This window comes from Vigna unguiculata, chromosome 5 (assembly GCF_004118075.2).
Source record: "Vigna unguiculata cultivar IT97K-499-35 chromosome 5, ASM411807v1, whole genome shotgun sequence".
Taxonomy (NCBI): domain Eukaryota; kingdom Viridiplantae; phylum Streptophyta; class Magnoliopsida; order Fabales; family Fabaceae; genus Vigna; species Vigna unguiculata.
This window is the reverse complement of record NC_040283.1, coordinates 6,931,884-7,003,972: the sequence shown is the minus strand read 5'-3', so window position 1 is coordinate 7,003,972 and position 72,089 is coordinate 6,931,884. Positions and strand designations below refer to the sequence as shown.

Genomic DNA, 72,089 nt, shown 5'->3' with positions numbered 1-72,089 from the left:
CATTATGAACTTATTTGTACTGTCTTTGAACAGTATTTTTTAATTCTAAAAAAAAATTGATGTAAAATTTGCATTTGTGATTCTTTATATAAAAAAGTGATTTCAGCTAAAACACTTTTATTTGGACAGGTATAATAAAATTTAAAAAAATATACTGTCACTCTTATTTTTTAATTTATATTTTATTTATTTTTATCTAGAATGAATAATTGATTAATGTATTATTATATTTTATTTTAAAAAAAATTAATGATTTACATTAAACCACGTTAAAAAATAAAAAATAAAAGTAAAAAAATAAAATCACATAATTATTTTCTTATAATTTAATATCATTAAAATACAAACTATATTTGGATGCTTTTAACATGAATTGGCATCCGCATGACTTGTCCATATCAACGACGGCTACAGTTATTGAAAGGTTTGTTCATAGTTTTGTTGTAAGATAAGCTTGGATAATATTTTATATCATCATTTATTATTCAATCATAAATATCTTTGTATGCTTATCTTTAATATAGGTTAGATGTTCACCATATTATTCACGTTGAAATATATATATATATATATATATATATATATATATATATATATATATATATATATATATTTATTAAACATTAATAATAATTTAATAGCAATTAGATAACAAGTCACACAATAAAATAAATTAATTTATTAAATAATAAATTTTATAAAAATTTTAAATCTAATTAAATTTAAAATATTAACTTTGTACGATAAAATTTATATCCATTATAAATTCGTCTTATTTTTATGATATAAAATCTTTAAACATAATAGTGAGGATAAATATAAAATTATCTCACAGATTGAGTAAGAATATAAAAATGTAGCAATGTATAAAATCTAAAAAATGTTATGCGTATCAAGAAACTGAAATTATAAAAAAATAATTTTGAACTTAAACATAGACAAGGATAAAAAATTTATGGAAAGTTTTAATTTAACAAGAATCCAAATAATTGTATTGACATTATTGTTTAAGAGGAGAAAGTGACACATATGGCCAGTAGTAGATTGGTCCAAAAATTGAAAATTGTGGAGCATATGGCTAGTAGTTGAGTACATTGGTCCTAAATTTGAAAATTGTGGAGGTTTTATTTCACCAAATTAAATAGCCATTAATTTAAAGAAATTCTTAAAAATAATTATTTTTTAATATGTCAAAGAATTAGAAGGACATCACACTATATTAACTCATTTCATTATTAATACATAAAATTAAATTTAAAATTTAACAACTATATTTTTATTTAAAAGATGTATTATTACAAATTTCAAAATTTGATTAAATTTAGACAACATTTAAGAATATATATATATATCAACTTGCTGATCTAAATTTGAAATAAAAACTATGTTGCATTCAATTAATTTTCTTTATAATAGATTTTCCATGACTTTTGATTTAGACATCAAACGTGATTTTAATACCAATATATTTTACAGAAATAATAGATATTATTATTATTATATAAAAATCTTATTAAGATTATAGGAATTCAAGATCACACGTTGTTGTCATTAGCCGTGGCGGATCTTAAGCCACTGTGAGAGAAGCTTTGTACTCCAATTATTTTTGTATATATATAAATATTTGTATATAAATTAGAATATTATTTTAAATTTTAAAATATTTGGTGCCGTTAATTTATATACACCTATAAATAAAATTTTGATACTTCCCAACTATTTGTTAAAGATTCGCCGATCTTATAACTTCTAAATTTTAAAATTGAAGATATAAAACTATTTTTTATTTTGTCTTTGACATTTTATATTTTATTTTTGCTATTTTTTTAATGGACCCACGACCCATCCTTTCTTTTTCTTTTTAATTTTCCTTTCATTTTTATGTGTATCATCTTTTTTTCTAGTATTCTTCCTTATTGTACAAGTCTAGTTTTGATTATTTTAAAAAATATCCTACCATTTACACGATGAAAACTATGTTTGATAACTAACTATACAATTGTCTTTGATAAAAACTTATTTTGGAGTAAGTTTCTTTTCTTTTTCTGCTAAAATGTATTATTAATGTTGTGGGTAAGTTCTTTTAGGTTTTACCCGTTTGTTGAAGAGTATTATCTTAACTAGTTCAATCTTTGGTCTTTATTTGTGTTGTTTTGGTTATTTCTAGGTTTAATTAGTCGGATGGTACCCACTTTCGTTTGGATATGTCAATTTGGTCCCCGCAATTAAATGTGTCAGTTGTGTCCCAATTTTGAAAAAGTGTTTCAATTAGGTCCCTTTCAGAAAAAAAAAAATTAACGTCGTTAACGGCGTGTCACGTATCAGTCTATAGTTTTTAATTTTTTTAATTTTTTTTTAATTTTTTTCTGTCACGTGAGGTTCCTAGTATGCCACGTGACACTATAAGTACCACGTGACAAGGTACTGTCATGTGTTAGTGTCACTACCAAGTATCATTATCTTGATTTCAATTTAGTCCACACATATGTCTATTTGTTTCAAATTAATCTCCACATATGTCTTTTTATTCAATATAGTCCAAAATCTTTTTTTTTTCAAAATAGAAAAATATTTTTTCTCTCTCTCTTAAGACGAAATTTATTTATATAAATGTTATATTGATATTTGTTATACAAAATGACTTACAAAATTAATTCCTGATATTTATATTAAATGTTAGTGGTAAAAGTCATGAATAACAAAATATGAGTTAACAATTAAAAAAATGTAATATGTTATAACATCATTTTTAATGAAAAATATGGAATCGTAGGATTGATTTTCCAGGCAAGCTTTTCAATTTGGACCGATTAGTTTCTTTGTTCGCATAAGTTAAGTTTCAACCCTTTTTCTTGGTCTTCTTTTGTTTATGTTGCACGTGAGGCTTTTTCTGCTTACATGTGAGGTTTACATCATTTATATGAGTCTCTTTTGATTAGTGATCATAACGGTATATCCTGATCGTTCTTGTGATATTTCTATGTGTAGATAGAAGATCCTGTGGAGTTAGAAGCATTTTGGTGTTATGAGAGTTGTTTGGGTTTGTGGAGCTAGTTTGTCAAGTAAAAGAAGCTATTATGAGTTATTTAAATTTGGTGTTCTTTATTATAATTTAAATAATGTATGTGGGTAGTGAAAAATTCGATATGTTGTTATTATGTTTGAACTTGTGATGAGGTGTGTTGAATTGATGAGTTGTATGTTGAACTAATTGATATTTGATTTGTGTTTTGTCTTGATTTGAGGAAAAGTCTGAATCTGTGTCTTGAGTGATTGGGTATCAATTTTTAACTCTATAAAACTATTTGCAATAAAAAACACTAAAGGAAAGATGTCTAATTAGTCAATCACACAGAATCAATTTTCCCCAAATTGTTGTTTCTAATACACTGTTGGACAATATTACATGTTGCCGGGTGCTAGGCCACTGACTTGGTGTTTGTGTCGCCGAGCGCCATTTTTGGACCGTCACGCACTAGAATTCATGGGTTCCAGGGGCTGGGTGTCGGGTGCCACTTTTCCAACGTTTAGTGCCACCTTTTTTTTCTAGTCTGCATCATCTTGGCAAAATGAATATCTTGCTTCATTAACCGTTTGATCAAACTGAAATTTTGATAGTTGATCTTAGATATATGATTTTTCATTTTGACCAATGGGATCTTTGTTTTTAAGTCTGTGGTTAGAGAAATGTTTTCATCGTTTTGATGTATTTTATGTATAACTCCATTTGTCTTGTTTTGCATGATTGTCCTGTTTAGGTGTTTCTGAATGTTCTATGATTAATTCTAAGCATATTTATGATGTAAACTATTATTAATTGAAAAGATGATATGATTATGTATATGTATGGTGTTTATTATTATTAATTGAGATGATGATGCAATATGATGTTTAAGGATTTTCAAGGAGAATTTCCTAGTGGTGATGGTTGTGGTGGATTTATTAGTGTATGCCTTGATATGGGAGAATGACAAATAGGAGGTATTGAACTCTAATAATCATTCACACTCAAGTAGAGTAAAATGAGTTATATGGTGAGAGTAGCAAGAGATTCTAGTCTTGAGATGTATTAGGCTCTAGGCATGAATAGGATTAACCCTATGGGTGGTTGGGTGATAACCCTTTGAGGCTAGAATCTGCAGAGTTTAGGAACTATCACATGTGCACACTTCTTGTGTCACCTATATCAAATGCATATATCCGGATAATTGAGTCTAGAAGAGTTTGGTGATATGTATGATTTAGTGTAGTATGTTGTGAATATAAATACATGTATACCTCTTTTCAGCTTGCTTACCCTTGCACTTGTTGATTGTTGTGTTTTGTCTTTTCCTTTTGCGATGATCACCTATTCGATGGAAGCAGACAAAATTGCAAGTTTAGAGACACTTATGGAGGATCAGGAGCTATCAGTTAGAGTTGTAAAAGGTCTTAGAGAGTTTTAGTAAGTGATGAGTTTTGTATAAGCTTGTTAGTTTACATAAATTGTGTAAATGATATATTTTTATAGTCCTATCTTTTGTAAGACTGTATTAATATTTTTTTTACACTGGATTATCTATTTTGAACACTATAATGAAATATCCTATTTTATTTGTTTCAAGCTACTAAAATTGGAATGTTACACCGTTTGAGAGTAAGGTATTTTTTTTATTTAAATTCACTCAACGAATTGGATCCTACTTGATAAATTTTACCTGCTTCAAACATAACATGTTCAACTAAGTTATATGAATTGAAATTATTATAAATTTATTTGTATGTAATGTATATGACTAGCTATTACCGACCCCACAAATTCATAGGTAATACAACAAATTCGTAAGTAAAACTAAGTTAATTACGAAAAGAAAAATTGTTAAGTAAATCTCTGGTATATAATTGATAATTGGTATTAATATGTTTTTATTTTTGTTTATTTTTATTTTTATTGTTATTTTATTATTTTTTTTAAGATATTTTTATTATTAAAAGATGTGAATGTTAGAGTTAGAATTAGAAGTAATTGTTTGGTGTCTTTAATTTTAATTGAATAAAAAACTCAATCCAATGAGGATTTTATCATATATTTTCTTAAATCAAATTAATTTGTTTTTATTGTGCGAAGTTTATAGTTTTAGATTTATTTTTCATTCATCAAAATGTTTCTTTATTTGAAAATGTTTAACCTTCGTCACTAAATAAACATAATTTTATTAAACCACATCAGTTTTTTGAGAATTAATATTTGCTTTTTCACTTTATTACTTACGATTTAGTATATTTGTCAATCCCGTAACATTAATTTACATATTAATTTTAGGAATTTATAGGTAAATTCATACATAAATATTCATAAATGACCATATTTTAACATATTTTTAGTAAAAAAAATATTATTTAGTATTAAAATATTTTGTAGCATATAAATACTATCATAGGCATATAGGTTTGTTTGCCTTTGAAGGTAAATTTGGGTGAGTGGGTATATATGGGTTTTGGGGGATATATAAGAGATCGGTATTGTTTGTTATGAGGGAAGAAGAGGTGAAAATGAAAAGATCTGAAAGAAAAATTTGAAAAGGATTTGATGAATGTAACAAACAAGAAAACTTATAAAGTTAATTTTACGTTATGTTAAAGTTAATTTATAAAATTACAATTTAAAAATAACAGTGATATTTAGAGACTAATTTAATATTTATTTTTATAATGTATAAGTTATCTTTTTCTACACACTTTCCTTAAAAAAAATAATGATAAAGTGGCATAGACAAATTTTTTAAAAGTGAAAGAGTATAAATTGTGGGTTGTTAGCCGTAAGAACCAAATTTTGCATATTATTACTGTATGAGTGTCTCACCACCTTGTGTTAGAAGATAAAAAACAAAACTTAAAATTATATCTATTGCTCAATTTTATTTTTTTGTGGACAAAATATATTAATAGTAGAACATTTGGACAAAATATATTAATAGTTATTGTAAAAATCATTTGATCATTGTGTCTTTCATAGTTTAAACCTTCTTTTATATGTTTTTATTTCTTATAAAATGATAGCGACTCTGTTAAGTATTATATAAGCATTTGACTAGTACATGACGATCTAAGAATAAACCTTGTAAATATTTTGCTGATAGAAGAAAAATAACAAAAAAAAAGTTGAATATTTTAGAAATAAAAGCAATATATATATATATATATATATATATATATATATATATATATATATATATATATTCTTATTACGAAAATTTATAAAATTCATTCTCTACTGCATTCTTTTAGAAATCACTTTATTAAAGTATCGAGTTTATATTAAATCATAAAATTTCTGTGATATCTTAATTTATATTTGATGAACATTGCTCGTAGTTTTACTAGTTTAATAATTATTTATCATCAATATAACTTTTTTTATATGATCATTCAATCAAAAGGAAATACTATTGCTGTGATGTTTAAGATAAATATTTCAAAAGCTATTGAGTTTGGCAGAGTAAAACTAATTTTATGCTATCACAGCTATTATACATTTTTGCCGTTGAACACATTAAAATAAGACATGTTTTGGTGTAGTACATGTTTTACATACATATATGGCCTTGATATTACACTAACAACATAGTTTATAGTTTGGTTTCATCAATTTGTGTTGAACATGAAAATAAAAATTGGAAAATAAATATAGGGGGTGCTTAAGTGGGCTAATAGCTGGCTTGGTGTGTGATTGTTTAACAGCAAATTATTTAAGTGATAATTATAACTTTTCTATTGTGTGGCTTAACTTGCTCCAACTTCGAATAAAACTAAGTACTAAATGAACATGAATGGACAAAGGTTCGAGGAAAAATATGAAAGAGGGAAAGATTTTACGTGAAATATCATGTCATTGTGATAAATAGAAGACAGGGAGTGAAGGGCAATGTCTGTTCATGTTGGGTTGGAACAGTTGGGGCTCATATTACCACTGTCTCTTCACCAACTTGTCATAAACCATTAGTGAAGTTAATCGATTCAGTAGTTGAAAATTTACTTTTTCAGAGTATCTCTTCATCTTTCATCAAATTAATAAGAATTTTATCTGGTCCTTCATTCTTTATGATGTTGTCACTAATAACGTGTATGATTTAAGTAATTATTTTTTGTCAAAATTTATCGTAATTCACCGTGCTTATGTATTTGTTTTTTGGATTTGATTGTATCGTAGCATTTAAATTTGGACCACAAATCTGATTTTTGTAATGATATATATTTTGGATCACAAAGCTGAAACAATTATCTAATTCAATTATGTCTTTTACAACAAGTATTTTAAGAGTAACTAAAACAATTATCAAGAAAAATTAACGAGAAAACCTGAATCATGTACAAGAGTTGGATGTGTCAACCAAAATCTTCTGGCAGGTACTATGATGGTTTAAACAAATTTATCGACTTTGCATTTAGTAATGCAGCACAAAGTAATCAAATTTTATGTTCGTACAAGAATTGTAATAATTGTTGTTGGAGTAACCGAGCAAAAGTGTATGAACACTTAATTTGTGATGGATTTGATAAAAGATATGATAAATGAATTTTTCATGGGGAAGGTGGATCTTCAAAAGTGGATAAAGGAAAGACTAATATGGATGATAATTTGAATGAACTTTTAGAGGATACTTTTATGATGTTTGAGTGTGATTTTGATGACATCTTGGATGAAGATGAAGATGAAGAGTTCGATGTAGAAATGGTGAGGATTTACAATTTAGTACATGATGCTCGTCAAGAAGCATACACGGGTTGTAAAAAATTCTCAAAAATATTAATTATTGTTCGTTTACTCCATATTAAAAATCTTTATGGGTGGAGCGATGTATCATTTAGTACGCTACTATTATTGCTCAAAGAATTGTTTCTTGAAAACTCTTCTTTGCTAGTAACATTCCAAGATTGCAAATACTTAACCAAAGAGTTAGATCGTAATTATGAAATATTTCATGCTTGTCGTAATAACTGTATCCTATGTTGAAAAAAGCATGAGAATGAAGATACATGTCCAAATGTGGTGCTTCTAAATACAAAGAGAGAGTGTCTAAGAAGAAATTTGCTTTCAAGGTAGTTTATATTTAGACTTATAATTTTCATTGAGTATAGTGCTTTTTCCCTCTTTTCTCTCATGTTTCTTATGTTCTTATCTCTCTCATCCATTTCATCTAGCTTTCTCAGAACTTATACTTTCTCACTGGATGGCATTACCCCTATTTCTTTAGCTAGATCCCATATGTTGACACGATCAAAATTTCTCTTTTTTCCATAGCAATCTATTGCAGTTGTTTTTATTTTTATCTATTGTTAAAACTAAAAGATTAAATATGTTTTCAAGTCATACAAAATAATCTCAAATTAATTTTCATTAAAAAATATTTATTTTCCATTCTATAAAATTTAAAATAGTTATTTTTTGTATTTATAAAATATTAAAATTTTAAATTTATATTTGTTTCCCTCCTTTTAAACTGAGTTATTAACTTTAGTTATAACATATATTTTCTAAAAGGGATGTTATGTGTTACGCATTTTCAAAACTTTATTTATTGACACTATATCACAATTCTAATAAAGAAAAGTCCAAAGGGCCATTTTATTTTTCATTTAACACATGTAAATAATAACGCCTGTCACATAATAATTATACGTCAAAAAACAATGATTTTGAGTTTAAATAAAATAAAAAAGTATTACAAAATAAAAACTAAAACATACTCTATTTACAAAAATTAAAGATATATTGTTAAGCTACATATAAAATAAGAATTAACAATGAACTGGAACATTGGAAAAAAATTACGTAACATGAGTTTTAAATTGATTAAATTGTTATGAAATAAAGCGAATAACATAGAAAATGACGACAAATAATAGAGAAGATAAGAAACAATAGAGAATAGAGAATAGGGAGCAACTCATTAGTCTATTATTATTGATAGGAAGAGTTCTATTTATAGATACAATATGTAATCCATAAAGGAAACAAATCAACTTAGTTAATACAAATATTTACCATAAAGAGTAATGAATCATATGAGTAAATGTATCAAATCAATGGATAATCATTAATTCATAACACTCCCCCTTGAGTGTCCATTGATAAAGAATGTGGCTCGTTAAAACCTTACTAGGAAAAACCCATTGGGATAAAAAACCTAGTGAAGGAAAAAGAGTACAACATTCTGTATTCTTTAATACAATATTGTTCATCACATATTCTATTTCTCCCCCTCATGTAAACTTACATCATTAAGGTGACAGAGTCCGAATTTGTGAGTCATTTGCTCAAAAGTTTTTCTTGGCAAAAACTTTACAAATAGACTTGTCATATTTTCAGATGAACGAATTTTTTTTTGGATATCTATATCATCCTTTCAATTGAACAATACACTATTGTCTTCATATATGGTTGTTGATTCCATCTTTCTCGGGGATAGTCACAAGTTTCTTGCACATGTTGAATTATAAACCTTAACCAAACATATTCACAACTTTCCTCGTAATTTTGTATGATTAGACGATGTTGCTACTATGGTTTGTTTCATATACCTTCATGAAACCATTGTACTACCACATGTGAACAAACATCTTGTTTGTGATCAACCATTGTGACATTGTAAGAATATGTAAAATAACATGCATATCCATAACCCATTGGTCTGAATCTGAATCATTTGGATGGAATAAGCTCATATTCGTAGTACCCTTAAAGTAACGAAGTATATGTTTTACTCCAAACCATTTTCTTCTTGTAGTTGAAGAATTATATCTTGCTTAACAAATTTATAGCAAATGCAATATTAGATCGAGTATAATTCGCAAGATACATTAGTGTTTCTATGACACTAAGATATGGTGCTTCTAGACCAAGAAGATCTTCATCATTTTCTTGAGGTCTAAGAATAGTCTTTATCAATATCTAACGACCTCACAACTATTGGAGTGCATAATGGACATGACTTGTCCATTTAGAACATTTTAAGCACCTTAATCATATAAGCCTCGTGATGTATAAAAATACTTTTATTTAAATACTCAATTTCTAATTTCAAACAAGACTTTGCCCTTCAAAGATCATTCATCTCAAATTCTTTCAATTGCCTTGTGAGCTCATTAGTAGTTTCAACGATGTTTATGTAATCTACATAAACAATAATTATGAAAAATTGAATTTCTAATATTTTCATATAAATACAAAGACAAAAAGGATCATTTCCATATCCTTATTTTAATAAGAACTCAATAAGATGGTTATACCACACACATCCTTGCTTTAATCAATAAAAGAGCATGTTCAATTTTATTGAATAACCCTTTTTAGAATTTGTCTTGTTGGGCAAATAAAATCCTTCAGGGATTTTCATATAAATATAATTCTCAAAAGAACCGTACGAATAGGTTGTAACATCATCCATTAGATGTAAATGCAAACCTTGTTGTGCAACTAGGATAATCGAATATTGCAATGTTGTTGCATCCAATACTAGTGAACATGTTTTTTCACTAATCAATACAAGGTTTTATGAATAACCTTGAGCAACCAATTATGCTTTGTATCTAACAATTTCATCATTTTTAATTTGATTTTTGCGCAAAAATCCATATGTACCCAATGGGTTTCACAACTTCAGGAGTGCGAACTATACGTCAAAAAACCTTTCGTTTAGCAAACAAATATAATTATGCTTCTTTGCATATTTTCATTTTGGCCAATCTTTTCTTTGCCGACAATCTTCAATGATCATTGTTTATTGATCCTCATTGTCATTCATAGCATTCATCGCTATGTTATAAGTAAAAGTTTCGTCAATGTTAACTTCATTTTGGTTCCATATTATATGATTCATGACATAATTTATTGAGATCTCATCATTTTCAACCATTTCAGGTACCTGAGGTTCTTCTGGAACCGAACCATTAATTATGTCAAATGAATCTTTTGGGATTTCAACCTTTTCGATTAAGTTATTTTGCATATTAGCCCCCTTTCTCATTCAAGAGTTTTTATCTTTGGAACCAATAGATCTACCACGCTTCAAACGTGTTCACATGAGTTTTCAACCCTTTTTTTTTCACATCATAATAACTGATCATGTCAAACAAGGCAATCATTTTGATTTGTAAACTTCTGGTTTACCATGACATGCATTTAAATTGTACTAATAAACTTGTAGTACAAACTATAAGAGAATGTTGATAATTTCTCCAACACACTTTCTTTTTCAACTCAAACATAGAGATATAAAGATATTTCATATCTTTTTCATTGTTTGTCTCAATATAATATCCATTTAGGCAAATATCATTAAAACTTAATAAGTTTCTATTCAACTTCTTGGTAGAAGTATAGTAGCTCTTTTAGAGTCTTCAAATATATTTGTAGTACTATAAATAATACTAACATCGATGTCTCACATTATCAAACAAGAGAAAAATTTATTACTCTTGAGAATTGTATAAGTTGTTGCACTATCAATAAGACACATATCTTTTGGTACTAGTGCAAAACATTCGTTTTTCATATAAACGTAAATATCAATATGAGATTTTTTTTTTCAACACTCTCATAATCAATTAGGTGATCAATGCTTTCATTTGCTTTAGCAAAGAAAATAACAATATTAAGATGAGTAGCATCCATATGGCCATAATCAGAATCACCATCTTCATAAGCAAAGTGTGTTTCTATGTTCTTCTCATTATTTGTAAGATGCTCTGGTGTACAATAAGTACAACTCAAATGGCCTTTACCATCGTAATGATAATATATACCTTCATCTTTTTGTCAATATTTTCACATTTTCCTTTTACTTTTTTTCACATTATCGTGCCACTTCTGGTGACAAAATGTGTCTTTGAAATTTTCTTTATAACCATGTCCAAAATCAAGATCATGATCGATCATGAAAATATAAATAAAATGTTGCTGCATTCACTTCTGGAAATGGAGCAGAACCAATTTGGACAGGTTTCATGATTTTTTATCAAAAGCTCATTGCTTTGTTCAGCCATACAAAGGCATGAAAGAAATTCATAATATTAATTGCTGCATTCACTTCTGGGAATGGAGCATATTAGGCGGATTTCATGATTTTTCATCAAAAGCTTTATTGCTTTGTCCAGCCAGCCATACATAGGCATGAAATAAATTCACAATATTTGTGAAATCTCTTTTCACAATATTGTTGTCATGTTGCTTAGATGCTTTATTTCTTTATTTAATGGTATCCCAATATCCATTGCATCTAAATATATTTCAACAGTTAAAATCCAATATAAGGAATTCTTCCTATCAAGGGTCACAAATCCAAATTTTGCAACATTTCGTGTGTTTAGAACTAGCACATAAAATAATTATATTAATAATAATAATAATAATCACCGTCAAAATAAAAATAAAAATAATAAGACGAAGATGAAAATTGATAAAGTTAAATAATTCTTATCACAAGAGGAAGAATATAAGGTAAAATTATAATTTGAGAAAGGATTAGAAAGAGCCTGGATTGAGACACGCATAACACTGTCGTTATAGAGAAAAAGCTTTCACTAGTCCTCAATTGGTTGGAGCATCGTGCTGATAACGTGTTATGAAATAAAGCGAATAACATAAAAAATGACGACAGATAATAGAGAAGATAAGAAACAATAGAGAATAGAGAATAGGGAGCAACTCATTAGTCTATTATTATTGATAGGAAGAGTCCTATTTATAGATACAATATGTAATCCATAAAGGAAACAAATCAACTTAGTTAATACAAATATTTACCATAAAGAGTAATGAATCATATGAGTAAATGTATCAAATCAATGGACAATCATTAATTCATAACATAAATATATTTTTAGTACTTACGTTAAATTAAAATTTTAAATTTTGATGTAATTTGATCTTTAAATTAAAGAAAATGAATAAATATAATTTATTAATTTAACTGTGTTAAATTATGACATATTAGCGTTTTAAGTTAATGTTTCAACATTCTTACTCAAATATGAGTTTATATCATCTCTTAAAATTATATTAATTTCTTTTTAAATTTGAAAAAAGACAACAAATTTTAATCTTATAAACTGCAATCCTATTATTAATTCTATTTAATGGGTGGAGAAGTCAAATTAAAATTTATAAGTCAGAGATTTCCTTCTAAAGTTTGGTCCCGCTTCCTGATTTTTCACATTGCATGGGACCCGCGTAAAATTTCCAAACAATGACAACCGTGTAATATGCATGAAACATGAAACACGATACCTTCTATATTATTTTTAAAAAGTAATACTATAAGAAAAATATATTTTAATTTAAAATAACGACAATAATATAAAAATGTGTGCTAAATTTTTCAAATTAAAAATAAAACAAATATAATTAAATATAATTATATATTGAGTTATGAATTGAGTGTATTTTATTTTATAAAAGTAAACATATCACCACCGACACACGATCTTTCATTGAAAAGCTATAATTTCACCACCTAACAAATTCCTACATTTATTTTTTACTTTTTATTTATTCATAAATATAAAATTTTAACTTTTTAATAATCATATTATTCCTAAAAAGTAAGAGAAAAAATGGAGTGTGAAAACATATAAAAATAAAATAATATATAAAAAATAGGTGTAAACATTTATTGGATATCAAAATTTATTCTATATCTTATTTTTAATTTAAGAACCAATGTAAACCTAATATAGGTTGGAGAACCTGATTCTTATAAGAGGTGTTTCTATGTTTCTACAAACAAGCTGGGGTTTGTAAAGAACCATGTAAAGTAGTTATTAGTGTGATTATGTCATCGATATTTAGGGTTTTTCTTAGTTTTTAGGTTGAAATTAAAGATTTCTATTCTTAATTTGAAAAAATGTATATAAGATCCATTTTAATAATAGTGGGTATATATATATATATATATATATATATATATATATATATATATATATATATATATATATATATATATTCAATTTTTTCTATAATAACAAAAAATAATGAAATTATTATTGTAAAATTAAATATAAATATTTTTTTAATTTAATTGTATATATTTTTTAATTTATTTTGTAGATATTTTTTATTTAATTTAAAAAATAATTAAATTTTATAAAAATAATTAAATTTCAAAAGATGATCCCTTAAAAGATAAAATTGAAAACAAAATATGAATACAAAAAAACTTTTTATTGATAATCCAACACTTTAAAATATATAAGAATAGAGAAGTTCTATAATTAATGATTTCAAATAAATTTTTATTGTACTTTTAAAATTTTTTAAATGGAGCTCAATTGATTCTCTTAAATATATATTTGTTATTATTGATAAAAAAATTTATTAATGTTAGTGAAAGAAATGTGTTTTCATGATTAGAGAATACTTTTGATAAATGTGTTTTCTACAAAAATGAATTTCTTGATGTTTTTGGACGGTGAATGCATTCAGATTCCTTTTCCTGTTATGTATTTCATGTTTCACATTGCATTAAGATTTCTTTATCTTTTAGTATATAAATAAGTTGACACATAGTTTTTCCTAATATCATTATATAAAAAGAGTTTACTCTTTTGGTTTACATTTTATTTTATTTTTAATAAATAAATAAATAATTTTTAAATTAACATAGCTATTTTATCAATTTTATTTTTTGAGTGATATTTTTTTAAATTTAATCATTCTTTAATTTGATCATCTTTTTAAACTTAATTATTTTTAAAATTTAAATAATTATTACAACACAATAAATAAATATTATTAAAATGTGAATTTTAAATCTAATTCAATTTTACTGATTTATAAATGAGATTTTCAATCAATTCATCATGTATACAGATCTCAAGACTAAACATTATTCTAACAACCATAAATTGATTCTCTTAAATATATACTTGTTATTATTGATTATTGTTTTTATTAATGTTAGTGAATGAAATATGTTTTCATGATTAGAGAATATGTATTTTCTATTAAAATGAATTTCTTAATGTTTTTGGAGAGGTGGATGTATTCAGATTCCTATTCCTGTTATGTATTTCATGTTTCAAATTTGCCTTAAAATTTCTTTATCTTTTAGTATAGTATAAATAGGTGGATGCCTTCAGGTTCCTTTTCTTGTTATGTACTTCATGTTTCACATCTATTACATTAAAATTTCTTTATTTTGTAGTATAGTATAAATAGATTGACACGTAGCTTTTTCTTATTCGAAATAATTTACTCTTTTGCTTTACATTTTTTTTAATTTTATTTTTCAACAAATAAATAGTTTTTAAATACATAACTATTTTATCAATTTTATATTTTAAGAGACATTGAAATAATTATTACATACAAATACATAAAAAATAAAAAATAAAAAATGTTAAGAAATGAATTTTAAATCTAACTTAACCTTATAAAATTAGTTTATAAAGTGAAATTTGCAGGATATCCCTTACGTCAAGATATATATATACAAATTTTAAGTACTACGATTAAACATTAATGGTGATTTGATAACAAAATCAACAAGCATCAAATTTTGATAGACTATAACCAAACTCAGGTAGGTACCATATTAGAAACTGAACTTAAAGCATAATTTTCAATTGTACAAAATCAACTTGTAATATGAAGTTTATCTCTGTTCATATGTTATAAATTGACTTTATCTCTGGACGATATAACAATACCAATGACAACTATTTATAGTAAAATTATAAAAATTATTTATATTTTATTTTTATAATTATAATTTTAAGATTTTTTTATGATAAAGATGAAAAATCGACAACATGTATAGATGTCACTGGTATAATTAATAAAGAATATAGATTGCTTTAATTTACTTTTCGCGGTAAGATTTGGAAAAGAGTTTGGCTCTATCTTTTTAAAATTTAAGAAACATCAAATATATTCTTATTATTTAATTTAGGGAAATGACAGATTAAAAAAAAAATTTGACAAACTACCAAATAAAGTAAAAAAGTACTACTTTTATTACTTCTTTTTAATTAAAAAATAAAAATTTAATCTACTTTAATCCTATTTATAGAAAGTTTGTCAACTTTGTCAAAATATTTTTTTGTCAAAACCTCATTTTCCTTTAATTTATTCATAGCGATGAAAAATTAAAAATAAATAAAATAAGAAACTTTGTTATAAAGTACATGTATCACTCCATTCCCTTTCTTTCTCCATTAGCAAAACCCACACCAAGTTTTAACCCTATTCTCTCCAACCTTCTCCCATGGACTCAAAACCCGGACCACACGACTCTCTGAAGAGAACCCTAGACCTCACTGTTCTATCGGTGGAGGACCTCCACGCCAACTGGAGGCACGCCGCTCAGAGCCTCTACGTGGTGGTGCGAGCGGACTCCATCGCCAGCTACGCAACCGGCATAGCCACGGTGGAAACCACCAGCGATGGCAGCGGCAACCCGTCATGGAACGAGAAGCTAGAGGTGGACGTACCGGCGCAGGCGAGGTCCATCACGCTGACAGTGAAGTGCAAGAACGCGCCGAGCATGAAGGACGTTGGGATAGCGAGGATAGACATAACCGAGGTTCTCAGGGCGGCGGCGCCGGAGCAGAACCTGCAGATTCTGAGTTACGGGTTGAGGGATTGGGAAGGGAGGCGCAGTGGGGTGATTAAGTTCTCTGTTAGGGTTAGGGAACGGGACATGCTGTGTTCTTCTTCTGCCAACGTTGTTGGAAATGGTTTGATGTATGACTGATTTAAGAAATGTCGAACCAAACATTCTCAACTGTTTTACCTTGATTAAGGCACTCAGATTATTTGTGTAAATAAATAATTAACTTATAATACTAAAATCTATTGATTCAACTAAATATCAAAATTAATTAACCGAGTGAATAAGATGAGATTATTTTACCAAAATCGTCTGCAAATTTATATTTGACTAAAATGTAAGTTTTACAAGGAGTTTACGAAAAAAAATCCAAACCCTGTTTTTAAACAAGATTTGATGCAGAAGAACACTTTTGCAAGTAACTAATTAAGACAACATTCATTTCTCAGTTTAAGTAGTTTTAAATATAGTTTCGAGATTGATCTTATAATTTTGTGTGGTATGCTTAGTTAGAAACTCAATTTTTCAGAATCCACACATGGTCGAGGTCAGCATGTTAAACCTAATTTTATTATCTAAACTTTAATTTATAAATTTTATTCTGAATATGTATTAAGAGCATATTTGGAAAAACATTTCTTTAAATTTTTTAAAAGTAACAAAAGCTTATATATAAGTTAAAATTAACTATACAGAATAAAAATTAAGAATTTAGAGAAGTTATATAAAAATAAAATTCATTGACTAACTTATAAAAGCAAATTACAATAAGGATGAGAAAAATCCAAAGGGGACAAAACTTAACCGTAGGATTTATTCTATAGTTGCAGATCAATTACGTTTCTGCGTTCACATATAAGTATTGAAGTGAAGCGAATCGAAAGAACTGGAATCAAATTTCGTTACCTGCACTGCACGTCATAGGCAACCACAGTCTGCTCTGCTGACAGGTAGAAAGAATTCCCACTTATGGTGACACCAAGTTATGACCTCTAACTACAAAATATATAAATATATATATATATTATATATAAATCACTTTAGTTAAGTTTCCAATCTAAAATATTTTTAGAGTTTTGTTCTTAAAAGATAAATAAAGGATTGGAGAAAAAAGATGCATTTAAATTATCTTTAACCAGACTTTTAAGTATTATGAGACAAATATATATTTGAGACTTCGATAATAGTTTAAATTTTTTTTCTCTTTCACCTCTTTGAAATGCCTTTTAAAAATGAAATTATAAAAAAGTTGCAGACTCCAAAACGGATAATAGCTCAAATGTGTTGATTGACTCTAGTGATATTTTTTCAAAAATTTATGATATTTTGACTACTAAATTTTGACAATTTTCTATTAGAACATGATGTGTCATCTTCTAAGTGATTTTGAAATATTAAGAATGAAAAAATAAAGAACCATTTAAAACATGTCACCTAAGGTTGTAAGAGAAAGTTGTCAAAATTTAGTAGTTAAAAAATCATTTTCCTTCAAAATTTGAGATCGAAACATTAACAGCGCATGTAGGAACAGAAACAAGATTATAACTACAAGACCTTGTTTTCTTAACCTCCACTAAGATGCTTAGATCTCTACTAGGAACTTGTTCCAATATACTCAACATATCATAGGAATCAAGATTGTAAACGGTTCAAATATGGATTTCTTCTTCAACTCTTTGAAACATCTTTTAAAAACAAAAATATTATAAGTTAAAGACTCAAAACAAACAATACTTCAAAAGTGGTGATATCATTCACCCTAGTGATCCTAAATCTTAACCTATTTAGGGTCAAAACATTGAGTAATATATAAAAAAAATCACAAAACCTATTATTTATTGCTTTAATGTTTTGGATTATTGAATTTCTCTGTTAAGTTTAGTTCTTTTACTAATATATCTCTTTACAAATATGTCCATTATGGTGAAAGTGTGATATAAAAAAAAGTACTGCATAATCACTTTCAATTAAATACAGAGAAATGGTCCTCTTAATGATAAGCGTAAATGTTATCCTATTTATATCTACACACATCTAACTTTCTTCTCCGTAGTAAAAATCAAATTGGAATTATTTATTATATAGTTTTTCTTTATTAGTTGAAGGTTTTTTGTATGAATTGATGGTGACTTATCATTCATGATATATATAGTATAATACATTCATTTTTTAAGAGATTTTTTCATGAACTATACGGGTGCTACTTATATTTAAATACATGTAAACCAGTAAATTATTTAGAAATGTATTGCAATACTTCAACATGACGAATAAAAATGGTAAACAAAAATTACTTCACTGCTTATCAATATGAATTATCCTTAAACAACTCTATCGACAACAGATTTTGATTGAAAGGCTACTTAAATAATAATTTTGATTAAAAGGCTTTATCAAAAACCTTAAACAGTAAAATATTGGTGTATTTTCAGACAAACAAAATACTTTGTCATGTTAAAGAAATATATATATTCTTTTATTCCAGAATAAAAGGCATATATAGGTTTTGTCGAGCATCACATTCTTCGATACCAAAGATAATCTAACAAAAACCCTAACAAAGTGAGTTCATACTCATTAGTTTATGGCGCAGATCCTTACGTTCCTTCATCATAATAAACAAAGAAAAATGGGTCACTGAACTTTAATTTAAAGCCACTTTTGTGAAATAAATTCAATAATAATAGAATTTTCTTTTAACTTTATGATCTGGGCCGACAAAAATTGTAGGCAGGCAGAAAAGATTGATGGAATCCTCCAAATGAACGGAAGTTAGAAGGAGGATTTTTTTTTTTTTCATTTTATTATTTTTCAATTGTTTCACTCATTCTATATTTATTAAGGTTATTTAAATATCCTACATATTTTTGATTTATTATAATTTTAAGTACACATATTTTCTTTTGTTTTATTTTTTATATGTATTGCATTTTAAAAAAGGTAATTATTAATTTTCTGAAATTAAATTGTCTAAATTCTTAATTTATTAGATAATTTTTTTTTGTTCTTAATTTCGTTTATTTGAATAGTTATTTTTTAATTACACAAATCTTCATTGTACAAAATATTTTAAGATTTAAAATAAAAAAATGAGTAATAAATTAACAGAAGGATAAAAGAAACAAGCAATCAATGAATTATTCATTTATCTTACTAAGATATTGAAGATAAAATTAAAAGAAATAATAATAAATTATCTATTATAATAATAAAAATAATAATAATAATATAATAGACTTGTGATATACTTCCATTTTTGTGTACAGGGAAATGGAAAAAAAAATGGAAAAAATCAATTATTCATTCGGTTAAAACAACTACACACCATTATTTCACAATACCATTACATTTTTATCTTTCTTTTTCATTCAAATTTGCAATATATTGTTTCACATTATAAATTACACATCAAATATGAAAAGTAATAATACATATATATTTTTACTTTCCTAATAACTTTAGCATTTCCTATAAAAGAAACAACATGTTTGTTTTAGCTCTGTGACTTCAGAGTTAATACTTCATAATAACTCACTTCTGTGATAATGGACCATGAAGAATTAATTTAAGGATGAGCCGAAACAAAAGAAAATTTTAAATTAAAAAAGAAGAGGAAAAAGTCGAGAAAATGATGAAGGGGGCTTCAAAAGGAGTCGTGACAAGAAAAAAAAGTTAAAAAATGGGAAATAGAAATCGTATTAGGCCTTTTCATAAATTTGATAAATGAGAAATACAGAGATTGCGAAGAGAGTAACTATTCTCCTTTTTTACCAATTAAATATTTTGGCTTTTGGAGCACAAGGAACGAGGTTAACACTAATGGGGGAATGTCTTAAAATGTTTTTCACAATTTTTTTCTATTTTGTTTTAATTCATTATACCTTTCTTACACTTTTCTTTCTTTCCCTTTTAGCAGGTGGCTCACTATGTTTAAAAAACTTTACTAATACTATATTAGAAAATATATTTAAATTTAATTTAATCACATAAATTTAATACTATATTATTTTCGCATGCACCAGAGAGCCGTTATCTACTTAATCACGTAACTCGTCCATGACACGGTTCTTTCGTCTATTGCGGCATTTATAGTGATATTATTATATCTTATTAATATTATTATTATTATATGCTAATATATTGTGTACACTTTATTCTAGATTTATACTAAGTTTTCGTGAACGATTAGATATAAATATTTACTCCATATATATCTTTTAAAAATTTATTAAATATTACTGTTAGAAGTTCCTAAAAATAAGATAACTTTATAATTATATAAGTGAGATACAAACTTCACTTTACAAGTCGATTTTGTTTTGAGATTGAGCTAGACTTAAAATTCATTTTATAACATAGTATGAGAACCATTGTTTAAAAAAAATTAAAGTCTATTATAGGAACTTTCTTAGACATTCTATTTCACTCGATATCGGGCCGCTAATAGACCATTCATTCATTTCTAGTCTCACGCACGAGATATATACAAACCAATTTTGTGAAGTTAGGCTTAAAGTCCACTTCTAACCATTACAGTCAAAAAATTTTGTTTTTTAGTATTATTCACTTAAAGGGGTAGTTGTGAGAGATGATGATATACGAACACTATTTTTTCTGCTCAACATTTATTTAATATTAATAAAATAATATTTTTTATTTTAAAATATAAAATAATTTAAGATAAATTAATTAAAAAGTACAAGTATATATATATATATATATATATATATATATATATAGTTATCTCCAATTTATTTAGGATGTAATGTGAAGAATATATAACGATAAACTATATAAATAGATCAACGTTAACTGAAATACATAGTAATTGAATTACATACAATTGAATTATTTTTAGTTTTTAAACAGTTTATTTGGATGGAGTAATTAGAATATATTATATTTTAATTTTTTTTTTGGATAAAACAAATTTAATTTCTATTTTAAACCAAACTCAATTTCATCTTTAAACCCGAGTTGTGTTAGCTCGACCTTCGATCCAAAACAACTTGTTTCGACTTTAGTCCGACCGAGTCAGTTCAACCTCTGACTTAAGACGTTTTGGCTCAGCCTTCGGCCCAGAGTGGCTCGACTTGAATTTCGACCTAAGACAGTTCGACTCGATATTCGTCTCGAGTCGACTCAGCTCAACCTTCAGTTCTGGTCCATTCTGCTTAACCATAGGCTCTGGCCTAGTCGACTCGACCTTTGGCTTTGATCGAAGGTCAAGTCTGGCTGGGCTCGTAGTAGAGTCAAGTCGGGTCGGGTTGATGTAAATGATTTAGCCTGAGCTAAAAATTGAGATGAGCCGACTTTTTGGACTTGTGGACATTTTTCATCCTAACCAATGAGGAATTCACAACTTGTGGAATTTCAATTTCCTTATTTTTTGAGTGAATTTCAAATTCTATCATTTTAGTTATTTGAAATACCTTCTAAAAAATTGTCAATTGCAATTTTCTTATCCAAACAAGTCATTTTACTTCAAAGAATTTCAAGTTCTCTAAATACATGAATTACTCTCTTAGATTATCTCTTCCAAACACAACATAAGTATTCATTCTCTTTTTGTGTAAATTAGTTGTCGTGGAAGGAAAGTGAAAAAAAAAGGAAAAGTAAAGGAATAAAATGTTAAACAACATGTATGATAAGAAAAGATAAAAAATCATAGAGATAAAAGTGAATCGTAAATGGTATAAAAATTATAGGTTTAAAGTTTGGTGGTACATTGAGTAGTCAATCAATTTAATTTTTTGAATTGAGTTTCCGTTTTAACTTTTTATGTTAACTTACTAATGTAGTTATTATCTTGTCATATCATCTTACTTTATTATCGTCACGTGTTATCTATTATTTTATTATTTTATAATTTTATAATTATATAATTTATATTTTTATAATTTTAAAATTATCAAATTTATCTAGAACTCCATTTCCATTAAAAGTTCCCAAACTTTAAATGAAATGTAGACGTGGTAATCTCAGAGATCTTCAGAAGAAGAACGTTAGAGTTGATTATAAGTTCATGAACATTTAACATTTAGGAAATATGGTAAATAACTTGGATAGACCCTAACATAGAGATAAAAGTGGTGATTATGTGGAATAAGAATAGCCAGAGAAAAAAATAAGGCAGAACATAAAAGAAAATAATGGAAGAGAGTACTTTTCTTAAGATGAAGACAATTCAGAAAACGTACTCATTGTCGCGATAAAATAATAACTGATATGACAAATATCAAATTTCGGTATTGTTAGGCGCATATTTCCAAATGATGATGTTTTTTTCTCACTCAGTTGGAAGCAGTTTAATCAAACAAATAAATTAATATGTATAATTTAAATGTTAAATAAAAAAAAATCTTTTATGAACAATTTTAGTTGTAATTAATGTTAGCTTTTGTTGAAATAAAATTTTTATGTACTATTCAAAATTAATTTATGTACAAAGTAAAATAATTTTTCAAAAAGTAATTTATAAATTTTTTATGAGGTAATCCATTTATAACTTAAAAACTTTAATTTATAATAAAATTTATCTGTGTTCTCTCTTAGAAAAGTTTGATGAATCAAACTCAGTGTAACATTCTCCTTGTCCTTATATAAATATTTTGTAACACATTATTCTTGTCTATTTAACCACGCTTCTCCTTTTCTGGTTATAACTTTTCCCCACGTTTTCGCTCACAGCAAAGAAAAGCAAAAGGAAGAGTTACAAGTTTCTCCATTGTCTTGCACGTTAAGCTAAACATTTTGTTTTCAAGCAGGAATGAAACTTTGTTTACAAATGTAATCTAATTTACTTGTTGTGTTAAAAAAACTCTGAAATTTCTTTATTCTCACTAAATATCATATCTTTAGAATTTTAAATCACCGTGATAAACTTGTCCACTGAGACGCACACAGAGAAGAATGAAATTGCTTTGTAGAAAATCTCCAAATTCTAACAACTTTTGTGCAGAAAAGTAAAGATTCATTTAATCTTCCGTTATACTCAGTGGAACAGGACCATTCCCACTGAAATTTACTTTCCAACTTTTGCTTTTTCTTCTAATTTCCTCCAAAACAGTGACAGACAGAGAAAGCAAGCTCTCCATCAAATACGTACAGTTCAAAAATAGCTGCACCTCCTTCTTTGAAATTTATATATATATCATATTCAATCTTCTCAGAATTTTCGAGTTTGTTAATGTCTTATCCATCGCTATTATTTTGTTTATACAAGACTGCTGTGTTGTATTATTCTTTCTTATTTATATTCAATTTCTTTATTTAGAATTAAATTTTAAATTTAACTCAATTTTATAAAATTGATTTGTAAGATGAAGTTTACATCTATTATATATTATAAACTTTTTTTTATCTCTATTCCATGTAAAAATTTCAACACACTGTTATCACTCTGATGTATATACATGTCAGACGTGAGACTAAATATTAATGAACAGACTGATAGCGGATGAAACAATGAATCCAACAAATAATAAATTTTGGTAGAATAAATTCTAATATATAACTATAATATTATATTAAAAATTGAATTTTAAATATAAATTATTTTTACAAAATTGACTTTTAAGATAAGATTTATATTTAGTTATATATTCTAATTTGATCTCTGTAGAACTTACTTATAAGTCTAATCCAACAGTGGAATTTCTTGACTATTGTAAAGAAGGATATTGGTATCTGCATACAAATTTCTATCTTCTTTAAAATTTCTCTATAGACCAAACAAGCACCAATATTATTAAATTATATTACGAAGCCATTTCTAAAGGACAAGAAAGCAAGCACACGTTTCATGTCTCAGACATCATGGTCCTTCTATCTTAATCTTTTTCATTTTCTGTCTCTGTAAAATCTAAATCCCATAGATACTTGCATTCCTCACTCACACCATGGAGATCACGATTATATCAGCCGAAAACCTTTGCATGAACGGAAAACCAATAGAAAAAGACACATACGTTGTTGTTCACACGCAATCATGCACCAAATTCTTCACAACGAGGACAGAAGAAGAGGGTGGGAGAAACAACCCTTCATGGAACGAGAAGTTCTTGGTTGATGGAGTCAACAGCATCACGTTAGAGGTGCAATGCAAAACATGGCTGGGTTTTAAAAGTTTGGGAGCAGCACGAATAGCGGTTTCTGAGTTTGTTTCAGAAACTAGCTTGCAGTTTTTGAGTTATAGGCTTTGGGATGAGAAAGGTAAGAGAAATGGGGTCATCAATTTCTCAGTGAGGGTGGTGAAGGCACCACAGGAGCGTGAATCTTCGTGTTCGATGGTGGAGATTGAAAAGAATTGGAGAGAGTTTGGGATGCAAGTGACAATGGGTGAGAATGATGCTGCACGAACTGTTACTGGGGTTCCTGTTTTCTGGAATTTCCCTCTCAATATTCCAAGATGAATGTTTTTGTTTTCTTCTTGATTAGGTTAAAGTGTTTAGTTGGTAATTTAAGCTTATTGACAATGGTTTAGTTTCTGACACTAGTTGTAGAAGTGGTAAAGTATTTTACTAGTTTGTTCACCTCTGTATTTCGGGTGTCAATAGTCTCTTTAACTATACACGGATGAATGAGTTTATAATGTACCAAAAAAAAAAACAGTCAATGTTTGTTGAGAAAAAGACAGGTTTTAAAATTTTTGTGTATGTTCTTCGTATCGTCTTCTACTTCTAACACATGTTATTTTGAGCACACAAAAGAAATTAGTAAGTAATATGATCAAATTAAAAGAGAAATAAGTGAAGTGTAAGATGAGTACTTAAAAATTGAGATATAAAAAAATAATGAGAGTTAATAGATTGTACCTTCCATAATTTAGGTTTGAGGTATATACTCTTCAAGTCAAGCCACGTAAGTACGTACTTGTGAACTAGTTGAGTATGATTGAACTCAATTTAGTTACTCTAGATTCAAGACCGTGTATGTGTTATGTTATTATTCAAACTATAGATATCCACCCTTACACATGCCCCGTCAATGGATTGAACATTATATGATATACTCTTTACACCGTGCTTAGTAAAACAATTATCAAGCCACAACTTAAACATGCAAAAGGACAACATAACAATTTTCCTTTATGGAGCTTGAAGGAATTCTATCTTTTGGGAGAAGTAGGGCAAAACCATGGCAAGAGATCTCAACTTCCACAAGATTTCATCATTCATAGAGACTGATTTTAACGGTGCATTTGGTTGAAAAAAATGAGATGCTGAATAAGGATAGAATTAATATAGGTGTTTGGTGTAAAATAAAGAAGAAAAATAATTTAAACAAATATTACGACCTTTATACTATATGTCGCCAACTTTTATTTATCTCTCTTTTTCTCACCTTTTCTCTTTTCTTTTTCAACCAATCATCTCTTAATTTTACCCTACTTTTCAGTTCTCTCATATACTCTACCAATTTATTTTGGGTTAAATTGTTTTTGGACCCTCAAGTTTCAGTGAAAATTGGAATTAGTCCCTCTTCAAAACTTTTGACCAATTTAGTCCTTCATCTTTCAAAATGCGAGAATTTAGTCCTTTTAACTAAATTTTGTTAAGTTTTTTTGACGTTTCAAACGCATTTCATGATAGTATTTAAATTATTTATATTGTTTGACACATTTTTGTTTCAATGTTAACTTAAATACTATCATGAAATACGCTTGAAACGTCAAATAAACTTAACAAAATTTGGTTAAAAGGACTAAATTCACGCATTTTAAAAGATGAAGGACTAAATTGGTATAAAATTTTGATGAGGGACTAATTCCAAAATTTACTAATACTTGAGGGACCAAAAACATATTTAACCCATTTATTTTCATGTTACATATTTCTATCTTCTCAAGCAAACAAAATATATGAAGGTAACATCGCTCCCAAATAGGAGGAAGCTAGAAGATCTCACACAAAAAAGAGATGGATATTAGAAACCCATCAATAGAGAGATTTCAGCATTACAGCCACTAATAACCATGCATGAAAAAAAAATGTAGTAATCATCATATTTTATCTTGAAGACTTCGAAGGAGTAAAACAACAACAAAAAAACAATCGCATGGAAATCACAATAAATTTTATTTTTGCTGTACAGAAATCGTAGGTCCAATCCAACAATGTACACGGATTTGGATATTCTCATTCAAGCCTCCACGACCTTGGCATCGCAAGATATACAGTTATACAGAACAGGTGTGAAACCTTGTGCAATAAATACTATTTTCCTAGTATAAGGCATCGTGTCTATCTGGTCATGTCATAAGCTTAAGTGAGAAGGCTTATGTTCTTAATAGTTAATACACATGTAAGTGGAAACAAACTGTTCCCAACATGATTAGGGGAGAGATATACACGGCACAGAAAACAGAGCGATGTCAAAAGTGCTCTGTTTTCCTACTAATCAATGCAATGAAAAAAGGAACCTGTTCAAACTTCATGATGGTGGTTGCCAACCAAAATGTCAAGCTTGCAGAGAGGGCAGGTAGCATTGATTAGCAGCCATTTGTCTATGCAAGCGCAATGAAAACGGTGGTTGCAAGGAAGTTCTCTGATTTCAGCACCATCATCATATGGCGAGAGACAGATACAGCATTCCTGTCATTATACCACAATCATTCATGTCAGAAGTGGGATTTCTTTTTTAGCAAAAATGAATTTTTCTCTTCCAAATTCAGAAAGTGAAAGTGTGAAGCCATCCATCAAAAATATACAGCTACCTGGTGCAGCAGGCTAAGCATTATAAAGGTAGCCACGGCTTTAATAAAAAATATCCAAACTTCAACCAGTAATATGTTTATATTTCAAATAGACTCAGTACACCAAAAATATAAAGAGTTTAGTTCATGTTTTAAGTATTCTAAATGTACCTAAAAGCTACAACTTTTTCCAAAAAAATGAGGAGTTCCTTCCAACAATTAAACAATAATAATCTAAACATATATTTGTTTTGACACGATTTAGATATTTGCAAATGTTATACGGAAAGAATAATTTTAAATCCGTCCGTAACTTTTATGCAAATCCTCTTAATTCCTATAAAAAAAAGTATTAATGCTTGTTTTATTTTGTTTTATATTTTTTTTTTATGAAGGAATAAGAAAATATAGCAAGGATCTATATATATGCGCAAGAGCTTACAGGAATATATAACTGGCTAGCAAGTATCCAGAAACACTATGCCTAAATTTGCATGTTTTTTAAAAAAAACAAAAAGAAACAAAATCATAATAAAAATATGTAAATTAACTTAAATAAATAGAAAATATAAAAAGTAACAAATTTAAGCAGAAAAAATAATTTAAAATGAGCGAATTCATAGTGTGTGTATATATAACTAAAATTTTGAGACAAATTTAAAATTAGGCTGGAATGTGAGGGGAAGAAAGAAATCTTAACACAAAAAGATATGTATTCAAATCATAACATTTGGAGGATAGGATCATTTTATTCTAAAAAACAGTAGGAACTTACTGCATCCTCTAAGGCAACAACATGTTCGGTGGCTGTCCCAGTCTCAGATTCGATCATTATTCCTCTTGAAGATTCTTCAATATCACCTTCTTTTATTATTCTGAACTTATATTTTGGCAACTGGTCAATCTCTTCCTTCGTTGCCCCTTCCTGTTTCCAATCAAAGATCAAAATTAAGTACTTAAAGGTTGGAGAAAAAGAATATGACGAATGCACAAAAGGGAATGAAACAAAATTGAAAATAAATCCATGATTCGACATTGATGAATTTGTTGAAATCATAGAGATTTACGAACTGAAGGGACAGAAGAGATTTTTTTTTAATGATATATAAAGATGGGTTGCAGAATGCATTACAACCTGATCTGTGACTGCGTACAGGAGAGCAAGGATGCATGGTAGACAACAGCAAACAGCAATACCAATAAGGCATGCAACAGCAACACAGATCAGTACAATCACAACGTCGAAAGAAAGAAATGCGATACAGACCCTGCATGACACAACATGCATGATGATTAAATCCTTCAAGGTATTAACTATATATCCGTATAATTTAACCAATATATGTTGTTACAGATTAATTCCAACTAACCAGTAAAGTTGAGGTGCATCCGTTGTCAAACTCTGGCCACCAAGAGTTACCCAGTAGACTCCAACAGTCCACCATATGAATGAAAGCATGGTATTTGCTGACTCTATGTGTTTTATGATGCTGACAAAACAACAAACAGTAAGTTTACAACCTTGCGTAAGGTAAACAACAAAAGATAAACTACTCTCCGAAAGATACTCTCTTTATGAACAGAATTTAGTGATGCGGTTATATTGGAGGAATTGAAACGGATAGTAGAGAATGAAAATGCATCAAGACATGAAACAATGCATAACTGAATGATTCTAAATCTTGTTAGTTTCAATTTCTTCCCTTTATACCGCTTTCATTCATTGTCACTCTAACCGTCCAGAATGATCTTTCTTACACATTCAGATGGCGAAAACCACACACTCGTGAAATAACGTGTATGGTACTGTCCTTCAAAGCATTATTTCAAACCACAAACAAATTTCTCATTAAATTCATCACGAGTTTGCACAGACAAACAGGACATCCACTGTAGCCGTTTCACAATTTAAAGGTCCATCTGTTCCAGTCTGGTAATAAATATATCCTATTATTTTCACTTTTCTTCTATATTTAGAAAGAAAATCATCTACGTGGGAAAAGTATATAATCCATAAATAAGAAACAAAGATAAAAAATGAACAAATCTCGGGTTTTCACCAATTACCCATGTTCGAACGAGAAAGAAAAAATATGACAATGCATTTGCTTTCATTTGATCCAAGAAAATATAAAAATTAAAAAGATAAAAAAATCTACAGAAATAAAATTCAATTTTTTTTCTCCTATCTTTCCTTTAACTCAAATTTCAAACTTTTTTTACCAAACATATTATAGTTTGCTACACTAAACTAAGAAAGGAAAATGCAAACTAACAAAAGATAAACGACCAAATACTATGGTATTGATAATAAATCATCATGTGCCCAGGGAGCTACTAGTGTTCTAAAGGACCCAAGGAAATGTATGTTTTTTCCTATAAAAATAAAATAAAATTATGATATAATCCAATTAAAGTCCAATCAATTTTACAATTTAATTCGATGAATCTCTGACTAAATATAGATTGTGCATTTTATACTTAAAAATTGCAATACAACAATAACAAAAAAAATTATAGTCAAGAAAGACCTTATAATTGACTACTATAATACACAACTTATAACATGATATTGTACATTTGTAGTTAAATTATACTTACCAGCTGCTAATATTTTTATATATACAAGTTATATAATGTGGTGTATAAACACTTGGTAATAATGTGTACACTGTCCAACTAAATTATTTCTTTAATCAGACAAACATGCTTAATCAATGGACTTTACCTATAATCATTTATAAAAAGATGAAATGTTCTGTTGATAAAATTTTGTGTACAATCCGAAGTATTAAATGATCATAAGAGTTGGTACCTGTTTTCATCACCCTGCAGAGAGGATTCGTAATAATAAAACTCTTGGTCACTGTCAGAACTGAAGCTCCATTGAACATGGTTTGGCACATTGGAACGGAAATTGTTCCCACTCATCATTCTCCTTCGGAACTCAACCAGGACGCAGAGAGAGTGGACCATGCCCTGCACCAAATACCCCAAAATCCACGTCCTGAGAGGAACGCTCGGCTCCTCCGCAGCGCTCCGCCACAGCACCGACGCGCCGATCACCAGAAACGCCGTGTTCCACAGGACGTCCACCGCCACCACCGGCCGCGAGTACGCCCACTCGCTCTGCCGCTCCTCCACCTCGGCCGCAGCCGCTTCCCGCACGCGCACCGAAGCCTCTCCCAGCATAAGGCGCCGCCCGCTCGCGCGCCGGAAGAACCTCGCCGCCGTCCGCAGTGGAGCACGGCGGGCGACTTGGCGGCTCTGTGGGAGGAACGGCACCGGGTCCACCGGCCCAGGGGAAGCTGGAGAATTTTCGCTAGAGTTTTGCATTTTGTTTTGATTTGTTGAATTGAATCTGAGAAGGATCTTTTGAACAGTTCACACTGAAGCTTTGGAATCAGAAGAAAAAACAAGATGGGTTTGATTTGGTGTTTAAATTGAATTTGACTTTTCTCTCTCTTTTTCTAGTTTGAATCACAATTATTACATGATTCAGGATACATAGGTGAAAAGAAATCTAAAAGTCTAAATATTTGGTCAAAACTGAGTTTAATTTCATATTTTTAAAATTAATTACTTTCCTTTGTATAGAAGGTGCATTTTGAATGCCTTTTGTTCAATAAATTTATTTTTAACCTGCATATTTTTTTATTTTAATACAAGGTTAATCATGTTTGAGTGTTACTTTTACTTGTTATTAAATTTTTATTATAACTATTCTTTGATATTTAATAGACCATCTTATTACAAGAACTTTTGACATCAAACTCTAACTTTAGTTCAAAATATGTATGAAACAGTATTCAAGTGTAAAATATTGTCATTAAATTCTAAAAGAGAACAATATTAAAACAAGTTATGCGAGTTTAGTTTTTAATTATTTATATTTCCTTTTTAAATTATTAATATGCTTACTTAATTTACACTACCTTTTTAATGTTAGAACTTAGACTAAATATAGGATTTTATCTTATTTTACGGGGTTCCTCACGATTCACATATTTTAAGAATTGTTTCGGGATAGGGACCGAAAGTCTACTAAAAGAACCTCTCCAACCTGCGCTATCCTTCTCCACACCAGTAGCTTCAGCGAAATCCACTCCTTAGCTCGATCGGCTGGGATGACGATCGGGGTACTTGTCTAAAGTACTCCGATGCTTAAGTCAGTAAAGGGCCGATCGGTGTATCAATATATCTGTTGTAATAAATGCGAAATCAAGATTCTCACCAACCTACCTTTGGGCCCTATTTATAGCCTTCGACATGGGCCTGTAATTAGGGTTTCTTAATCACGGCCCAATGACCTTCTAATGAAGATTACTGACTCGTTTAACGTTAATTAATATGACTTAGGTTATTTAACCGTGCGACCGATGGCCGCTTGGCTGGGTTAATGACATTCTGTTTTTAACAAGCTAATGATCTGTGTTTTACCGATCAGCCGACAGGTGCGTTAGAAGGTCCATCACTGCTGTTTCACCGATGAACCGATGGGTCCTTGAGGTTAGAAGGTCCATCGTTGCTGTTTTACCGATGGACCGATGGGCCCTTGAGGTTAGAAGGTCCATCGCTGCTGTTTTATCGATGAACCGATGGGCCCTTAAGGTTAGAAGGTCCATCGCTGCTGTTTTAACGATGAACCGATGGGCCCTTGAGGTTAGAAGGTCCATCGCTGCTGTTTTACCGATGGACCGATGGGTCCTTGAGGTTAGGAGGTCCATCGCTGCTGTTTTACCGATGGACCGATGGGCCCTTGTTTACCAGACCGTTTGGCCGACAGATCTTATCGTTGCTTTTCGGAGTTTATAAAATCTGGTTCGATTGGCGGATTTGGCCGATTGACCGATTGGACATATAGTACACAAGCCCCCCCAGCCTCGAGCGATGGAAACGAAGCGAGGAGGTTTATAGGGGCCGTAGTGCTAATTGGCCGCCAGTTCTTCAACGGTTACTTTTGCCTCGTAGATCGTGCCTGGCAGTTATGATTTGAAGCGTCGCGAAGTGTGGACCGTTGATCTGAGTGTGATCGTAGGGTTCTGGCACTGCCACGTGTCACATGGTCCCCCTATAAATAGGTTTGTGTGGTTGTCGTTATTTTCACGTTTTCCTTTCTCTTTCTATCCGAGCCTCCGATCGTGTTCTTCTGTTTGCAGGTAAAAAAATGTCTTCCGGTGCATCGAGTTTAGATGGTTTGTCGGGTGGGGCAATCGGGACGTTTGGGGGCGGCGGGTCGATCTCCGCCTTGTTCAGTTCTTCCGACTCGGGGACTTCGCTCGGGGGAGTGTCGAGCGCAACAGATTCCCCTATTCTTCTAAGTGGCAACTCTGAAGCCGAGCCACCGATCGCGGACGCGGTGGAGCAGGTCGCCGCTTCTGACGAGAGCGGGGACGTCATAGGCATCGACGTCCGCGACGAGGGAGAACAAGACAATTTACCCGAGATACCAGGGTATGACTGGGCCCCTTATGAGCCGCGCACACACGCGACGAGGTTTCAATGGGGCAACGACCTGGGGGATCTAGTCGAGCGGACCAAGATTTTTAGCGACGAAGTGGAGGATGGACTTCTTCGAGTCAAAGTGTGTGCCGACAACGAGAGAGTGTGCCATGGGAAGGGAGAGGTGAGGCTAGATTTCTTCTATGTGTACGCCTGCCTCTTCCATGATTTGGGTCTAACTGTGTTGTTTGCCGATTGGCAGATGACAGTCCTCCGTCAGATCCAATGCGCACCGACTCAGATACACCCGAACGCCTGGGCGTCTATGCAAGCGTTCGACGTTCTATGCCGAGCGGCCGGTCTTACACCAACCATGCCTTTGTTCCTTCATTTCTACAAGACTCATCCGACGGCGTCGAAAGGTTGGGTTTCCTTTCTCGGGGCGAACAAGAGCTTGCTCACCCTCTACCTCGCCTCCTACAAGGGTTTCAAGACCGGCTTTTTTAAGGTCGCGATTCCTGGTAAGGGAAGGAGATTTAATTTCGATGAACAGAATCGTCCGAAGTTTCCGTTGTATTGGACGGCGTTCCCCCCTCCTACTAATGCCTGGGCTGAAGAGCGGTTGACTCCTGCCGAGCGGGCCGACCTGACCGTCCTCAAGACCCTACCCGACAAGATCCCCCCGCGGCCACTGATCCAATGCCTCCGTTCCCCGGATTTGCCGGGGGCGGTTTATGGTTAGTTGTTCTGATCTTCCTGATCGTTACATTTGTTGCAGTTAACTTATTTGCTTTTCTTGTTTTGCAGATATTATGGCCCGGACGACCGTCTCTAACGTCGAGTTTCTGGCTCGTGCCAAGACTCGACGAAGGGAAGAAGATGTCGCTGAGGAGGTGGCGCCTCTCCAGAGTGTTCTTGCCGCCCCTTCAACCGGTCCTACTCCTGCCACCACCGCCCCGACCGGTGCTTCGGGCGTCGTCTCCAGACCCCGCTTCATTGTGAAGCCTCCCGGTTCTGGCGCTGCTGTTGCAGCGGACAAGGGGAAGAAGTCCAAGAGAGATGACTCTCCCATCGGCCGGGCACCCAAGAAAAACAAAAGGGGGGAGACATCAGGATCGCTGGCTGACGCCCTCCTTGGCGGCGACGTCCGACTCGATGAAGAGGTTTCCTTTCAGCTGGGACCTCGGGTGACGGGCATGCTCCAAGATGTGTCCGAAGAAGAGGCTCTTCGAACCGCCGGGGAGCTGACCCTTAGGCTTGCGGCCATATACACCAAGTTTCCCTGCCCCGACCGGAGCAAGGTGGAGGGCTTGGAGAAGGAGCTCGTAGCGGCAAAGGCGGAGCTCAATGAGGTGAAGGCATCGACGTCGGATCTGAAGACTCAGTTCGACAGATTGAACGGCATTAAGGCTGAACATGCTAAATGTGCCGGTCGGCTGAAGGTTGCTGAGGATCGGGCAAAGGCGGAACAAGCGAAGGCAGGTGAAGCTACGGAGGAACTTCGCAAACTCCAGCGACGCTTTGACGATCTGACGCTGGAGCACATGACTGCCGCCGGATCAGCCTCAGATTGGCAGAAAAAAGCCAAGGAGTTGCAGGCCGAGCTGCAAGTGGCCGACGAGCAAGTATTTGCTCAGTATGAGGCGGGCTTCCAAAGTGCTGTTGACCAAGCCGTCTTCTACTACCAATGCTCTCCCGATCGGTTTGACGTCCATTTGGGGGTGGTTGAAGGGAAGTTGGAAAGGGTCTTCGACCGGTTGGACGAGGTCAATGACCCCCCTGCAAGCACTTGATTTTTAACTTTACTTGTATATTTTGATATAACCGATCGAGCCCGATCAACCCTTTGATTGATCGCGTTCGCTCGGTTATTAGGTTATATTTTGACAAACACTTATATGTAAATGTTAAGTGCCTTATTTTGTTCATCTATCTCCTTTCGTTTATTGTTTCTCGCTGACGATCAGTCATACTTTGTTTGTAGTTCTCCGCGTTGGCGATCGGCCATTTTATTTTTCAACTTGTTGTTTCTGTTTGGCTGCGCTTGGTATTGAACTAGCCGAACGATTGACACACGATTTTTAAGTTTCTCGCCTAGTTATCTCGATTATCTGTCTCGGAGGATTGATCTCTGCGCTTTCAATTTTAAGTTTTAGATCGTAGGTGTGGTACCCCGATCGGCTAGGACAGCCTGTGTCACTTATTTACCCGTAGGGTTAGTTAGATCGTTTAGATCGGTGCTGACTGAGCGGGACTTCCTCTTAGAAGTCCGCATCTCGATCGGTCAGGCTTTGCTTGGGTCCCGTAGGGAGCCCCATCGGTCAGCTTGTTAGATGAGGTTGCATGAAACGCTCATTTTATTTATGTTCAACTATAATACATTTTGAGGTGCGATGCGTTCTATGTATTAGGTATTTCTTTGCCGCTCAGGTATTCTAGCCGATAGGCTCCGTTCTGTAGGCTCTCGGTCACACGAAACGGGCCTTCCCAGTTTGGCGCTAGCTTTCCTTGCGTCGACTTTTTGCGTGCTTCATTAGTCTTCCTCCATACCAAATCTCCTCGGATGAAGTTCCTTGGTTTGACCTTCGCATTATACCTTCTAGCCACCATCCTTTTGCATGCTTCGGCTCGCACGGCCGCTCGCTCCCTTCGTTCGGTCGTCCAGTCCAATTCCTCGCGCAAGCGTCCACAGTTGACCTCAAGATCTTGCATGTCCCGCCGAAGAGTTGGCTCCCCTACCTCAACTGGCAGCATAGCGTCTGTACCATACGTCAGGTTGAAAGGAGTTTCCCCCGTCGTCCCGTGTGGCGTGCACCGATAGGCCCAAAGGACTTGTGGCAGCTCGTCAACCCATGCTCCTTTGGCTTCTCCCAACCTTTTCTTCAACTCAGCCACTATAACCTTGTTCATAGCCTCAGCTTGGCCGTTGGTCTGGGAATGCTCGACCGAGCTGGTCACGTGTCGTATCCCCACCTGCTTATAGAAGTCCTTCAGCTTCTTGTCGATAAACTGACGGCCGTTGTCAGTGATGATCGTGTGAGGGAGGCCAAAGCGGCATATGATGTTACGCCAGACGAAGGAGTGAACTTGCCGAGCGGTGATGTTAGCCAAAGCCTCCGCTTCCACCCACTTGGTGAAATAGTCCACCGCCACAAGTATGAATTTCTTCTGCGCTCGGCCAACCGGGAAGGGTCCGACGATGTCCATGCCCCATTGAGCGAACGGCCAAGGGGATGTTAGGGCATGCAGCTCGGTCGGTGCCCTCTTTATATCATTTCCATGAGCTTGACATCCTCCGCACTTGCGTATCACGGTTTCGCAGTCCTGTTCCATGGTCGGCCAAAAATAGCCGGCTCGGAGTATCCTTGCTTTCATCGTCCTCTGACCGGTATGCATTCCACAAATACCATTATGGACCTCGTTCATAACGTACCCAGCTTCGTCTGCTGACAAGCATTTGAGGAGCGGCGCTGTGAAACCTCTCTTGTATAAATCTTCTCCGATGATCACGAACCGGAGTGCTCGTCGTCTCTCCATCGGTCTGATCTCTTCTCCGGCCTCGCACCTCTTTAAGAGTTCTCGCACCTCCTCATCGGGCTTCTGTTCCTCACCGGGCTCTGTGGGGGACGATCTTGTCGAATGTACTTCTTCAAGTGCCCCTGCCGAATGAGCTCTTCTATTTTGTCACGGAGCGTGTGGCACTCTTCGGTGGTGTGCCCGATCATGCGGTGGTATTGGCAGTGTTTACTACCGTCAGCATTGGGCAGAGGGGGCTTCTTCCTGACTGCTGGAAGTGAATCGGCGCTAAAGGCCTCTTGCAGAATCCTGGCCCTAGGAACGACCAGCGGAGTATACGTCGTGAACTTAGGTGGCTTCCTTTCGCTGGGCCGAGCTGGGACTTTGTTCGGCCGAGGTGCGGTCGGCTTCGGGAGTGCGACATCTTCCTTTTCCCTCTTCTTCACCCTGAACTCCTGCATATCCTCCATCTGTATGAACTTGGCCGCCCGCTTCCTCATCTCCTCCATCGTCTTCGACTTCTTGCGGCTTATCTTGTCCGCGAAAACTCCCGGCTGGAGCCCATATGAGAAGTGATGACGAGCGATTTCGTCGCCGAGATCCTTTATCTTGACCGACATCCGATTGTACCGATCGAGATAACTCCTCAGCGATTCCCCATCTTCCTGTCGGATGTTCACCAGATTGTCGACCGTCAGAATGGCCGATTTCAGGGGCGCGAATTGTGTGCTGAACCTTGCCTTCAATGTGGCAAAAGAGTCGATACTGCCGGCCGACAGCTCGAAAAACCACTCTAACGCCTCCCCCGTCAGAGAGGTCGAGAAAACACGGCACCAGATGGGGTCGCTAACTGCGTGGAACATCATTTGATGCATGAAGACTCGTATGTGATTGTCTGGGTTGGTCGTGCCGTCGTACTTGTCAAATGTCGGCATTTTCCACTTCTCCGGCAGCGGCGTCTCCAGAATATACGATGTAAAGGGGGAGGACCCCGACGCGGGGATCGGTTGGCGCGATGGGCGGCCCCCATCGTTTGCTCTCGAGCTCTCCGCCACCGTGTGCGACGGATTTCCCCTTGAAGCCTGCGTCTTTTCGACCCGAGCTGGCTGTGATTGCTCGTGTCCTGTAGGTGGAAGACGACTCTCCACCCGTTCGACATCCCGGTGCTGCTGCACCCGACTCAACCTGTTAGGGTCGGGTACGGTAGGTGTCGACGGGATTCCTTCTTCCTTCCACCTTAGGATGGCGTTCTCCTCCCGCAAAATCTGCATTTGTACTTCATAATTCCTCTACATCTCATCCATCCTCTACTGCATCACCCTTATCATTTCTCTAGTATCCGCTTGATCATCTGCCATTCTTTCTCCGTCTATGTTGCTGTTTCGGTTCCTCGTGGTCACCATATGGGTATATTCTCAAAGAAGACTGCTCGGCCCCACGGTAGGCGCCAAAATGTTTCGGGGTAGGGACCGAAAGCCTACTAAAAGAACCTCTCCAACCTGCGCTATCCTTCTCCACACCAGTAGCTTCAGCGAAATCCACTCCTTAGCTCGATCGGCTGGGATGACGATCGGGGTACCTGTCTAAAGTACTCTGATGCTTAAGTCAGTAAAGGGTCGATCGGTGTATCAATATATCTGCTGTAATAAATGCGAAATCAAGATTCTCACCAACCTACCTTTGGGCCCTATTTATAGCCTTCGACATGGGCCTGTAATTAGGGTTTCTTAATCACGGCCCAATGACCTTCTAATGAAGATTACTGACTCGTTTAACGTTAATTAATCTAACTTAGGTTATTTAATCGTGCGACCGATGGCCGCTTGGCTGGGTTAATGACATTCTGTTTTTTAACAAGCTAATGATCTGCGTTAGAAGGTCCATCGCTGCTGTTTCACCGATGAACCGATGGGTCCTTGAGGTTAGAAGGTCCATCGTTGCTGTTTTACCGATGGACCGATGGGTCCTTGAGGTTAGAAGGTCCATCGCTGCTGTTTTACAGATGGACCGATGGGTCTTTGTTTACCAGACCGTTTGGCTGACAGATCTTATCGTTACTTTTCGGAGTTTATAAAATCTGGTTCGATTGGCGGATTTGGCCGATTGACCGATTGGACATATAGTACAAGAATCATCTTAGAATCATTGTTTAAAATAAAGAATTTATAAGACAAACTTTAATAACTATTTTATTTATACTTTAACTTTTTAAATCTTAAAAATCAATTTCTTTATTATTATTTTTTTATCCAGAATCTTATTTTGCAAATTTTTAATAAAGATAAAATTTTATAATCATGGTTTTTGCCATTTATACTGGATATTTCAATAGTAGAATTTATAATTATAATCATAAATTTTAGATTTATAAGAAATTTTTATTGAAATGTAATTTCAAATTTAAAATTTGATGTTATAAAAACAAAAAGTTATTTATTAGTTTTGAAAAGTTAAAATTCTCTTATTAGAATAAGAATTATAAAATATTAAAAACATTACCACATATTGAAATTATGTTAAGTAAAATGATTTTCATAAATTATTATATGAAAGATGTTTAAATAATTATCTCATTATTTTAAGAAATTATAATAAATTATTTTTTGCATCTCATCTCAGTAAAGTTCTACTTTTTATATTCGAAAAATAAATTATCTTGCAACATTTTTATTAACCTCTTCATTTTCCTTTCTATTAAATATTAAAAATGTTTTATGTTTTAAGACATTAAATATTTTTTTATTTATAAAATAAAAAAAAAACATATATAGAAAAAAATTATCAGAGAATCGTTTACTCTTTCTGATGATGTTTTTGGTCTTATATATTTTATAATTACTAGTTTTGTTCCTTCATCTAAAAAATTTGTAAAATACAATCAAATTTACTACTAATAAAATATCTCTTTTAGTATGCTCCAAAATGTAATTTCACACCTTCATACCATGATGTCTTATGTTCTCATTTTTTCATTACTAAACGGGAGCCTGGGTGAATAAAACATTCTAATATTCAAGTCAATCAAATGTGTCAAATAATCTTAAATATTATAATAATAAAATGTAATTAATTCATCCTGTGTGTTATTCATACCATGTTTATGAGTTTTTGTCTTGATGAACCTCATCTATATGATCAATTACTCTGCTTAACTTTATCTAATTTATGTTGATACTTTAGCCATTATCTTAATTTAATTACATTTTGAATGAATAATGATTTGGCCAATATGATGTCATAATGTCATGCTATACTTAAATCAAGTACATCTCAACCTAGATGTATAATACAACTACTAATTAAAATAAAAATAATTTTTTAACAAAATTCTTTTGACAAAATTTTCACAATGTCCTTGTGACAACATTCAACTAGTTTGATTTAAATATTTAATTGACTTGAAAAGAAAAGAGAAAACACTCAGTTGACTTCAAAAGAAGAATTTGTTAAAATTTTGTTAAAGTATCAACATAAAAATATAAAAAATAAAACCCATTTTACACACTAAATGCAAATAACTAACATAAGGTTGAAGAAAATGGGGCTGAGTTCAGATATTTTTTTCTTTTACTTTTTTTAATTGAAACAACTTAATGAAGCCAAACCAAAAAGAAAAAAGCAAATGAGGTTTGATTATGATTTTATGCATTTAAGAGAAAAAAGGTTTATAAAGGCAACACTATAATTTGATTGAGAAAGTGACATATGCTTCATGATTACGAGTGTGACCATTTTTGGATTTCTTGATTTTGACATGGAATCTATCCAGATCAATCTGTTTTTTCTTATAATTCTTACTATTTTACTACGAAATAATATTTCTTTAAACTCTGGTTTTTGTTTTAAGAAATAGGTTTTTGTTCTTTTATTTTAGTTTTCATCGATAAGTTTAAATAAAATTAAAAAATAATTAATATAAGATTAATATTTATTATTTCGACTTAATTTTCATTTTAATTATTCAATTTCATTTTTTTTATTATTTTTTCTTAATTAAATATAACTTTTGTTAAAATATTTTAATTAGAGAAATTGATAATAACGATTTTCATACAAATTATTTATCAATTCATGAATTTTTTTTTTATTTTTTAAAGTTTTTATGTTAGGCTGTTATAATATCTCGTGATATGTCTTAGAACAATGTTATATACATGGCTAAATTCCAAATTAATAATTAAGTTCTAATTATAATTTATAATATATATATATATAATAATTTATACATTAAATCATTCACTTAAATATTGAAATTATTTAAATTAAAAAATAATTTTATGAGATTTTTAGTCTTAATATAATAGATTTTTAAATATACTTTAAAAAAATAATTACTCCATAATTTTAAGATAATGTTAATTTATGATAAAAGAAGTATAATCTTAAGAGATATATTTTTATTAAAAGTAAATTTTAATTTTCCAAATATTGTGAATTTATACAATTACTAATATTTAATAAATGTCTAAAGCTTTTTATAAATTTTGCTATATTGAATATTAATCTTTAGATGGAGAGCATGTTTCAAGAGATTTATAAGCAAAATATTCAATAAAAATTGACCGCTTTTTAAGAAAGTCAAACACCATTTCTATTCATGAATTTGATCCAATGAACTGGAAATTATTATTTGGGAACAAGGAATTGAAAAACAAACAAATCTTATATACGTGGTTTTTTAATTGAAAACCAAATATTGCTTTAAATCTTACACGTGGCTCATTAATTCAATTGAACACATAATTACAAAAAAATATTAAAAAAAACGATGTAACAAAAAAATTAACTAATTAACAAATGTTTTAACCCTATTATCTTGGTATACATTTTAAAATTTGTCATAAAAAATCATGTACGGAATAATCTGACAGACATTATTATTTATTCAATTTTTATTTATTTTATTTTATTGTTATATTTTAATAACATAGTATCGTCAATTGTTATATGTATTAGGATTTTATTTTTTTATAATTTCGAATGGTATATTTACGCAAGAAAAAAAAAAACCTTATTTTATTGCATTTCAGGTTCAATGTCTTTATTTTGATATTAACTACCATTGGTTTAGAGAATAATGTATTTAAATTTTCATCCCTCTAAACTCTAACTTTTCTAATATTTTTTCTGAGCTAATACTTTCAGTTGTATGATTATATTTAATTTTTGATGAAATAACGAAAGATAGATTTAGATGGAACTATCAAAATTTTAAATAGGGGTAATTTTTTTATTCTCTGTAGTCTAAATTCTCTCATTGCTTTTTTATTTTCTTTATGGTTAGATTCATGTTGTAAGGGTTGAAACAACCCTAACATCAAGAGTAAGCTCATTCTCTATTCCAATGATTGAAGTGAGAACATATATACATGAAGAAATAAACCTTGTTCTAGAATATATTATTAAGAACTTGATGCATATAGACATTTGTCAGAAAAAGAATGGTTAGCAGTTATTAGTAGAAGGAAACATAAGATAGAGAATAAAAGGAAGATTTTTTTTTTATGTTATTACAAAGAATGAAATACACAATAAATAGGAGCCGAAAAAAAAGAAAAAAGATGCCTACTCATCTTATAATTCCACATAGTCCACCTTAAGAAGAAGCAGCCTGAACTATATGAAACATGAGCAAAGAATAGTAAGAACTGATTATCTTATACAGCTGGTGCATACATGAATCAATCATAAACTAGTTAAAAAATGATTGCAACCCTATATCACCAGGCAGATCTACTTCATTCATCAGATTGTCACCAAGAGGTTGCATTGTATATATGGCTTTAAGGTTCCTATAACCTGAATAGTCATATGATTGTGTAGGATGGACAGCAGAGACCTAGACTGTTAGGGAAAGTAGCATTGCTGGTGTGGTTATCTATTCATCCAAAATCCCATTTACAATGCTGAATCATTTGTTCAACTTCTTGCATGATCAGGAATCAGACGCTGACGCAACTCCTCCGTTGTGCCTACTAGTTCTGCATTTTTTTCACTGTAAGTAATGGAAAACACAATATTTAATTTAACTCAACACACTTGCATTATCACTTCCTTACCTTGTGCACTGAAATCAAACAACGGAGGCAGTGGTCGACCATTTGGCAAGCATGCATTTGGGTCTCGCAGATCATCAAAGAAAGGGTGTGCACAAGCCTCCAACTGCAACACAATGAACATACACAACTCAATATCTATCTTCCTAGTTTTAATAATATCAAACTGTGTACAAGGATGGATGAAGTTAAGTATGATGTAGTTGATCTTCATATATACAATTAAGCTGCTAAGGGTAACATTTGTAAAAGCTAGTTAACTTCTTACAGCAGTGCAACGTAGATTTGGTGAATACTGAAGCATCCTCGACACTAGATCCACTGCTTCTGTTGGCATCTTCTTGTGGAAAACCTGATATAAATATACAGAGTGGTCAAATCAGATCTCCAATTGCAAGTATTTCTCAAGTAATTACGAATTGCATAGTCTCCACGGGCACAGAGAAGTAAATAACTGCTAACCTTGTGCCACGGGTGAGCTTTTATCTGAGGAAACTTAAATTCAGTGTAATTTGGATTCATGCACTTTATTTCTTCTCTGGTTGGTGTTCCCAAGATCTGCAGTACACATAACTATACTCAGATTGAAGAACCAAAGCCAATAGGATGCAATGCTCAAGACAAAAACATATGTTCAAGCAAAAAGGATAAAGAACATGAGAAATTTTACCTTAATGATCTCAACCAACTGATCAACCCCACTCTCTCCAGGAAACATTGGCTGCAAAGAAAAACACAATCACAGATAAGCATCACTCTGAGAACATGTCATTTATTCAATACTAGTGCTTGCTGGGATGAAGTTATCTTCTACTAAAAACACATTGGATACAATTGGTATTAAGTTCATTGTATGTTGTTACTTCTTGCAGTATTTGAGTACCAAAGAAGAAAACAAGAGAACCTTTTGAGACAAACAAGTATCCATCAAAATACAATATAGCAGTATGAATTGCAAATATCACCAAAAGAATTCTCACACAGGGAACTTCGTGGAAATGTAATTTTTACAAAAATTGAAATTTTCTCTACGTATGAGATGGAGAGAGGATTAATATAAATTCTCACATGTCCTAGAAGAAGCTCAGCCATAACACAACCAGCAGACCAAATATCAATAGCAGTTGTGTATTCTGTTGCACCAAATATAAGCTCTGGAGCTCTGTAATACCGCGAGCATATGTATGATATGTTGGGTTCACCAGGCACCTAAAGCACGATAATATCACAAGCTCAGGCACAAACTATTGTATGACTTCATATTGTTAAGGAAAAACAAAAGAAACATACCAACATCTTTGCACTACCAAAATCACATATCTTTAACTGATGACTCTGGGGATTAACCTGTGAAATGCAATCACGTGTCAGTTTAATACACTATGGTATTATAAAGAAGAGATCCAAGAAGTAAACAGAGTCAAAATGATCATTATCGAAAAAGCATAATCTATAATGAGTAGATCAACTCAGCCCTTCCACATTATCAACGAGAACAACAAATTAAACAGCATGAGGCACAGTTTACTCAGAACCTAGCTTTTCTTCCAACCAAAAACATACAGGATATCGATATTTTAAAAACGTCTGCCCCCAGGAAAAATTTAAATGAAGTTTAGCATCCAAATTTTTGATCAATTGATTCAATTAGTGATATTAAACATGATACTTCTAATGATTTTTTCTTGTGCTTTCAAGAAATATATAAAATACATTTAACAAACAAGAAATTTTAAAGAAAAAAAAGTTCTTACCAATAGATTCTGGGGTTTGATGTCCCTATGACAGACTCCAATCACGTGATGCAAATAATTTAAACCCCGACATATCTACAAGAGTTTTAGCATAATCATTCAATAAAAGCACAAAAGTTATAAGCTCAAAGCAAATAACTAATTACTACAAACACAACCAAGGAAATTCATAACCAAAATTTAATGAAAAAAGGTCAATTAATAAATTCACAATTACCTGGTACAAATACAGTTGCACATAAATGATAGGCATATGTTGGTGCATTCTGATATAGTGCTTGGAAACTCTGTAGACCGTTTCAGGCACATACTCCAAAACTAGGTTAAGGTACAACTCATCTTTCTCTGCCGCTGAGTAGAAACAGTGCTTTAGTCTGAGAACATTGATATGGTCAAGTATACGCATAACCTGTAGTTCCCTATTCTTATATCTCTTGTCTTGCAATACTTTTTTTATAGCAACTGCTTCACCAGTTTCAATGCACTTGGCCTACAGTATATTCAAGGCAAAGTGGATAAGCAAAAATGTAACTTGACAAATACAGAGAACACTGAAGCAATGGTTCAACCATTACAAGTGAAGAAATACTGCAAATCAAATATAAATACCTGATAAACAACACCAAAAGAACCTGTGCCAACTATGCGTTCTGCCATGTATGAGATTGTCTGAACCAGGCAAAAATAAAGTTAATCAATGCAAAAGTATTTTCATAGCAAGTCATTAACACAAGTAGTTATACATTTGTGACAGCAAAGTAAAAAGAATATTCTACCTAAACCAAATATGCTGTAGTTACAATACTTTGTCCCATAGTAAATAGAAAGCACTGATAAGGTAAGTTACAAACATAGTAGGAAAGTTTTTTCACAATACCAACTAGTGAAATTTTACAATAAACAATCTAATTTTCAATACCCAAGCAACAAAAAATAAATCAAAACTACAGAAGTGATATTCTTTCACCGTATACTCTTTTTAATAATATATAACAGGTAGGGTAATACTAATACATAAATAATAAATTTAAGAAAAGGGATTATAAGAATCTAACTCAATCAAATAAGATTTACAAATAGGGTAGTAAAAGATCAAGTAAGGAGGAACTCATGGAAACAATACCCGCTTTGGTTGTCCATCTCGACCACCGATAACAGTTGTAATTATTTGGCCTGTTTCTGTTCCATTACCATTTACAATAGTAGCTTCCATATCCTGCACAAGCAAATTTTTTATCAAACTCAACGATTGCATTTAAAAGAAACAACTTTGCAAAGGATACAAAATATTCATAAATGATTTTACCTTTCGGGAACTATAATAGTAATGACCAAATATCAAAAGTAAGAAAACAAGAAAAATGAATCACATAAAGTACCTTTTCATTGTTATTTTTTCCTTTGTCGTCTCCAATTTTCATTTCATTTAATTCCTTTGGAAGTTGATCATAACCCGACTTCTCAGATCTGGTTGTAGCAATATTGGAATTAACACTTTCGGCCGATGCATCTCCATACTGCTCGTTATCATTTCCACATTTCTCAATAGAATCTGTTTCCTCATTGACCATTTCTTCTGTTCCTTGATCAAACTTAGGTCTTTTTGTGGTACAATCACCTCCCTGAAAAGAAATGGTTGGCATTTTTTACCAGGCATTAAAAATGGAAGAACAAATTGAACTCCAAGGTAAACAACATTTTCCCAACTTGCCACGTAGTTAGACTTATCATAGTTCTCGCAAAAATCAAATTGATTTTACCATGACAATGTCCAACAAACCAACACAAAACTAATACAAACATGTAAAACTAACACAATGGTTGTGCCTTCATTAGCTTTGACAATTGATCGAATCCAAAACACAAATATATAAATAAAACAACAGCAATGAACACACAAATGGTCAGATCATAAACCATCTTAAATCAAATAAAGCTATATCACAAAACCGATATATGAAAAACAAAAAACAAAAGAAGTATCAAAACCACAATTACCTAGGCAAAAAGGAAACACTCACATCTGGGTGCTAAATCAAATTCATAACCATATTATGAAAAAATAAAGAAAAAAAATGTTACCCACAACAAGTATAATCCAGATAATCCAAATCAATGAACATGTTGATTTCTTGTTTCTGGATCAAAATTAGTTTTTCAATTTTGCAAACAACAACCTAATGGAAAAGGACCTTCCTCCATAAAAAACAAAAATTAAAGCTTTTGATGGGGAAGAAAAAACCAAAGGATGTTAAGCTTACAGAATCTGATGAAACGGAAGTCCTCCCAGAAGCAATGCTTTTCAACCTTCGCATCATATTCATAATAATAGATTCTTCCAACCCCAACAACGCAACTCAATCAACAACCTAAGCACCCTCAAATCCCACCAATTTTTGTTTTTTTTTGTCAAAAAAATGAAGAAGCAAAGAGAAAGAGAGAGAAGTTTCTCTCTCTTCTCCTACAACAGCTTTCTGCAAATACAAAATGATGAAGAAGATGAAAGCGAAAATGGAGCCAAACAACACAGATCTTATGAACCCACTTTCTCAAATTTGGGTGCCAGGTGGAATTTTCAGTTTTTTTTTAACAATTAGTTATTCAAATTCTCAAATTTCTATGGTCAAACTTCCATCAATTCCAATCATTCCAGCTTCAAAGTCTGTACCTCAGTCAAACGTAAAATTTGGACCATCCATCAATCGTTGATGCAGATTGGACCGTTTCGATCTTCTCGTTTTGACACAAAAGTTGGTATTGGTTGTTGCAGTTACCAAAAAACCCTTGATTTTTGGTGAAATAATAGAAAAGGATTCTTCAAACAGGTATGAGGTATAAACGGAATATTTGGAGGAATTATCGTGTTTCTACTGTGAATCATGCGCCATTTTAGGACAATACAGGACAAAGTTTGAAAAGCAAAACAATTTTAGTTGACAATTCTGTTTATTAATTTTAGTTTGAATTTGATTTTTTTTAACATTATTGTATGTAAGCATCTAATAGGAATGTTAAATTACATAATTTTTATGGATTTTTTCCATCTAAATTATATGCCATTTTGCTATGTAAAACCAACAATGGTATTTTTCTAATTAATGAACAAATAACATAACTCCTAAAATGTTTTCTTATATTTCCTTGTCTAACACGTAAGTAAAATTAAATGTTTTCTATATGCAAATTAACTTTTTCTAAAGGAGGTGTACATTGTCATTTTATTAATATAAAATAAGATTAATTATATATAACAAATTGTTTTACATGTTTTTGTGCCTCATTTTATTATTTAAAGAACAGTAATAGAGGATAATAATCTGGCACTCACAAGCAACACTTGTTTAATTTAAAAACATGTAAAAAATCATTATAATTATTCATTAGGTTCTAAATATATTGAGATATCACTATTTTTACTTTACAAAACAAATATCATAAAAAAAGGTTAATTTCCTTTTGTAGTTTTAAAAAAAATAACAAAATAATAATTTGTTTTAACAGATGGGAAGTGGTTTCAATTCATGAAAAATGAAAAAAAAAAGAGGTATTATCTTGTTAATAAGAACTGGATAAAAATATAGTTAAAAGGAAGTATTTTGCTAAAAATTATCCATATATAAATTGCATCCAAGATTAACTATGACTTAATGAATATTAATATTTCAAAAAACAATCTCATTACAACTTTTTTAAAAAAAAAAACACTTCAGATTTTAATCACTTGAAAAAAAAAATGCCTTTGAAAATGTTTACGTTAATACGCTCCACAATTGAAGATTTGTAATAACATTATTGAAGAATCCCAATATGACACAAAAATATTAAAGGTAATAAAGCATTTTTTTAATAGTCTCCATACTTTTCATCCATTATTTTTTAATTTAACTTATTTAGATGTCTCACATTTTTTATGGTAAGAGAAAGAAAAAGCAAAGTATTTTTTATGTCTATAAGAAAGAATAATACAAAAATAGTTACGCTAGTCAATGTCTTTTAATATAGAAATTCAAGCGATGAAAGAATTGATCAAAGATTCAACGATTTACTAACCTCCATCATGACTTTCTTTTTTTAGTAATTTTTTCCAACATTGATTTTTTGATTTATTTAATTCATACGTTTTCCTATTGGGGGAACTTAGTTTTCAAAGTTATGCTCTGAGTTTCTCCATAGAATATACAATAGATATGCTTGAGAAATAATGAAAAATTAAATAGTAGAGAAACATAAGTTAATGTAATTTTGAAGTAGTTGTTGTATTCTCGTATTGCTAGAGTTAACTTCTATCCTTTTTCATTCGTTGATAAAAGTGACTTTAATTGAAAAGATATATTATCATATTTAATGTATTATTTAAAAAAAATCAATACACTATGTTTATATATTGGTTTGAAACTTTGTTTCATATATACCAATCATTAAAAAGAGATAACACTTGATCTACTTACAAAAAGGTCTTTTAGAGTTTTGTTTTGTTAAATTTACATAAAATGACTATATTCAAATCGTAGTTAGATGTCATCATTAGACATATAAAATTATTTATCTTTCAACCAAATTGACATTTCTAGAAATAATAAAAAAGTATATTCTGAAATAAATGTTTCAAAAAGTATTTTCAAATCTAGAAATATTTTCCAGAACACTTGTTTTAGAATTCTTTTTAATATTCTGAAATCACTATTCTAGAAATACTTTTGGATTTGGAATATAAAAAAGTTCTAGAATAAATATTCTGAAAAATAATTTCACATCTGAAAATAGTTTGAAACACACATTTCGAAATTTTATTTTTATATTTTCTAAATTAAATATTTCAAAAAATATTTTTAGATTTAAAAATACATTTAAAAACACCTAATTCAGAATATAAAAATATTTTATTAAAATAAGTATTTTTGAATATATTTCTAAATTCAAAATACATTCCGAATTGGGTGTTCTAAAATCTACAAAACACACACTGAGCCTCTTACAGCACCATATTTTTCTTCCCCAAAATTCCTTCTCCTCCACCATTTATAGTACTTTTTTTAATTTTTTTGCATGTTATATCTAACTTGATGAAGTTTTCAACAACACAAAAAATGGAAGAAGGTGCAAGACGAAGAGGGGATGTGAAAACAGAGGGAGGGAGGTGCGGCCCAAGAGTAAATGGGAAGGAAAATTAGGTTTAGAGTTTTTACTGTTGACCCCAGGCTAAAATAGACATTTTGAAATTAGAGGGTCATGGGTCATAAATAATGGGCTATTGGGTCATGGGTCATGAATAGGATGGGTTGGGCTACCTATATGAAAATTATATGTTCTGGGCTACCAAGGTTCCGCTATTTCTTTTTCTTTCTTCGGTCTGTTCCTTTTATTTAAAAATGTCATCTTTTCTAAAAAAAAGTTAATTATCTTATCTTGTCACTGTAAAAAAAACTGTATAATCGACCAAATAAGTTATCTTTCAAATAACTTTTAACAGAGTTAACAAATTCAAATTGAATAACTTTTGACTTGTGTGTTTTATAATGAATAAAATCAACGATGAAGTGAAAAAAAGAGTTTAAATTAAACTAGTTTTCAAAGTTAAAAGAGAAAGAAATATTTTTTTTATCGATAAATATTAGTTGTTATTTTTTTTTTTGTTAGGAAGGAGTTGAATTTATAATCTCTTTTATCTTTCCTTTCAAATTTACTAAACCAATCTTATTTCTTCAAATTATTAACAAATGATCGAACTTACGATATTTTAATCATTTTTCTTCGATCCGACCACTTTATGACTTCAAAAAAGAAATGAGGGTTAACTTGCATATTAGTCCTACTAGTCTACTTGTTATATCTACAAGTTGATCCAAATAGTGAGAAAGAAAGGCATCTTGGAAAAACATTCCCATGATGAGAAGAAAAAAGTTTAAAGGCAAGATAGCAACTTGTGTAAGCAATAATAGTGTAGTGTAGTGGTTTGTATGTTGTTTTTGGAGTGTTGTGGAGACTATAGTGACAATTGTGTTATTTGTCCCTATAGAATAGAGGGGTCCTAGCATTTGACCTACCACAAGAAACCCATGTGCCTAATCTACCTCCTCAGGGTACACATATATACAAACCAAAACCAACCTCATCAATTCTACCCTCTGCTTCTCCTCTATTCAAAACAACACACACAATTTCATCAACTTAATTCCAATTCAACCATTCACTGTCTCTGTTTTACATCAACTTTTACGCTCATTACTTACTTCTCCTACATGGAAACTAACATCACAAACTATTCTAAATTGTGTCTTTATTTTATTCATATGCAGCAAGCATGCATGCTGCATAAACAACCCAATTGAGGCAATGCAATGCAAATTTGCTTTTTCTTTTGAATATTTGAGTTTGGATCACGTAATAAAATTGTTATACTTAGTTAATGCATGAACTTTGAACTTGTATATATTTATAAACCTCGTCTGAATTGCAACATCATGACATACATCAGACACAAGTTTATGACATGAATCTTTGGGTTAATGCAGGTATAGATGAAGATATGAGATGTTTGCTGAACAAAATAAAACTGTTTGATCTAAAATGTTTTAACAAACAGAGAAACAAAGCATGCCAAGTTTTGCAAACCGATTTTCTTACCACAGTTTCGTAACTACTGTTTCAGTTTACACCAATTTGTATGAACATATGCACGTCATAAATTAATTGTATTACGTAAAAGTGAGTGGTGTGTTGTTAGAAATGATGGCCATTGTGTTGGGAACATTAATGAGAAGAGTTTGAGTGTTAAGGATATCCAATGTGTAGGGTGTAGATAGGACATGATGAGAGTGAGACAGACATCAAAAGGTGCATGCAACTTGCCAGAGATAGAGACACCATTTGTCAAACATGTTTCAGTGGCGTTGTGCTCTCGACTAGGTTTGAAACACTGAACTAGTAGTAGTAGTAGTAGACCAAACTAAAAGAATTACAATATATAAATTAAATGCTAATATTATTCTTTAAAAATGTATAATAGTACAAAAGATATATAAGAATTTTCTTCACATTTAAGAAATTAATCATGATTTTTGTCAAAATTAAAGCAAAATTGCACAAAACTTCTGCACTCAAATATTCCAAGTTCTGTTGTTGGGATCCCAAATGGTCTAGTAAAATAGAACCATCTTTAAGTTTTTATCACAAGTGTTTATTTGTTTGAATGTGATTTATTTGTCTGAATACTCTAATGAATATTTGTAACAAATTAAGAATCCATTTAGTGTCTAACAATTATCACGCTAAAGAGTCTAATAGACCACATGCAATGTTCATCTACATTGTGTCCTAAAAAGTTTGTAACGATCAAATGTTTTCTAGATAAATAGGCTTTCCCACCAACGACTATAATATCTAAAATTAAATATGCTTTATAATTTAATGGTCTAAAAGATAGTTCAATAATATCTAAAATTAAAGATGCCTTATAATTCAATGATCTAAAAGATGGCTTTTTTTTTGTATTTGGAGGTCGATTTTAACTTCAATTTGTAAAAAAGGGTCCGTCTAATTTTATTTTATGTTTTGCGAAACAGAATCAAGTCGTCAGGATGGAGGATGACATTAAAGGTGAAGTCGTCCTCCATCCAACCGGTTTTATATTTTTTTTTTTCAAAAACTAAAGTCGTTAAGGACGAGACCAATTTTTGTTCATGTGAATAGTGAAATTGTCTTCATAGATGACGACTTCACTTTTAGGTTTTTTTTTTTAACAATAAGTGGTAAAAACAATTAAATTAGAATAAAAATAAACATTAATATAGTTTAACATTATTACGTAATTTTTATTATGTCATTTTTATTATCTAATATATTTTATTAAATTAATTTATTGTACCAATAAAAAGTAATTACCAAAAAATAAATATAATCTCTACTGTTACCAAAATTTTGTAAGAAAAATATATAAAAATTACAAGGTTAAAAAAATTGAAAAGTGAACAATTTGAAAAAATAAAATAAAACTGCAACAACGTTAAAAAGAAAAACTAAATGAAATCATTATATGAGACGACGATTCACTCTTAGATGTGCAGAAATCATAGTTTGCCTTACGACATTGCTTTTTCAAAAAAAAAGAATAAGAAATCGGTTGAGGGGAGGACGACTTCACCTTTAATGTCGTTCCTCCCCATGACGACTTAACTTAATTTAAAAAAAAAATTCAACGGACTCTATATTACAAATTCATGATCAAAATGATCCAAAAATACAAAAAATCCTCTAAAAGATAATTGAATAAGGAAATAAGTGAGTTTATCCAAATCTATTAGTGTCATATATTCAAATATGTTTGAGTTGTTTATTGAGCAAATGAGAAGTAAGACCAATCAGAAAGAATCAGTATAATCAATGTTTAACAAATACATAGTGTGTGTTTGGATCTCTATGTGTAATTTCTCACACATCTCCTTACACTCAGAATATCAGGTGTGAGAATTAGTGATTCATCTTTGATGAATATTTTCGGTACCAAAACCTTTCTATAGATATATAAAAATATTTGAAGAGTCAAATATATATAAAATATATGTTTTAAATTATATACTAATTTATACATATAAAAAAAATTGATCCCTACATGAAGATCCGTCCTAGATAAAAATTGAGAGGGACCTGACAGCAGGAGGTGGCATATGATAGGCCAAAATTTTAATTAAGATGAATTTTTATGATTCTAATGTGATATTAAAATGAATTTGATACCATCGAAAAAAAACTTGAACCAATTTGTTTGAATTGAATATGTGAGAAACAGTGATAATATGAAGGTGTAAGGAAGCAACAAAGATAATAGCTAAGCCACGTGAATGTGTAGTTTTTAGGATTCCTAAATGCACAACAACATCACCGTCTTCAAAACCCATTTACGCCATTCTTCTCCATACGGAATGAAAGTCAATACATGAATCCGTAGGCCCAGATTCCACATGTTAACTCATTTTTCCAAAAACAAACTATTTTAAAACAAGATACTTATTTTAATATATTAATTTTGAAAATACATGGTTGTCCGAATAATATCAAAATATTTTACTAGTAAGTAATACTAACACATAAACGATAAAAAATATAATAATAAAAATATCTTTTAGTGTCAATTGACATTCACAACCTTTAACTAATTAGTGTTATAAGACATTCAGATGTTCAATCAATATGATATTTTTATTCAAGCATTGTTTTTTAATGCTTAAGCATGACGCAAGGGTGATGTACACGTGTTTTTGATGTGAGAGTTTGAGACACATGGTCTAGGCGCTTAAGTTGTGACTAGATGTTGAAGTATTTTTTTTTTTTTTAATTTGTTAGATATTTTCTAAAATTATGATAGTCACTGGAGCGTGTTGATATAATTTGGAAGCAATGAAGTCAAGGAGAATCATGAAAGGATGTTGCTTTCAAGTTGTCTTTTGGTTAAGTATTAAGTAATGAGTGTGTTGCTCTAACTAAATGTGTGCCCTTATTTATAGTGACGAGGTTATTTAAATGAGAAGATTTTTTCAAACCACAACATGTTAATACGTTGTAATCACCTTTTAATAAGAAAAATGTTGTAACATGATTATTTATGTTGTTTATAGATATTGCGATGTATGTTTTCAATGGTTTGATAAAATAAAAGGTAAGAGTTAATTATACATGTTCTTAATATAGTTAACATCGATATGCATGACATGATATATGACATAGTATAAGAAAAGATCATATTATCGACAAAATTTTACACATAAAAAAATATTTGTGTGTAAAATAATATTTTTTTTTGAAAATTTTACTAATAGATTTTTGTATATTAATTATTGATAGAAATATCTATTATTAGTGGATCTGTTGGTGAAATTTGTTAATAAATTAAAAATGTTATTAGTAATGAAAAGACTCATTAATAATTGATTCGTTGATAACATCTGTCGATAATTTATAATATTTATTACCGACAAAAGATAAATACTACCGTATAATAGGTTTCAAAGTTCTCGCTTTGGACTTTTATCATGTCATGGTAAAATTTGTTAGTAAGTATGTCAATAATTGAATTTTTTAAAAATTTGTTGCTAAATTCGTTGTTAGTGGATTTTTTTTTTAAATTTATTGTAAATTTATCAGTAATTGAATTTTTTGAAAGTTCATCGATCGATAATTGTAGTTTTTTAAATTCAAAAGTTGTGAGTAAAAGAATGTCAATTTTTAGGTCAAACAAATAATTTAATTGGAAGAATGTAAGAAGAGAAAAAAAAAAGGAAGAAACAAAAAGAGAAGATGGAGGAAGAGGAGGTAGCGATAGCAATAGTGGTGGGAGTAACTATGTAGGCGACAACATTAGCCGTAGAGGCGGCGACGACAAATAACGATGGAGGAGGACAAGGAGAAGGAAGAGTCGGCAACAATGATTACCAGGGCATGACGACAACTATGACAGTGGAGGAGAGGAGGGAAACGAGGAAGAAGAAGAAAAAAAAAAGAAAAAGATGTGGAAGAAAAAGACCAATCACGATTTTTATCGATAGATTTCAACGATGGTCAAAATTCAATAATAAATATCAATAGGTTTTTCTATTTGTTATTAAAATTTATCGATGAATTTTTTATTGTTGACAAGTCATTGAAAATTTTAATTTACCGATGATTTTGTTTATTATCGATAAATTTTGCCTATCATTATTCTGCATTTTTGTAGTTACATGCTTCTACTAGAGATATCCTTAGTGGGTAGTGGATCCTAGATGTATAACTTATGTATGTATCTTTATATACACTATAAGAAAATCCCTAATTGAATTATGTGACTAAATACGAGTCTTTAATTTCATACATCACATGAAAATGTTTCATTAACAACCTATTATAGCAACAAAAAAGTTGTTAGTCACTATAATGATCAATTTAGATATTAATTTATAAAATAAAAAATTATTGGTTACTAAAATTGTCACTATTATAAATAAAAAATTATTATTAATTGCTAAATTGGTTACTAATTAATTAGAAAATAATTTAGAAACAAATGTTTTTGTTAACTAAATTCTAAAAACTAATTTAAAAACTGAATTATAATTTTATATTTATAATAATAATTATTTTAATAAGTAATAATTTTTATTTTATAAATTAATATTTAAATCAGTTATTATACTGACTAACGATTTTTATCTGAGATTTTTCTTACGATGTAAATAATTGATGTATATAATTATATACGTAATATAATGGTGCTGCAATATAATATAATATTATGTTTTAATTTCATTAACCCAATCTTATATGACGCACTTAATATTACAAACTCTTGTACTATAATGATAATGCTTTCAAAAAAGTAATTAAAATTATTATATTAGGTGCATATTTTATATTTTATATTTGAAAGACTTTTACATTCTCATAATATTAGTAAATACTTCATGTTTTAATTATATATATATATATATATATATTACTTTATACGAAATATGATAATAATAATAATAATGATAATAATAATAATAATAATTGATGAGACATTACAGTCAGAATCGCGAATAATAAATATTTTGTTAATGAATGAATAATTTCGTATAATAAAGTGTATTATGATTTCTGTTAAAAAAAATCTATTAACAGTTTTAAATAATTTAAATAAATAAAAATTCTAAGTCAGTTCAATCATTGCAACTACGTATGGATCATTTATATATTAACAGATAAGATGTACAATTATCACATATATTTTGATTTATCTTATTATCCACAGCAATTTTATCAATCTCTATTGTAAGAACACTAAAAGACCTCAAATTTTTAATCAAGAATTTAATCAAAGCAATAATTAATCGAATCAGTTATTTACATCAAAAGTAAAAATTGGTAAAAAGATTGTGTTGAATTGATGAACAGGAATGTTAGGATAGGAATTAAATAATTTATGAGTGAGATAGGTAGAATATTGAAGGGAGGAGAATAAATAAATTGGTAAAGGTTTGAAGATGTAGTTGTAGGACAATCCCATCAAGGTCACTTCATGCCACACTTTTGACATATTTCTGAAACAAATTTGAAGATAGGGCGTGGGTTTCAATAACCCCTCAGATGTAGTTGTCCAATTCCATCTAATACCTCCAAACCCTCCCATCGTTGTCTTAATATATAATAATAACAATAATATTACTTCAACCATCCGATGGAACCCACAACACAACAACGTTCGAGATCCATTTTCACAAACCAGTAACTTCTGTACTACATTACATGGTAACAAAAAAATGAAAAAAAACAGGACCATAAGATAATGTCCTAGACTACAACACCCACCAAACACCCATTCCCTCTTTCGGATAGCCTTTCATTTTCTTGACTTTATTACCTTCATCGTCATCAACAACTCGAGTAGTGTTGGGATTTGAGAGATGGATTCGATCCTGTGATCCTCACTCACGTGTACTTTTTTCTTCTTCTTTTTTTAATTTTGTGTATGTGTGTGTGCATGCATGAGACTCATCGCCAAACATGCATACAAGAATTATTAGCTTCTTGAAAGAAAATATGTGCATTGCTGGGGCCGGTGTTCATTGGGTTGTTTATGGTTTTGTGTAGTGAATTCAAAAGTGGGACCTTCACTTTCGATAAATCAGGAAAACAAAAATGGCTTGCTACTCATTTCGACCTTTACCATTCACACTCACTCCTTCCTTATTATACGTATGTATTAATCAATTATAATATGAGTGATATGATTGAAGTCTCGCATCGACTAGAAATAAAATAATTTTATAATATATAAATAAGGTACAAATTTTACCTTATAAACCGATTTTGTGGGATTGGCTTAGTCTTTAAATTCACTGCTAATATGGTATCAAAGTAATTATTTAAAAAGTCTATCCTAACGAGATTTATTCTATTCACTCATGTCAGACTGCTAACGGATAATCCATTTCTAGTGAATAATATGACAATTTTATACTTTATAAGTGAAGTACAAACTTCATTTACAAGTTAATTTTGTGTCATACTTAATAAATGAGATATAAATCTCGTTTACAAACTAATTTTGTGAAATTGAAGTTTATTGTTAACCCAATTCGTTTCGTGTTAATTTGAAATTTGTTTAAAATTCGCGAAAAATATTATATATTATGTATAGAATAAAGTGTTTCAGACACACATAGAGTATGAAATAAAGGGAAAAAAGCAGATATTTAGGGTTTTGTTGGGAAGGGGTCCACATATGAGTGAGTAATTGGGAGTGAAGAAGAGGGTGATGGTGAATTGTCTACAATAATATTGGCAATTTGGATGAAGTGTAAGACAGTGATTGAGCGATAAGTGGTAACACATGGCATATTTTTCAATGGAGAAGAATTGATTGAAGAAGAAACTTATAAAAAGAGGTTTTTTACCCACACATTCATTCACATTATTTGGAACTGTGAAGTGTAATTATCAGCTAAGATAGGACATCTGATTTTTTAAGCAATGGTCACTTTCCCACTTACAAATTCACTTTATAATCTTCCAAACCTCACACTATTCTCAACAGTACCCACTTTCAATCGAATATATATTTCCAACTTCTCTTATTATTTCTAGTTAAAACTTATTTAGTTTTATCAACAATATGCTTTTCAGTTTTATCTAACATATATATAATACAGATATTTGTGTTCAGTTTCCATGTTAATAGGAGGAACTTACACTTTTTGAGAGAAAGATAATGATATATTGGTTGGATTTTTCTTACTATTTGCTGATGATTATGATTTTATCGGTTGATATGTCTACTCTTAGCATCAATAAGAATTCCCACATAAAGAAGTAAAAAAGAGTTGTACATATTGTTTTAGATCATAAATACAACTATATTTATTTATAGTTACTAACGAGATCTTAGCAGTCAGTTTTACTATTTCATTTTTATTTTTAAAGTAAAATTCTTTTTTATTTTAGTTTTATACTTAGAAGATATGAAATTTCTTTTTGTTTTTAGTTTCATATAAAAAAAAAACATGTATATTGGCTTATTTATCTACTAAATATTAATTAAATAAATTTTAAAAAATATGTTGATTATTTAATATTAAAATATCTTTTTTATTTATAATTGTATAAATATTAAAAAATAATTAAATAAAAGTTAATCATTATAAAAGTTTTAAATGTAATAAGTTACAAAATTAAAAATAGAAAAAATAATAATTTGTAAAATTAAAAATAAGTCACATTCATCTCTGTCATGTAACAAATTTTAAAAAATAAATAAATATTATTCATATTCATACTCTGTACAATTAATACAGATTTTTTTATCAAAGTTAAAAATTAAAAATTATTCATATTCATATTATAATAATAAAAGTCTAAACATTAGTATCGAATAAATTTACAAAATACTACCATGTAAAATCAAAATTTACAACAGCGTCAAGCATAACTCATATGTGGACCATATTAATATTATTAGGTTGAGAGTATATTCAGGGGCTGTTATCAGCTCAAACCTCCTCGTGTTACAGCTGGGTAACCAATGACACTCTATGCTACTTACATATTTTAAAACAATAATATTCTAACATAGTGGTACCTTGTACATTTTTTATTCTTTTTTTAAATGTTAGAATATTTCAAATACTCTATTCTTATTATATATATTTTTTCTTAGTAAAGAAGAAACTCTATATAGTTAAAGTAGTTCATTCAATTTTTTATTGTCCAAAATCTTTATATATGCTAGCTTTATATATACTAGCTTAAACACAGGTGTTATCACGTCTGTATATATATTTTATGAATATGTATAATATTATATTAGTAATTGATGATATTGTAATGTTATTAAGTTAATAAACAAAATAAAATTATATTTATCAAAAATAAAGTGAAATGTACGGAGAAAATATGAAAAAATAATTGTTAATGAATATGAGAAAAAAAAATAAAAAAATAAATAATTTTACAAAAACTTGTAAAAATAATAGTTAATTTTTAAAAATTTAACAAATAATTACATTATAAATAATAAAATTGGAATTATATTATAAAAAATAAAGTTAGAATTATGAGATGTAAACACATGAAGGAATCTCTTTATATATAATTATATATATATATATATATATATATATATATATAATTACAACATAATTATATGCAATTTATTCTTTTACGCAATGAGAAAACAAATGACAATTCTACTGTTAAATTTTAGAAGTTTGTCAGAAGATTTTTGTTATCAACAAATAATTAAGAATGATTGACACTCTAAAGAAAATATAACAATTATTTTTGACATTGTAAATTACGACCAGAAGTTTACATGTGTGTGACAAATCAGCTTTAAACTATTCAATTTTAATAATTCAGGTTAAAATCATATAGCTATATCATATTCAAGAGTTAAACTAAATGTTTATCCACATAAGATACAATAGAATATTTTTTCAATAATTAGAAATCTCATACTGTTAGAGGTATGATTAAATTAATTCAAAATTTAACTATGCAAACATCGTAATATAATAAAAAGACGTGGTTCGCATTCTTCAACAATTCTTTAATACAGAAACAAATACAAACCCTATTTATTAAAATATGTAAACCCTTTTTATATTTAATAATCCAAATGTGAATGGACAACATTGCTTTCACAGTAGAATTCAGTTATGGCAGAATATTTTGCTGGCTACAAAATAGACCAAGTTTCTTTTCAAAATGAGTCACATAAACTTCCTTTTCCTCAGAGTAATATTAGCTTTTATCGTTTAAGAAATATTGTCTCTTTCAGAAGAAAAGAAATGAAAGAGCGTGAAATATTTGAATCTATGTAATAAAAAGTTGTGATAAAAAGGTGATATCTGAAAATTTATTTACAGTAAGGAAGGTGTGGTGACGTATGTAGCATGCGATGCCAAAGCCATTGCATTAAATGATGGCAACGCTTCTCCCAACACCTTCTGCTCCCTCATTTAATGCAATCACACGCTCATCACCAACTACTTCCATTCTATTCTATCTTTTTTCACTTCTCTCTAATAAAAAAAAAAAATCAATTGTTTTTTTCAAGAATTTAATGGTTCATGTAAAATTTACATGTTTGCAAGTCTTAACTTTTCTGAATTATTGCTGTAATGTAACTATAGAAACAGAGTGCGACAGAGGTGCTTAAGAGATATTTTAACCATTTTTCCATCTTCACGTTAACAATATTAGGGCTAAAAGTTAATTATAAATTGAGATTTCTTATTAATTAAAAATCTTGAAATATTTTTGACAATTATATTCACAATTAGTACACGATAGTCATATTTTTTTTAATCATAATAAATGCCATATTTTTTTTTATTATTTCCTTTTGATATAGTAGCGTATGTGTTCTTTATTAAAGACCTTGAGATTATTTACTCTCCTAATATTACTTTTATGTGCAATAATACCTTTGCATGCAAAATTGTCTAAATTGTAGTTTTAATTTATTTCTAACATTCAGAATAATTAGTTTGGTCGTTATATATTGTTTTTTAAATGCTCAAACTATAAGTAGTGTATAAAATGTTAGTTTTAAAGACTTAAAATCGGGTATTTCGATCAAAATTAAGAAAAAAAAAAGTAAAAACATGACTAACCCATTATTTTTATCTGTAGTGATTATCTTTGTGTTGCATTTTTTTTCACTATTATAATTATAATTTTGTTTGTTAAGAGAGAAGTATAATTTGTGAGTTGATAGATAGTTATCCACAACCAGAGCTATTTATTGTCTTGTTTATTATTAAACTCTCACTATCAGCAAACCGCGCGTTGAATAACAACCACCCATCACCATTATTTATCATCTTGAGAACACAAGTCATGTGTTCATATTTATAGATTTTAAGTTACTTCATTTCTCAAGCAAAGGAAGAACGTTAAAATGTCACTTTTTCCACATGCTACTTTGAAAATTATAGTAGTCGATTTAAGAAGTATAAAATATTTCCATGAAAAATACAGAAAATATATTTTAGTTCACAATAAAATAAAATAAAACGTTGTTAACCATGTGCTACTAATTTTTGAAAGTGTTAGTGTCATTATTATTATTAAATGTTTATAGGTGATGACAAATAAGTTTGAAAGAAGATGAGACATGGAGATACTAAAATTAAGAAAAGAAAAAAACTGTACGATCTAAAATCTGAAAAAATGAAAACAAATTATTGATTTGATCATATGCAACAAACTACTAGATCCAATTCTAGCAAACTCTCAAGTCAATACAAATAAAAATGATAACCAGAAACACAATTTTGTTCCTTTTTTCTTTTTTCCTCACATCTCCCTATTCTTTTTCTTTTCTTTTTCTTCTTCTGCTGCTACTACTGGTGCAGACAAAGGGTCGACCCGAGTCAATACCCGAACCACCACCCCTGCCATGTGTCAAAGATCCTAACCCGACCCGACCGAGTTTCAGACCCTCGCCACCTTGCAAGGAGTTTCCACACTCACGCGCGGTTCGTTCTTGACTCAACACCCCCACCCCTCGCGTCTTTCACACGCGCCACCTATCGCAACTTTAGCTACAACAAATCTGAACTAATCCCCAAAACAAAACAAAATAATAGTAATAATAATAAACAAGTCACGTGAGGCGCCCGTGACACTCAACTCTCGCTGTGAAGCGCTGCTTTTATCTTCTGCACGGTGCACGAGATGAGGTTGTTCACGGTCTCCACCGACTCCACCGTCAGCTTCGCCGTCGGGAGACTGTTCACGAGAATCTGGAACGCCACCGTCAGAAGACATCCACTCGCCCTCTTCTGCGACGCGCCCCCGTGTTGCTCTCCGCCGGCCGCGGATCCATCCGGGACGATGGCGAACCCCGACGGGAGAAGGGCCACGTAGGCAGAGTCGCCGCCGTTCATCACCACGTGCATTGCCGGAATGTCTACCGGCGCGTACACCACAAGCGACCCCGAGGCGTCGGTGCACGTCTCCTGCAAAATCAACATGCTGCTCTGGTTCGCATTCATAGCCTGCAACAAGAAAAATAAAAATAAAATAATAAGCAGTAAAATTAATAAAGAAAAATAAAAATTCAACTTTAGGTGTTGTCGTTTTCGTTAAGTTCGGTGGGGGGTAGTCAAAGCCCGGTACCACCTTTTTCCCCCAAATTTAAAAAATAAAAATAAAAATTAGGGCAAAATAATGAGGTCAGAAGAGAGGAAAATAGAAAGTTGACAAAAGTCCTGAATTTTGACTTTTTATAAAAGTTTGCTGAAACAAACGCTGCCCTATTTCTGGTGCCAATTGTCTTCATAGATACTTCCAAAATTTCCAACCCTGTCCTTCTCAATTTCACCTTTTTTATCCTCACACTCCGCGACAATTCATCATTCACGTTTCCTCTTCTCGTCCCCATTTTCCTCACACAATGGTAAAACTAACCCTCACAAACACCACTTCCCCAACATTAAAATACAAAACCAATCTTTTCCTATTTTCTATGCATGTCTGCAAATAAAAATATAACCTTTAATATAATAACACAAATTAATTCTATAACCTATGTTCACTCATGATAAAGGAAATTTGCATAATTGTATGTGTATGTATATGTATAAGTATACACGTACGCTGGCTCTGAGGAGGGAGACACAGTTAGCATGGTCTTGTCCCTTGGCAATGTGAGCCATCTCTTGCATGGGTCCACCGTTCGAGAGGATGTCCCACTCACTCCGGAGCCGCTCGTCGCGAAGGAAGTCGAAAAGTCTTTGCGGCGACACCGGCAGCCATACCGAGGTGGCGGCGCTGAGAACAATACCCGGCGGCTCGCCGGGGTCGTCCACGCTCTTCCTTGTCATCACCCTCACGTCCTCCCCCACGTTCCCCGCATTCAGCTTGTTCCACTTGTGCACCGTGGAGGCACAAACCCCAGCACAGAAATTGTTCGTCATGCGTTGTGCTAGCTTCAGCATGCTCCTCCTTCCACCTGAGCTTATTGCTGCAACATAATGTGATGCCAAGATTAAAAGATTACTAATATCCAATTTTGATTATCTACGAATGATTGCATGGTTAAAACTTTTGGGTACCTGAATGTTCTCTGGAGGGAACTGCTGAGGACATTAGAATGGCTAAGCACTCGCATTGGCGTTGAAGGGTGGCAACCCAACGTTGTGCACCAAACCCCGTGCCTGAGCTCAACAGGGGTCTGTAGAGCTGGTGAACTTGGCTTTCGTCGTATTCTGCATGTTCCACCCATGTCACCTGTGTGTAATTGAAACAATGTTTGTTATATGAACTTAGAATTAACTAATTTAGTCATCGTGCTACAAAGTGGAGCATTTGGGTTAGTTGATTAGAAAAATTGAGAGTTAAATTAGTGTTAGGATGCTGAATATTTGGGGGGTTTAAAGAAGATGGTGTGATGAATAATAGAAGAAGCATGTGGAAGGGAAATCTTGGAATATGAAAGAGAGACAAAGTATCTGTGGAGCCTGGAGGAAGTACATAAAATATAAGGTACTAGATAAAGTGACCCGGGATATGGAGTATAGCTACTACTACGTGCAGTGTAAAGGGGTATCGAGATTTGTTACGACAGAGTGATGAACTCATCCCGAACACCCGAAACAGACAAAATGTTCAGTCTTTGATCTTGACTCAAAGGGTCCGCATTGAATATTTTTATATAACAGACCTATGGACTATAGGGCTGGAACCAGGTCACGTATAGTCTACAAAATTAAATAATGCTTAGGGAATGACAAATGTAGCATAAAAGAGTGGAATAGAAACATCATATGAATTGTTTATGGAATAAAAAAGTAGGTGAAATATTGCAACGCAAATTGCTCAAAGGGGGATATCTAATTAATGTGTTCGTGCTGCAAAAAATTAAGTGATAGAGACTTCCATGAATAAATTAATGGGATAACCTAGATTTGTGCAACATGGTGGATTACTCAATTAGTTTATGGGATCAAAATCAGTTGTTGAAGATTGAAGATTGGAATATAATTGAGACAAAGGGAAGCATACTATCTCAGGGTGCAAATTCTTTGAGAGACTAAAAATATATATCGGAATCATCACTGACAGAGTGGTTCTATAGTGAGTAATCACTAAACAAGCTGAGTTACTTAGAACAAGGAGCCTTCTATGTAGCTTGGAAAAGCAAAAGCTCCATGATTCCTTAGCCTGGTGTTTTGCCCCCCACTTTAAATAATGCACAATTAAGCTACCATGGTGCAGTTACTTGCACCCACTTGGAAAAAAAATACAATAAATGTGATGAAAACATGAAAGCAGGTGAGATAGTACGGTTCAGTAGGTGGCCTATATATACACACACACACATATATTTAGAAAAGTATTAAGACACAAGGCTTGGCAGAATGTACTGGTAAATCATTTTTACTGTCTTCAAAAAAGAGAAAATTGGGATGCTAAAATTGCAGTGAGAACATAAAACCAGCCATTAACTAAGAAGAATATTGGTAATTAACTTACCTTAGAGTAACCATTTGGCATATCTTGCACCACGCAACCAGAAGGAAGCCTCCTACAGTTCACAAAAGTGGGTGCACCAGAAGTTTCTCGGATGGTGTCTATGGACACATCCACCACTGCCCACAACCCCTCTGCGTGCTGCTTGCAGAAGCGTAGAAAATTGACCTCACGAACAGGAACCAAGGGCGAAAGGACTTGAAGTTCAGCATGCATCTGAGAACAAATTTCATGTCAGTGAAAAATTCAAAACATTTTGTTTTAAAAGGAAAAAAAAAAGTATTTAGACTTACAAGCTGAAGGGCACCATTCCTAGTTCCGTTTATTCCATTAGATATAACTTCAGCGGTTGAGGTTCTAGCAATCATACAAGGGAACATCTCTGACCATCGATTCTGTCACAGCAGAAAGTAAATCAGTTTCACACGCATTCAAAATTAACAGGGACTGGCATCTCTTTTCTCATACAGTACTCTTTTTATTATACTATTTATGTTAGAAATGACACCCCCAAAAGAATAATAGAGATGTTCACGTTACTAACATTACTGAAGAAGAACATCAACATAAAATGAGAAAATAACAAAACCAAAGGAGCCAAGAACAATAAAAGGTATTAAATTAGAGGGAGGAAAAGTTTGAGAAAAGAGTGAAAGGTAGTTGAAGGGCTTACCGAGTCCATTAATGTTTCAACAAGAGCCAAGCTGTTTATGATGACCATGCCAGTTTGTCTAGAAGCCTCGGTGACAAAACCATTGGGTCTCAAACCAATGCAAGGTGTCATTGTCCTTGTGTACTCCTCATAGTTGAGAATTTCTCTTCCCCCTTCCAAACTCCTGATCCAAAGAGGCTCACCGGTCTGAGCCATCTTCACCAGCTCATCCATTGCAGCCAAAGCAAGTTCCAAAACAATAGACCTCTCCACTGACCTGTCAAGGCCAGGAGTCACCACAGTGGATGTTGCAGTTGGTCTAGTTGAAGGTGACATCATAGCTAAGGGGCTTGATATTCCCACCCCAAAATCTGGCAATGTTGAAGGCACAGTGCTCAAACCCCCAAAACCATTGCTCCCAACCCCAAGCTCCAAGCTTGAGTTTGGCAATGGAGGCCCAATTGAGCTTGTTAAAGAAGAAATGGGGCGACCCAGAAACTTGCCGGCGAGTGCACAAACACGATCTAGTTCATCCTTCAATCTAGCATTCTCGATCCTCAGATGCTGTTCTTCAAGTGAAATCTCACCAATCATTGCAGGACCACCACAGTTTGAGCACATAGGATTTCTCATAGCCTCCCTCATAGACATGTTCTCCGCTCTAAGCTTGTCGTTCTCTTGCCTTAGCAGCGAGTTCTCGTGCCGTTCCAATTGTGTCTAAACAACACACAAACCATCCATGGTTTCAGAACTCTCCCAAAAGAAGGAAATTGTAAGAGAAGAAAAAAGGTTGAAAGAAGGAAAACTCTTGGTTTTACCTTCATTTGTGTTCTTCGATTTTGGAACCAAAACTTTACTTGCCTCGTTTCCAAATTCAGCCTTCTGCTGAGTTCAAGCCTTTGCTTCTCATCCGGGTGAGGACACTCCTTGAAAAGCCTAAAACCCAGAAAACGCAAAAACAAAAATTCAAAACAACCCCTCCATAGAAAAGCAAAAACACTCGACATGAACCTTAAAAAAAGATTATTTTTTTTTAATGAAAAAACCATCGTACGCTTCAAGCTCTTGAATTTGCTGAGGAGTGTGTCGGTGATAACGCTTTTTTCTTGGAGGGTTGTCGGCGGCATCAAAATCATCACCGGAAGCACCATCCATGTTATCACTTCCAGATCTGCTTTCATGCTCCTCTTCCCGGCTCCTTCTCAACCCATTTTGCTCAAAATTCTCGGGCATTAATCTGTTCATATCCCCTTGTCCATCGACATCACTTTGCTGCGTTTTTTTTTCAAACAAAACAAGAAAACCAAAGTAAGAACCAAAAAAAACCCTTGTGAACAAGAAGAAGAGAAGCAAAAGGGTAGGGATGATTCTCACAAGCGCAAGAGAGAGGCCAGGAGAGTTGAACATGGATTTGGCCAAAGTAGGAGTGGCTAAACGAGGCTGCGAGATTGCACCAGAGGGCATTATATCGTTGCTGTGGTTGGAACCGTTGCTGTAAGGAATATCTGATACGATCCTACCCCCTCCACCACTTTGTTTGGCCTCAAGAAACCCCCCAAAACTCATCAAAGTAGCCACTTTTGCTTTTCTTTTTTCTCTTTCTCTTTCTCTTCTTCCTTTCGCCAATCAAACAAAGCACACACCCCCACGGAGACTGCTACTACAACTCAAAGCCCCTTTGAAAAACTCAAGCTGCCACTAATAATGACTCAGCCTCGTCGCTGAAACTTTTAATCCTCGCGTCGATTGATTCGTCCAACCCCAGAATTTCCCAGCCATGTAGCACCACAAAAGATGAAATGGGTCTCTCAGAATCTGCCTTATATACCTGAGAGCGCAATCAAAAAAGAACCTTTTGAAACCAGGGAAAATATAAATAAATAATAATACAGAGAGAGAGAAAGATAAGTAGTAGACAAAAGGATAAAGCCCAAAACATAAACAAATAAATGCTGTCTTTATTTTTATTTTCTTCACACTCTTATTATTTAGAGAGAGAAAAAAACAAATATTATTACCAGTTACTAATCAGTAATAACAACAACAAGAAGAAAAAAAAAAGTTTATTACTTTGGCACCTTTTCCTTATAAATGAAACGATGGCATGGAACCCTAGTGTTTCAGTTCAGTGTGTGCTGTCTTGTTCCCTGCATGATAACCGCTATGCTTGACTATGGTAAAGCGTGAAAGAGAAGGAAAAGAAAATGAATATTTAAACAAAAGGTTGTAGATTTGCACAGAGACAATTGAAAAGAGAGAAAGAGAGAGAGAGAGAAGGGGAAGAGTTGGAGAAGAAAGCACAGATAAAAGGTAACATGTGGACACTTGAAAGCCTTACAAACACATGCATCCAAAAAGGGTTTGGTTGACTCTTCACACTGTGATCACACACAAAACTCTCTCTCCCTCTCTATCTCTGTATATCTATATATCTATATATCTCTTTCCACTTTAACCCTTTTAAAGTCTGTGAAATTTGCAATATACCTTTTGAATAACTTTTTGAGGATATGAAGGAAAATGAAAAGTTTAGTTATGATGGTGTTGCTAAGATGCACGGGCAGGCTCTTCTCAGTGTTTCCTATAAACTGATATTGGGACTCTCAATAATTTGACTAATTTAGCTTAATTCACTCATATGGCAACAAAATCATCACGGAAGTTTACACTTTTACAAATGTGAATATCAGAAACTTGGGTCCATTTTCTTTTGTCCTTTTCTTCATACATTATCAGCCTATAAGCTGTACCACCAAAATCTATAATTCATCTTTTTTACTACTCAATTAATGTTTCTTAAGCTTCATTTTTGTTCCATGTACAACACTTTTGATGCTCTCATTTCAATGAACCTGATTATGAAAATAATCAGAAGAGGAAAGGTTTTTAGTTCTGTATGAATTTTGTCTCCCTCTTTCTTTCCCTTGCTGGTTTTATAGTAGAAAATATTTATTCAATGCGTTTAATTTTTTAATATGTTAATAATTAAACTACAATTGGGTAAGTGGATTTCAAGGAAAATATATATATTAATTATTTTTCTCCCAAGCTGATAACTTAACTAAAATGCTCATAATAATCAATTCTTTAGTTTCATATATGTCAAGGAAAAAAAAAGGAAATTTTGAAAAAAAACGAAAACAATAAATAATCTTTTAATTTTTTTTGAGGCACTGTTTTTCATGTATCTTCAGAGCAATTGTTTACAAAATAAATATTAAATCACATTAATTACAGGAGAACATAATTACGACTAACTATATTAATATTTTACCTTTCAAGCAAGTTAGCAGATCAAAATAAGATAATAATCATCTCAAAATATGGTTTTAATAATTGAATAAATTTAAAATTTATATAAGAATGTCATATAATTAAAAAGTTTATTTAAGTTATTTTGTAGTTATTAGCCACCTTAAAATATATATTTTTTAAATACTTATAATTTAATAAGTTAGTTTAACCATTTATATCTTTCAATTATTGACTGTTAATAACTAGAGAAAAAGAAAAATCAATTAGACGTCAAAACCTTACCTAGTAGCAAAAACTGATGTAATTAAGTTATTCAATTATAAGTACTTGATAAACGTCAAAGGAAAAATATATGATCTTTTATATTAATTTAATATAATTCTATTGATAAAATATATGTTTGTGTAAATATAAGCTTTTACTTTTTATTCAATTTTATTTTAATTTTGGTTAAATTAATTATTTTAACTGTACTTTTTAGTTTGAATAATTTGGATGGTAATAGGATATTTATATGTTTTCTTATATTTTTCTTATTTCCATAAGTATGAAATGTGTGGATATATAGTGAATATATATATATATATATATATATATATATATATATTCTCCCACATTATTCTGGTTATTAGTTAAATATCTAAAAATATATAAATAGTAAATAATCATGTATAACTGAAATCTCGTGACAGTTATAATTTTTTTTTTTTAAATATCAATAAATAAAAGATCTTGAGAATTTGAGTAAACTTAATAGATATTAAATGAGTTATTGAAAGAGAAAATGAAAAATTGTGTTTTAAGAAAAGAATTACTCAAATAAAATGAAATTGAAAAAAGGACAAAAAATATACAAAAAATTTATCTAACTTAATAAATTAAATACTCAAATTTTATTGACAAAGAATTTCATGTAGTAAGAGAATTTCATTGACAAAATAAAAATATTAAATAAAAGAAAAAATATCAAATGTGATTTAAGAAATATTTTAATTACATGAAAGTAAGGTTTACATTGCATAAAATGTAATACATTATATCAAGAAAATTGGAAAAAAAAATATCTAACTGAGATTGTCATGAGAAATAAAGTATCTTGCAAGTTTAGAAGAATTTGATGGCACTGAATTGAGAAAAAAATGAATAATTGTGTACCAGGAGAAACATTATTGAAATAAAATGAAACATAGTGAAAAAAAAAAATTGTAGGTTATTTGATAAATTGAAGTATTTTAATCATTCATAATAAATACAAGTATGAGAATAGACAAAAAGGAATATACATACATATATCATCTTATGTCCAATTTTAAAAATTTGATATTATTCGTCCTAAATGAATTTATAAACTTTCTATTAAAATCGAAATATATTCAAACATTACATATTCGAAAATGAGTTTATTTATTGTTCCTATCAATAATAATTATATTTTCGCATTGAATATTTTAATATTAATGTTTTATTATACTTTGAAATATTTTTTTACTAAGTTTTAAATAAACAAAATTAATATAAGAGATGCAATATTTTTTATTGTGCTGATTATAGTATATGATAATAAAATCACACATTACGTAAACAGATAACAATTAATTTGAATAAAGATTTTAAGACAAAACTATATAAAATATAGAAAGTTAATTTTGTGAAATTAATTACACACAGAAAAAAAAATTATAATTAAAAGTAAGACAGTAATGAAATTGATTGATATCATAAAAATTACGTAATAATAAAATTAATTAAAAATGACAACGAATTAAATGCTATCATTCAAAAGAACCAGATTCTGAAAATATTCAAAAGAAGAAATAGTTTGAATTGTATATTTATTATTCTCAACATTTCCGTGACTAGTTTTAGTATAGACAATACTGAATGAACTTAATCTTAAAATTTGTTATTTAATCTATATTTGGATTGGTGTAATTTATTTTGTTTACATGGGTAAGTGGGTTTTAATAGAAGTAAAATAAATGCTATATTTTTTAGACATTGATAGAATTGTAAATATTATAAAAAATCATCAATTGTATAAAAGAAGTAATTATGAGTTAATTGAAATGGTTATGATAATTTACAATTTTTAATACTATAATTATTTAACAAATAAGGAATATTTTACTAAAAAATAATAATAATAACTATATTAAATATTAAATGGCATTATTTATTTGAGAATATACTTACAACTAACAACATTAATATTTTATTCCAACACCTAAGTGAACATTTTACCTTTCATGCAAGTTAACAAATCAAACAACTATTAAATTGTTCCAATTCTTAAAAAATATGGTATTAATTTTTGTTTTATGCATATAACACTGATTACCTAATGATTTCATTATTCTTTATTAAATAAAGTATGTTTGTGGAAACAATTTAGGTAACTTCTAATTTTTTTTATTGATTACAAAGTTCTTGTAATCATATTAGTGTGTTTGATATAAAGTATATATATTTTTTTAATAATAGGTAATACTTTTAGATGTTGCTTTAAATAGCTTTTTTTTTCAAAATATCTTCAAATATCTCCTTTTTTATGTTTTTTACCCTTAAATATTTCTTACAATACCCTTTTTAACATGAGAGAGAATTTTATTGATCATTTTTCATTTTAGTTTTTCCACTTATTTACTGGTTACCTTCTTTCACATATTTCTTTATTTTCTTTAATTTTTTTATTTTTGCATATTTATATTTTATTTTTTTAAATGGTATACACTTTGCATTTGTTTTTCTATCACTGTAACATTATATAAACACTATAATGATAAAATAAAAATATAATAATCATTTAGGTCTTTTTTATTTTTAAATTGGTTAAGAATGTTTTAAGATGTTAAGGAAGATTAAATATAGAATGCACAAAATGAAATATATAGTATCTAAGTAGTTTAGAATTATTGAAAAAGCAAATATTATAATTAGCTCAAAAAATAATTAATAAAATAAAATTTCAATTTCAATTTATATAAAATATCATATAAACATTGAACGAGAACACAATTTCAATTTCAATTCCTTTTCTGCTTAAACCATTGAGCGGGAACACAAATTTTTTAAATTGTCATCTCTAATCTTTGTAATAACTGTACAAATCACACAAATGAATATAGGCTAAAAGATTAATCAAGTGGATTTAAAGATAACCCATAAATTATGGTAAATTCATCACAAATTTCAAGTTGTACATCTACACATCTCATAACATGTGACCCATAAATATTCTTAATTCATTTATAACAATAAAGTTTACTAAATAAAAAAAAAAACACTTAATTTAAGATTCCAAGAGAATGGATAATAACAATATCTCTATATGATAATTTTTTTATGGATCTCTTTATTATAACATAGGTGTCAATACTTAATTGACAATTCAATCAATAATTCACACATTATCCCAATAGTATAACCTCAAATCCGTGAAATGTTCATCAATTTTGAAAATTATTTTCATAAAAAATGGAGATTTTATCAATCTAAATAAACATTATTATACAATATAAATAATTTAACTAAAATAATAAATCAACCATAATTTGTAAATCATTCTTTACTTATTTCAAATCAATATTGGTCATATCAATTTTCATAAAATATTATGAGAAAATATATAAAGACTTTACT

The 72,089-nt window shown here is 30.9% G+C and overlaps 6 protein-coding genes across 6 annotated transcripts; 2 read left to right on the top strand and 4 right to left on the bottom strand.

Moving 5' to 3' along the window:
* Positions 1-16,244: 16,244 nt before the first annotated feature.
* Positions 16,245-16,733, top strand: LOC114183176. Its single transcript, XM_028070099.1, has one exon. It carries the CDS (start codon positions 16,245-16,247, stop codon positions 16,731-16,733), a length of 489 nt encoding a protein of 162 aa, XP_027925900.1.
* Positions 16,734-24,226: 7,493 nt separating this feature from the next.
* Positions 24,227-25,246, top strand: LOC114185795 (BON1-associated protein 1-like). The gene has a single exon (XM_028073713.1). It carries the CDS (start codon positions 24,491-24,493, stop codon positions 25,001-25,003), a length of 513 nt encoding a protein of 170 aa, XP_027929514.1. The 5' UTR covers positions 24,227-24,490; the 3' UTR covers positions 25,004-25,246.
* Positions 25,247-26,644: 1,398 nt separating this feature from the next.
* Positions 26,645-30,773, bottom strand: LOC114183449 (E3 ubiquitin-protein ligase At1g63170-like). The gene is made up of 5 exons (XM_028070471.1): positions 30,101-30,773; positions 28,656-28,775; positions 28,421-28,553; positions 28,061-28,210; positions 26,645-27,184 (listed from the first exon to the last, which is right to left on the bottom strand). The coding sequence occupies exons 1-5, from the start codon at positions 30,619-30,621 to the stop codon at positions 27,017-27,019; spliced, it is 1,092 nt and encodes a 363-aa protein (XP_027926272.1). The 5' UTR covers positions 30,622-30,773; the 3' UTR covers positions 26,645-27,016.
* A 5,523-nt stretch (positions 30,774-36,296) lies between these two features.
* LOC114183170 lies at positions 36,297-37,514 on the bottom strand. Its single transcript, XM_028070086.1, has one exon. It carries the CDS (start codon positions 37,512-37,514, stop codon positions 36,297-36,299), a length of 1,218 nt encoding a protein of 405 aa, XP_027925887.1.
* A 4,205-nt stretch (positions 37,515-41,719) lies between these two features.
* LOC114186160 (shaggy-related protein kinase epsilon-like) lies at positions 41,720-46,599 on the bottom strand. Its single transcript, XM_028074187.1, has 13 exons — positions 46,315-46,599; positions 45,433-45,675; positions 45,177-45,269; positions 44,663-44,722; positions 44,271-44,543; positions 44,054-44,128; positions 43,590-43,646; positions 43,368-43,508; positions 42,970-43,020; positions 42,762-42,857; positions 42,568-42,651; positions 42,303-42,405; positions 41,720-42,224 (listed from the first exon to the last, which is right to left on the bottom strand). Exons 1-13 carry the CDS (start codon positions 46,375-46,377, stop codon positions 42,163-42,165), a joined length of 1,401 nt encoding a protein of 466 aa, XP_027929988.1. The 5' UTR covers positions 46,378-46,599; the 3' UTR covers positions 41,720-42,162.
* Positions 46,600-61,230: 14,631 nt separating this feature from the next.
* Positions 61,231-67,474, bottom strand: LOC114186019 (homeobox-leucine zipper protein ANTHOCYANINLESS 2-like). The gene is made up of 10 exons (XM_028074011.1): positions 67,274-67,474; positions 66,570-67,023; positions 66,250-66,467; positions 66,014-66,131; positions 65,217-65,912; positions 64,837-64,938; positions 64,547-64,759; positions 63,127-63,301; positions 62,668-63,035; positions 61,231-62,067 (listed from the first exon to the last, which is right to left on the bottom strand). The coding sequence occupies exons 2-10, from the start codon at positions 66,759-66,761 to the stop codon at positions 61,696-61,698; spliced, it is 2,454 nt and encodes an 817-aa protein (XP_027929812.1). The 5' UTR covers positions 66,762-67,023; positions 67,274-67,474; the 3' UTR covers positions 61,231-61,695.
* Positions 67,475-72,089: the final 4,615 nt, after the last annotated feature.

Coding starts and splice junctions, on each gene's coding strand:
- LOC114183449 (XM_028070471.1), bottom strand. CDS start 30,621: ATGCAAAACTCTAGCGAAAATTCTCCAGCTTCCCCTGGGCCGGTGGAC. Junction 28,776..30,100: donor CTGCAGGGTGATGAAAACAG/GTACCAACTCTT, acceptor TTGTTTTGTCAG/CATCATAAAACACATAGAGT. Junction 28,554..28,655: donor GATGCACCTCAACTTTACTG/GTTAGTTGGAAT, acceptor TGTGTCATGCAG/GGTCTGTATCGCATTTCTTT.
- LOC114186019 (XM_028074011.1), bottom strand. CDS start 66,761: ATGAGTTTTGGGGGGTTTCTTGAGGCCAAACAAAGTGGTGGAGGGGGT. Junction 65,913..66,013: donor ATCGAAGAACACAAATGAAG/GTAAAACCAAGA, acceptor TGTGTTGTTTAG/ACACAATTGGAACGGCACGA. Junction 64,760..64,836: donor GGAATGGTGCCCTTCAGCTT/GTAAGTCTAAAT, acceptor ATTTGTTCTCAG/ATGCATGCTGAACTTCAAGT.
- LOC114185795 (XM_028073713.1), top strand. CDS start 24,491: ATGGAGATCACGATTATATCAGCCGAAAACCTTTGCATGAACGGAAAA.
- LOC114183170 (XM_028070086.1), bottom strand. CDS start 37,514: ATGCAGATTTTGCGGGAGGAGAACGCCATCCTAAGGTGGAAGGAAGAA.
- LOC114186160 (XM_028074187.1), bottom strand. CDS start 46,377: ATGAATATGATGCGAAGGTTGAAAAGCATTGCTTCTGGGAGGACTTCC. Junction 44,544..44,662: donor CTTTTGGTGTTGTTTATCAG/GTATTTATATTT, acceptor AATATACTGTAG/GCCAAGTGCATTGAAACTGG. Junction 42,225..42,302: donor GTTTGATTTCAGTGCACAAG/GTAAGGAAGTGA, acceptor AAAAAAATGCAG/AACTAGTAGGCACAACGGAG.
- LOC114183176 (XM_028070099.1), top strand. CDS start 16,245: ATGGACTCAAAACCCGGACCACACGACTCTCTGAAGAGAACCCTAGAC.